Consider the following 72089-nt stretch of genomic DNA (forward strand, 5'->3'; position numbering starts at 1 on the left):
CTTTGTGTAAAATGTAATTAACAGGAAGATGCGAGAAGATGGCAAAACAGGAGAGTTGTTTAAACCTCTTTATCTCTGTTACATAACTAAAGAGGAAGATCCAATTTACAAATCAGCGGATAATGTTTTGTCTACTGTCGCGCCTGTGCCAACTTAGTGAAAAATGGGATTCCATGGAATAAACTACCTTTCTTCTTTGTTCATGGTATGGGAGTATAAGAAAATAAGACAATAGAACATCTGTATGTCGTACAGATATAAAACAAAAGGCAAACGTCTATGATAATGTTTGAACAGTTTATTGAGTCAGTCAACGTTTTTCATAGTTTTAAGTTGGAGTTTTATTCAACCACTTAAGAATGCAAATTAACTTGTAATGGCCGGTGCGCCAAAGAAATTCCTGTCAGTAATGAACACAACAGAGATCTCATTCAGTAAAGGACCTTAGTATAAAATTAATATCGAACAACAACAACACAAACTTATCATAATAGAAACGAACGATTGACCTGGCACATAAAACATTGCGGGGGTTTGCGCTTTGCGTCGTAAAATTGTCATTCCCTTACATTTAACTAAATATGGCGGCAAACGGTAGAGGGTAGAGGGTAGACAGAGTCAGAATGCTTTTCTTGTTTCTCTGTTTGTTTTAAATTCGCTTTCTTTTTGCCTGAGCAACGATTTAATGTACTACGTATATAATCCTTTTAAAATCATGTTACTGTGACAAACATTATGATCATGCTTCTTTTATTGAAGCAAGTTGTGGAGCCACGCAAGCTAAAATTAATTGTCGTCTTCCTTTAATTCATATTTATCCCAAAAAACTATTGAAAAACAACTTAAAGACAAAAGTCACTATATTTCATATTTTTAGTGGGAGTTTTACGCCGCCAGCTAATTGCAATAGGCCATGAATTGCTTAATTTTAACAAGCAAAACAAGTTTTTCAGGTTATCGCATGCTCTTAAGCGTCTCATAAGTTTGTCTCTATTACAGGTGTTTTCGCTTCGTCACCAACCTTGTTACCAGTCCTTTTTTTCTCTTCGCGATAGTGCAAAGGCCCTGGTAACCAGGCTACCTTGCGAATACATTGCATTCGGCTATTCATACTTTATTAATATTCATTAGCCCGCGTGCATAGTATATAAGCATGTGTTAATTATTCATAGTTGTCAGTTTTGCCTAACTGTGGTTGGAATCGGTTGAAGATGTCCGAGCGTCCGTCCCAAGTGAACGACCCTGCGAGGGCCCAGGAAATTTTATAGCCACTTCAAGGCGCTGTTGAACAGGCTGCTCCGCTGGTGCAACTTCAGGAGCAACTGCAAGCGGGGATATTGCGGCCCAAAGTTCTGCCCGAGAAGACTTTAATGAGACGAGTACGTCGAACAGCTCGACAGTCAACCTTGAAGTGTATATTCGCCTACAATGTTTTAGTTTTGTATTCTAGCCGGGGTTAGTTGCTTATTTTTTGTTTGCCCAACATTACATTTTCTCGTTATGTTTTTCCCGTTACTGGGGAGCCGGTTTTAAATTTCGCGCTTGGAGCACATGGTCGGCGCGTATTCTTCTGGGTTAGCCACGATACAGTTCTTTTAAATGTTTGGGCGATAGTCTGTTGTTTTCTATTATGTTTTGCTGTTGTACTCAGTTGTTTTCTTCTTTTTGTTTTTTCTTATGAATTAGGGTTGCGATATATTTGGGACCTGTTTGTGTTGGAGGACCGTGGAAATTATTTATGCTGTTTGCACCTTTCCTTACTTGTCCCTTGAGGGGCGCGGAATGTGCGGCCTCGGCCAAGGACCGTTTTAGTCTCACAGTGGTGTTCCGTTTTGCTTGTCTGGCCACATAGTGGTGTGGACTGTTTGAGCAGTGCGTCGTGGACTTCTGCTCCGTGCCACGGGGTGGCGTAAAAAAAAAAAAAATCGGTCGAGGACCAATCGAGCAGTGTGTCGAGGACCTCTGCTCTGCGCCACGAGGTGGCGTGGAAAAAAAAAGGGAAAGGAAAAATCGGTCGAGGACCGTTCGAGCAGTGTGTCGAGGACTTCTGCTCTGCGCCACGAGGTGGCGTAAAAAAAAAAAAAAAAATCGGTCGAGGACCGATCGAACAGCGTGTCGGAGACTTCTGCTCTGTGCCACGAGATGGCGTGGGAAAAAAAGGGAAAATGGGAAATCGGTCGAGGACCGATCGAGCTGTGGGTCGAGGACTTCTGCTCTGTGCCAAGGGGCGGCGTGGAAAACAAAAAAAACAAAACAAAAGGAAAACACGAAATATGCGGTCGAGGACCGATAGGGAGGTGTGTCGAGAAATTTTGCCCTGTGCCACGAGGTGGCGTGGAAAGGAAAACAAAAACTCGGTCGGGCACCACTTGTGCAATGAGTTTTCTTTTCGCTCTGTGCCGTGTGGTGGCGTAAGAATGGAAGGCGACAAGCAAACCATCTTTAAGGACATTGAGGAGTTACTTGGTGTTTTCTTTCTTTTGTGGGTCCCGCCCGCAACGGTCGGGGCACTAAAGAAGGACTTTGATGAGTGGAAGAAAAAAAAAATGGATGCATCGGCAGTCGAGTCTGCTTTGTCGTGTCTCCAGATGGTGATCGCGCGCCCTGCGGCTCTTTTTGACCCATATCCTGCGATCGCCGCTCTGGATGAAGTGGTCAATGTTACGAAGATAAAGAAGGATGAAAGAGCGTCGTGTTATGAAACAGTGCTAAGGCAGTACCGTCCGTTGTTGAGCAACCCGTGCCTTCGGCAGATGTTAATAAAGCTGGTGGCGTCGAAAGAGGAGGCCGAGGTGGCCAAGGTTATTGTTAACGTTTCGGTGAATCAAGCTTCGTTCACTGGACGGACGCGCAAGGCTCCATACCAGAGGCGCGGCACCAATCTCGGCTTTAGATCACTTTCGGAGAGGAAGTGCTGGGTGTGTGGAAAGGCGGGACACATCTCGCGCTCTTGCCCGGACAAGCGTTAAAGATTGTGAAATCTGTTAAAGTGATGTGTGTTGCAATGGAATTCGGGATTGTCCTTGTATTTGCAATTGAAAATAACAAAATGTAAAGGCACTGTGTAATATGAGTCGTCTTGAGTCTGTGGTCTCGAGGTTGGGAAAATGACCCCACAAGCGTTTTGCCCATAGGCATGCCCTTGAGCCCGATTACTCGGGCTACGGTGGTCATTTTCTCTGAACTCGGGTTTGCAGTCTCTGTTTGAGTACATCATTCTGATCGTTTTTGGTGCTTTTGTTCTAGCCCAAACCAAAACGTCTTAAGGGAGATACGGTGACCTTTATGCCTTTGGAAGCGGAGGGAAAAAGCAGGCTTAAGGAAATACGATGGGTATCCATGGAGGGTAAACCGAGTTCGGAGAAAATGACATCAGAAGACGCTTGTTTCACCCATGTTCAAGGCATTGTGGCGGGGGAAACTCCTAACCTGCGGGATCTGTCGTTTCGCGATCCGGACTCCTTTCAACCTTGGTTCAAATTCATTTTGTTTTGGCAATAAATTTTGGAGATGCGTTCAAAGCCTGAAATAGTTTGGCATGGTTTTCTCTATAGCATCTATGACGGTCATATTGAAATATTAGTGAGGGTTGGGAAATTAGTTGGGTTGAGGATGGGTAAGGTTGGGGACTTGGGGGACTTATTTTGGTATGATTGTTTGGATTAGCCAGCGAATTCCACGGCGATTGCGGGGCGCAGTCTGGGGTGACTTTCCCATAACTAAATGCTAATGAGTATGCAGAAGGGATAATGAACTATTCATACTTTATTAATATTCATTAGCCCGCGTGCATAGTATATAAGCATGTGTTAATTATTCATAGTTGTCAGTTTTGCCTAACTGTGGTTGGAATCGTCCCACCCACCCACCCCTTCTGCTTACTCTATTAGCACCTCTCATGTTTTCCCCAGCGAGCTTGCTCGTCTGGGGTGACTTTCCCATAACTAAATGCTAATGAGTATGCAGAAGGGATAATGAACTATATGTAGTTAAACATGACATCGCTCTAGCCTGCATTGGTCCGCTTTTCTTTTTTCCGTAAAAACTGACACTAAAGCACTTGTATTTATTGTATTCGTTTTTCCCCCGCTTTGTCTATATTTGTCGTATATTAGTGTCCAACCAAGATATTGAAAGCAAATCATAGAAAAACATCATCAAACAGAAATGACTGGCCACGCCCCCTGAATATCCACTGTCAACTGTGAGACATGCCCATTGCGGCAAAGGCAAATTAATCAACACATTCATATTTTTCTCTGGGAGTTTTGAAAAGCCAGTTAGTTAAAAAAATTGTGGTACCAACGTGACTAACAACACAATTATTCGGGTGAGCGTATGCTCTCAAGGAAGTGTTTCAACAGTCGTTAATGCATTCAATAAATAAATAAATAAACGCTTCGACGTCTTCGTATCATTCAAACCTGAAAATCTCTCTTTTCATCATAGAAATTAGTCTTATTTGATCCTAAGCTGACATTTGCTTCCTGTCGAATCTACCTGTACATTTATAGATATTTCAAAATTTGATTACATCTCTGGAAAGTTCTTCTTGGTTTATTTTTTCCAGTTTGAATTATTCGCATAAATTGGTGCATGAAGATAGACTGTAATTTTACCGCTGGTGATCGAGCACGTGAACAGTTGTGGCATACGAAAAATGATCACGTGTTGAAATAATTTGGTTGCTAAGTAACGCTTACGCATATCCCAAACAAGGCCTGATTATGGTGCTTTTTCTTTTCAATTTTCTTTTGGGAACTAGCTGATAGCCAATCTTGCTTGAATTTTTTCGGCTTGTGGTTGGCTTAGTTGAACACTTCTCAACCTTCGTCAAAGTAGCTCGTTTGTTTGGATGATACAGTTTATACCTGTAGATAGTTTTCCACTTCCACTCGCTGAGTCATAACAATTTTAAGCGAATACAATATTTTATCTTATGTCCGTTAAAAAGGCAGTATTCTACTATTATACACAACTCACAGAGTATTATTGAAAGAGCGCGATACTTCAGCTTTAAATTTTACCATGCTTCAGAGAAACGTTAAACAGTCAAACATTATTGTAAGAATTAACTCGATAAACAAAAAAGTTCCCTGAGTGTGTCCTTTACTGCCCGTCTCACTTCTCTGATCTTCCAACAGTAAAGAATCGGATTCAATGACGAGTTTATGGCAACCAAAGCTCCTGAGTAAAACCTAGCGACTAAAAGAAATGATGAGACTCCTCTCCCAAGGCGCAAAATCTCCACGATACCAACTGGCAGATAACAAACAATTAACGCTAACTGCACCCAAAGTGCACTGGACACTGTTCTTTTGTAACGCGCTATGTTCAATTGAACTGTTTGGTTTGGTTGTCCTTGATTAACGTTACCTTGTGCTTGAATCTGGTTATGACGGAGAGTAAAGAAAATTTTCGTGTAGGAGAAGATTGCCGTGACTACACAAAGTGCGACAGCAATGCAGTCATACCAAAAGGTTATACGTTCATTCCAAAGTAACATTATTGCTCCAGCAGTGGAGGAAACCCAAAAAACAACTACAGTACAATATATACGCTTCAAAGTTAAAACTTGTCTGTACCTGAGTCCTAATAACAGGGCGAGAAGCCTGTCCACGCTTATTGCGATCAGTGTAAACAAAGACACAGCACACAAAATATTGCCTGTGATAATGGAAGCAGCATATACGTAAGGGCAAATATTCCATCGTTCGTTCAGGATAGATATAAAATAAGTAAGAGAAAGAGGTCCTGCAATGAGACCAACACAAAGATCAGTTGTCGCTAAGTTGCGGAACAAAAGTTTGGACGGCGCATGAAGTGAAGTCTTCTTGTGAAGGGCAACTAGGATCAGAGTATTCCCCAGAAATGCGGTAATGGCAACAAAACCGCTCACCACTAAAAAGACTATCAGATGGTTGTGGATGTCTGTAGCAAATTCTGTTGAACACGACATCCCATCGAATGACGTTTGCTTTGGATGTCCAGTTAAGTTTGTTAACGCCATATTACTGTCGCGCAAAACGAGCCCAACTTGTATCGCGGCTCTTAGTATTGATAATAACTACCTGCATTAAACTTTAATTTATCTTATGAATTTTTATAAGCATCTGGTTTTATTAGAAAGGAAGTCAAGAAGAAATTCAAAAGATCAGGAGAAGTTCATTGAAAATGTATTAATTCTCAAAAATTCAATTCATTAGAAATATCTATTTATTGTAAGTCCGTATACCACAGAACCTTAATGCACCATCGCCATAATAATATGAATTCATTGTAAAAATGTTTCTGTAAACGATAATTAACAGAAAGATGCGAAAAGATGACACTGCAGGTTAGACGTTTTCAGCCACATTATCACTTTCACATAACTAAAGAGGAAGTTTAATTTTGCAGTTCAGCGAATGTTTTGTCTACTGTGGCTCCTGGCCAAGCTCATTTAAAATTGTGCCCCCAAGGGATACACCACCTTTAGTTTTTGATCATGGTATGATTTTCAGAGCTATAAAAACATTAAGTAAGCCGAAAACCAAAAATTTGTATGCGTTCGACATAGAAGACGAATGTCAAAGTTTTCCAATGATGTAAACGATCCCAGTATAAACTTGACAACAGAAAAGCACAACTGACTTTGCACGTAAAGAATCACACTTCTTTTTGTCTTTGTGTTTTAAAATTGTATTTCTCAAACACTTAATTAAATATGGCGGCAAAAGCTCTCCCAAGAGTATATGCAATCTGACTAATATACGTTTTTGACTGTTGCGAGCCATTTAGGGTCGAAATACGACAGTCTTCTGAGCGAGCTTCCTGTACCATTGTCATGATGATATTAAGCCCCACGAGGTCTTAACGGAAACGTACAAGGTGCAGTTATAACATTTTTTATTTACATATGTAGACTCTTGTTTCTTACAATTTATCTTATTATAAATCTGGAAATTTCTGTTAATAAAGGTTGAGTAGGGCCACTTTTTTAAATTTTAATTTTTGGTCTGTGTTTGTATTAAATTCGGTTTCATTTTCTGCATCTTTAAAGTAGAAATTTGAAAAGTAAGAAAAAGATCAAATTAAAATTAATATTACAATTTAGTAAAAAAATCTATTTCTTGTAAGTCCGTATACCACGGAACCATAAGGTACCTAAGGCCAGAAGAATATTTATTCTTAGTAGATATGTTTCTATAACAGTAATCAACAGGAAGATAGGGGAAGATAACACAACAGGAGAGTTGTTTAAACCACATTATTACTGTTAAATAACTAGAGAGAAAGTTCCAATTTGCAGTTCAGTGAATAACGTTTATCCACTGTCGCAGTTGTGTGAACTCATTTCAAATTGTGCTCCCAAGGAATAAACTACCTTCCTCTTTATGATCATGCTATGGTTATCAGAGCTACACAAACATAAAATAAGAGAACATAAAATTTGTGTGCATTCGACATGGAAGACGAATGTTAAACCTTTCTGATGATGTAAACGATCCCAGTATAAACTTGACAACAGAAAAGCACAATTGATCATGACTTGCCACATAAAACAATCACCCTGCTTTTGATCTTTCCGTCTTAAAATTGACATTCTCTAACACTTAATTAAGTGTGGCGGCAAATTTCGACGATTATACAAATATAATGTTAATGTTAAACGATTTTGAATATTGCGAGTATTAAGGGTCTAAATATGACAGTGTTCTAAGCGAGTTTCCTCTACTGTTATGCTATTTACCTTCACGAAAGCTTAACAAAAACCTTCAATGTGCAGTTATAACATTTGTTATTTACATATGTATACTCTTGTTTCTTGCAATTTTATTATTCCAAAACTGAAAGTTTCTGTTCATACAGGTTGAGCCAGGCTACTTTTTCTTCAAGTTTTTTTTTGGGGGGGGGTTAATTTTTTGCATTTTAGGTAATATCACTCTCTCACTTATCTTTTGTTCAATTTGTTTACATTTGACGTACATCAACAGACATATTAGGGACCTTACGAAAACACGACGGCGACGATAATGAGGACGTTAAAAAGCAAAATGTTTCATGAACGAAACAAAAGCTCCGCACGTACGTTAAAACGTTAAGACATTCCTTTGATGTCTTCTGCAAGAGTATGCTGTCGCCATGTTACGGCAGTGCTTGTGAAAAAAGCTTACACTATGGCGAAGTTGACGACACTTTGTCAAATTTTGTTGAATCCGTGTAATGAACTTTAGTCTGTTGAAGCACTGGGTTTTATCAGAAAACAACCGAATTAAAGAATTTTGAAACATTTGGATGAGTTCTTCGCAACTTTATCTATCTATCTTTATCTTTATCTTTAACTAAAAAGGAAGTTCAATTTGGAGTTTAGGGAACGACGTTTTCATGTTTTACTCATATAATCATAGCAAAATCATGTTACTGTGACAAACAATATGATCACACTTCTTTTGTTGAAGAAAGTTCTGGACTTACACAAGCTGAAATTAAATGTCGGTTTCGTTTAATTCATGTACATCCCAAGAAATTATTGAAAAACAATTCAAAGTAACAAGTCATCATCAATATCATATCTTTAAATGGAGTTTTATGCCGCCAGCTAATTACAAAAGGCTATAAATTTATATAATTTGACAACCAACACAAGTTTTTAGGTGAGCGCATGCTTTTAAGCCTGGTTTACACGTACGACGCAAGCATAAGAATGAGCATAAGCACAAGCACAAGGATGTTTACACGTGCGATAAGCATAAACATAACGTGACATAGGCAAGCGCAGAAGCAGCCAAGATTTGATTCCAACATGGCCGAAAATGGCAACGCATGAGTAACTAGTAAGATTGTACGCTGACAACTTGTCACTGTTTTTCATTTTCCATTCCTTGCGCTTATGCTTATGCTTGCGTCGTTGCGTCGTACGTGTAAACCGGGACGACGCAAGCATAAGCATAAGCGCAGGCACAAGGCGCTTATGCGTGCGTCGTCCCGGTTTACACGTAGGTTTCTTGTGCTTATGCTTATGCTTGCGTCGCCCGTGTAAACCAGGCTTTAAGCGCGTCACAAGTTTGTCCTTATTACATGTGTTTTGACTCTGTCACCAACCTTGCTACCAGTCCTTTTTTTCTCTTCGTGACAGTAGAAAGGCCCTTGTAGCCAGGCTACATTGCTCATACATCTCATTCGGCTATATGTAGTTAAACGAGACATGAATCTTGGACTGCATTAATCCGCGTTTCGTTTTACCGCGAACTTTAATTTATCTTATGTCTTCACCCCTTCTAACATAACTATTATTGCTGTGTGCTGCATGTCCCGGGCTCAGTTTGCTGGACAAAAGATAACAAACAAATCATGATTTGGTGAAAATGGCTATGAGCAAAAGTCTCATAGCCCCTTTTATTTTTTATATAAATTGAACTAATGTACGGCTACGAACAAAGGCCCATAGCCACCTTATTACAAGATCAGCGAAAGGACTACTACTGTCCTGAATTAACTATTAATGATTTTGCCCAGTAAAGGTGAGGGCAACCAAAACGCCAAAGCATCATGACAATTGACATGATGCCGCCCCACCCAAGGGAAATGCAGCACCCTATTGATGACAAAATTGCAACCTGATTAAATTGAATACCTTACAAAAGGTATGTTAAAAGTAGGAGATTGAATATGGTCCTAAAAACATGGCCATGGAAATATAATGAAAACAGCGACAAGGTGCCAATAAACTAAAATGAGATAAGCAAGACTGTTGCACTTGAGAGACAGCCGAATTCTCAATATCAGTTGAACAGATAAAGCGAGCATAAAATTGTCGAGAGGAAGGAGACTGCTGCCCTTGCAAGTCAGCCACATTCAACCCAGTAAAATTTGTAACAAAGCATAATTATACTTAATATAAAATAATATCAACAATACTGACCTAATGTAGAGATGCATGAGACTGCTGCCCTTACGAGACAGTCCCTACATCAAGTAATCAAACAAGATTTAAGCATTTGCGAGCCAACAATTAACGAGATAAGTGAGACTGCTGCCCTTGCGAGACAGCCTCACTCAAGCAAGTCAAATGCTTTAGGAATACAAAAATGGTGAAATGAAAAAGGAAGGGGGGGGGGGGGGGGAGGTGGGCTAATGCCCTTGGTAAATGGCCCTAAGCCTAAACCTACTATTAAACTATGGTTGTACTAAAATAGATAAAATGCGGCTGTAAGTTGAACGCAACTGCTGCCCTTGCAAGACAATTCCGTTCAAATTCCTGCATACATGGAACCAAATTACATGAATAAAAATTAATTAACCAAAACTATGAGTAATGCGGTGGTGGTGAATAACACTGCTGCCCTTGCAAGTCAGCCTCCACCAACATCTAAACAAATCAAGTAGATACAGTAGATACTCGGATATACTTAAGAAATGCATTGGATTTCCAACGCTTTTGAATACGGATCTGAGCATCGGAAAAACCACGATCTGCAGCATACGATGCAGCTCCTATGCGAAAACTATGTCCCTTGTAACAGGAGGGGTCAAGCCCACAATATTTAATAGTTTGACAGAGTAGGCCTGCGAACAAAACCCTGGGTACTGGGGTCCCTTGAATGGTGAGAAAAATACCACCTGCAGAATTGCAAGATAATCAAGTATTAACTGAACTGGGCAGTGGTTATCTTGACGATTGACTACTAAGGAAAATGGGCGTTGATTATAGTTATGTTTGAAATCATGAAATGTAAGCTTTATGCCCACCACTTCTCTAGCAGGGTGAAGAAGCTTAGTGAGTTGATGAATTTGCAAAGGGAAAGGGGGGGGGGGGGGGGGGGGCAGAAGCCCGTGTTGTGGTATTCTCACCAACTCTTAAAAATGCAAAAAATGCGAGAGAACACATTACTCGAAATAAGATTATTTGATACTGTGACCCAGTGATGTGAGAAGCAGAATCTAATAATCTATGCAGTATATTAAGAGTAATTGGTAATCTGCAGTCCAAGCGGTGGCCAATCTTTCGATATCCTTTCAATGTTTGCACAATGTAGAAAACTTTTCCTGGGTCAGAAAAACCCGCGAGCTTATGCGAGTACCCCAGAACAGAAACGAAGGTGTTCACGGAGGAAGGGGCATAATGCTTATCGAACAAATAGGCTATGAAAAGTGCTAATGTAGGTGGTGGGATTGGGAGTGAAAACATTGTGGACTGAAATACATCGTAGAGAAATTGGTTGAAAAGTGCCCATGCCCTCTTATAAGTAGGTATTGAGGCTGGCTGAAGGCTTGCATGCATAAGCTTAGAAACTATAGCTGCCAATGCTGGGGCTGCAGATGGTGAGGAAGCTCCGATGGACAGGGGTTCATGTAAGCAGGGGCCAGCTGCTTGAAGATGGGAATCTGCAATCAAGATAAAGAATCTGCTAATTTGTTGTGGAGCCCAGGGACATGCTTAGCCTTAAAAACAATGTTGTACTTCAAGCAGACTGAAACCAGCTTTCGGACAAAAGACATTAAAGATTTGTCGCGACAGGATTGTTTATTAATGATGTAAACTAGGGCTTCATTATCCGTAAAAAATAAAATGCAGCGATTACATATCAGATGACCCCATAAGTGGAGACTCAAAACAATTGGATAAAATGCAAGAAAAGCAATATTCTTATGTTGCCAATCCACAGGCCATTTCCCATAGCACCAGCGGTTTTGAAAAACGGCCCCAAAACCAAGCGAACCGGCTGCATCAGTGAATAAATTAAGCTTATCTGAGCTATGCCAAATATCATCAAGGAAGAAGGATCTGCCATTGAATGATGACAAGAAGGACAACCAAACCCTCAGATCTTCTTTTGCTTCGCCCGAAAGTCTGATGCGGTAATGACCTGCTTTAATGCCAATAGTAAGGTCGATAAGCCTTCGTAGGAAGGCCCGACCGGGTAGAACAACAGAGCACGCAAAATTCAAAAGGCCTTTTAATGACTGTAATTCTTGCAAAGATACCTTCTTGCGATGGAGGAAATTGGAGATGAGCTCAGTACATTTGTTAAGCTTATCTTGAGGCAAACGAGCTTCAGACTGAACGGTATCAAGTTCAATACGAGCAAATGAAAGGACGGTTGAGGGGCCACAAGTTTTTCCCGGTGCTATGGGAGTCCCTAAATACTGACATAAACTTAAGAAAATATCCAACTGTTTTTGGCAAAGTGAAACAGATGGGGCAACAATTCGGAAATCATCAAGTAAATGAAGAATATTTTGAATGCCAAACTTCTTTTGGGCAATCCATTCAACCGAGGTACTGAAAATTTCGAAAGTTTTGCATGAACTGTCACAACCCATTGGCATGCAGCGATCATAATAATAACTTCCATTCCATTTTATACCCAGAAGATGGTAGTCACGGGGGTGAATTGGAATTATTCTAAATTATTCTTAAAGTCTGTTTTGGCTAAAAAACAACCTGGGCCAGCGTGGTGCGTGTCTTGGTGCTGTTTGAACAGTTTATAGAGTCAGTCAACATTTTTCATAGTCTTTAGTGGGAGTTTTATTCAACCACTCAAGAATGCAAATTAACTTGTAGTGGCCGGTGCGCCAAAGAAATTCCTGTCAGTAATGAACACAACAGAGATCTCATTCAGTAAAGGACCTTAGTTTGAACTTAACATCGAACAACAACGCCACAAACTTATCTTTACAGAAACGCACCACTGACCTGGCATGCACATAAAACATCGCCAAAAAATTATTATAATAGAAAAACACGACTGACTTGGCGCATAAAACATAGCCCGGGGTTGTGCTTTGCGTCTTAAAATTGTCATTCTCTAACATTTAATTAAATATTGCGGCAAAACGGTAAAGGGTAGACAGGGTCAGGATGCTTTTTATGTTGCTTTCTTTGTTTGAAATTCACTTTCTTTTTGCCTGAACAACAATTTAATGAACTACGTATATAGTCCTTCTGGAATCATGCTATAGTGACAAAAATTATGATCACGCTTCTTTGATTGAAGCAAGTTGTGGAGCCACGCACCCTGAAATTATTTCTCGTCTTCCTTAATTCATATCCTTCCCAAAAGATATTGAAAAGCAATTTAAAGACACAAGTTATTATATATATTTCATATTTTTAATTGGAGCTTTTTGCCGCCAGCTAATTACAACAGGCCACGATGCTTTAATTTGACAAGCAACACAAGTTTCCAGGCGAGCGCATGCTCTTAAGTGCGTCACAAGTTTATCCCAATTACAGGTGTTTTCACTCTTTCACCAATCTTGTGCTCAGTCCTTTTTTCCTCTTCGAGAGAGTTCAAAGACTGGTAACCAGGCTACGTTTGATTCGGCTATATGAAGTTTAACGAGACATTGGTCTTAGCCTGCATTGCTCGACGTTTATTTATTCCTGAAAATTGAATCTGAAGTACTTGAGTGTATTTTATTTTATTTTATTTATTTTTTTTTTACTCTTTGTTTGCATTTGTCTTATGTCAGTGTCTAACCAAGAGACTAAAACAAATTATAGAAAAACATCATCACACGGAAATAACTAAGCACGCCCCATGAATGTCAACTGTCAACTGTGAGATATGCTTACTGCGGCAACGACAAATTAACTGAAAACATTCATATTTTTCACTGGAGTTTTGAAAAGCCAGTTAATAAAAGAAGGGCCGGGGTGGTATCAACATGGCTAGCAACGCAATTATTCGGGCGAGCGGTTGCTCTCAAGCAAGTGTTTTTACAGTCGTTAATGAATGCAATAAGCAAATAACTAAACGCTTTGATGTCTTCGTATCATTCAAGCCTCAAAATCTCCCTTGAGTTTTTATCATGGAAATTAGTCCTATTTGATCCTAAGCTGACATTCGCTTCCAGTGCCGGAATCTACCTTTACATTTATAGATCCTTCAAAGTTTGATCAAAATTCTGCAAAGTTCCTGTTGATTTATTTTTGCCACTTTGAATTATTCGCATAAATAAGTCCATAAAGATCGACTGTAATTTTACGCCGGTGATCGATCACGTGAACAGTTGTGGCATACGAAATATGATCACGTGTTGAAAAAATTTGGCTGCTAACTAACACTTACGCGCACATACCCCAAACAAGACCCGATTATGAGGCTTTTTCTTTTCTATTTATTTTCTTTTCCAGTTTTGGTTTTCTCCGGTTTTATTCATTTTTCGTTCGCTTCGTTTGCATTTCCGGGAGATCAAACGGGATGTGGACTGAACTGAACAAATTTAAAGAAAAGAAATCATCAAGCAATTTTATTCATAACTATAGTTTAATGTCACAAACAACTAGCCAATGACTGTAACCTGTTAAGCTTTTGTTTAACAATCGTAAAATTGAAATAAAAATGCCTTTTTCTTCTAATAATTAAGAGATGGCTTTATTTTGAATTACAAAAACGAAAACCTCAATTTTAATTCATTCATAGTTTAATTCTGTCTGCGTCCCTGGACTGTAGAATGGTGCACTAACTTTGCTGTCTCGAATTTTCGGAACTAGCTGATAGCCAATCTTGCTTGTTTTTTTGTTTTTTTTGTTGTGGTTGGCTCAGTTGAACACTTCTCAACCTTCTGTCGACTTCCTTCTCCAAAGCAGCTCGTTTGTTTGGATGACACATGCAATTGATACTTGTAGATAGTTTTCCCCTTCGACACGTTGAGTTATATCCATTCGATTTTAGACGAACACAATTGTTTATCTTACCGTCTATTTAAAAAAAAAACCAGCATTTTACTATTATACAAAAATTCACAGAGTAGAACTAAAAAAGCGCGGAACTTTAGTTTATATTTTACCATGCTTCAATAAAAGCATTAAACAGTGAGACATTATTGTAAGAATTGACTTGATCAACACAAAAGTCCCCTGATTGTGTCCTTTACTGCTCGTCTCACTTCTCTGATCTTCCAGCAGTAAAGAATCGGATTCAATGACGAGTTTATGGCAGCCAAAGTTAGTGAGTAAAACCTAGCGACTAAAAGGAATGACGAGACTCCTCTCTGAAGGCGCAAAAGCGCCACGATAGTAATTGGTAGATAACAAACAACTAACGCTACCTGCACCCAAATTGCGCTGGACACTGTTCTTTTGTAACGCACTATGTTCAATTGAGCTGTTTGGCTTGGTTGTCTTTGATTAACGTTACCTTGTGCTTGAATCTGGTTATGACGGAGAGTAAGGAAAATTTTCGTGTAAGAGAAGATTGTCGTGACTACACAAAGTGCTACAGCAATGCAGCCATACCACGCGGTTATACGTTCATTCCAAAATAACATTGTTGCTCCAGCAGTGGAGAGAACCCAAAAAACAACTACAACGCGATATATTCGCTTTAAAGTTACAACTTGTCTGTACCTGAGTCTTAATAACAGGGCGAGAAGCCTGTCCACGCTTATGGCGGTCAGTGTAAACAAAGACACACAACACAAAATATAACCTGTGATACTGGGAACAGCAAATACGTAGGGGCAAATTTGCCATGGTTCTTTCAGGATGGATGTAAAATAAGTAACAACAAGAGGTTCTTCAATGAGACCAACACAAAGATCAGTTGTCGCTAAGGTGCGGAACAAGAGTTTGGACGGCGGATGAAGTGAAGTCTCCTTGTGAAGGGCAACTAGGATCAGAGTATTCCCCAGAAATGCGGTAATGGCCACAAAACCATTTAGCGCTAAAAGGACTATCAAATGGTTATGGACTTCTCCGGTAAATTCTGTTGAACACGCCAGCCCATGGTATGACGTTTGCTTTGGATCTCCAGTTAAGTTCGTTAAGGCCATGTTACTCCCGGGCAAAACGAGCTAACCTGTATCGTTGCTTTACCTAAGTCTTTATAGAGACTGAGCTCATTAAACTTTAATCTGTCTTATGAATTTTTGTCAGTATGAAGCACCATGTTTTTTTTCGGAAAGGAAGCTAAGTATAAGTTTTAAAAAGAAGCAAAAGTTTTTTGAAAATGTATTAATTTAAAAAAAACACAGTTCAGTAGAAAAATCTTTTTCTTGTAAGTCCGTATACCACGGAACCATAAGGTACCTAACGCCAGAAGAGTATTCATTCATTGTAGATATGTTTCTATAAACGGTAATTAACATGAAGATGCGGGAAGATAACACAACAGGAGAGTTGTTTAAACCACGTTATCACTGTTAAATAATTAAAGAGGAAGTTATTAAGAGTTCAGCGAATAATGTTTTATCTACCGTCGCACCTGTGCAAGCTAATTTCAAATTGTGCTCCCAAGGAATAAACTACCTTTCTTTTTTTATCATAGTACTGGCACACTAACAAAATCACCCTGCTTTTGATCTTTGCGTCTTAAAATTGCCATTCTCTAACATTTAATTAAGTATGACGGCAAATGCCGACTCAATAACATATTATACAAATATCATCTGACTGAGAAACGTTTTTCAATATTGCGATTATTAAGGATCGAAATATGACAGCGTTCTGAGCGAGCTTCCTCTACTGTTATAATATTTATTTTCACGAAGGCTTGGCCGAAACGTCCAATATGCAGTTATAGCATTTTTTATTTACATATACACTCTTGTTTGTTGCAATTTATATTATTAAAAAACTGAAAGTTCCTGGTTCATACAGGTTGATCCATGCTGCTTTTTCTTTAAATTTCTTTTTGGTCTATGTGTTAAATTCGGTGTAATTTTTTGTATCTTAATTCATTTTCGGGAATATCACTCTGACTTCTCTTGTTGCTCACTTTGTTTACATTTGCCGTACATCAACAGACATATGAGGGACCTTACGAAAACACGACGGCGACGATAACGAGGATGTTAAAAATGAAAATGTTTCATGAGCGAAACAAAAGCTCCGCACGTGCGTCCAAAGGTTAGAACATTCCTTTGACGTCTTCTGCAAGAGTATGCTGTCGCCATGTTACGGCAGTGCTCGGCAAAAAGCTTAAACTATGGCGTAGTTTATTGACGACTTAAGTCAATTTATCTTGTCAAGTTTTGCTAAATCGGCGTCATGAGCTTTAGCTGAAGTTATGGATTTTATCAGAAAACAACAGACAAAAATTATGAAACATTGGGATGAGTTCTTTGCAACTTTATCTATTTCCGAAGATTATAATTCAACAGACAATCCATGTCCTAACTCCATAAGATGATAACTTAATATATAAAAATATTGATATACATTTAATATGTAGCACGGCGAGTCGATAAACGCTGGTCACAAAATATGACAAACCAGCATGGAGGGCTTAAACAAATTATCACTTCATAACTAAAACGGAAGTTTCATTTGTAGTTCAGGGAACAACGATTTCATGCACTACTCATAGCGATAAATAATAATAGGGAAATCATGTTACTGTGACAAACATTATGATCATATTACTCAGATTGAAGCAAGTTCTCAACTCATGCAGGGTGAAATTAATTGTCGTTTTCCTTTAATTCATGTTCATCCCAAAACATTATTGAAAAACAATTTAAAGAAAGAATTCATTATATATTTCATATTTTTAATTGGAGTTTTGTGCCGCCAGCTAACTACAAAACGCTATAAATTAATATAATTTGACAACCAACACAAGTTTTCAGTTTTTTTTTCAAAATGTATTAACTTATAAAAAACTTACAATCCACTAGAAAAATCTATTTCCTAAAAGTCCTTCCACCACTCACTCTTAATGCACCTAACGCTCAAGAATATTCATCCACTATAGACATCTTTCTGTAAAAGGCAATTAACAGGAAGATGCGAGAAGATGACAGAACAGGAGAGTTGTTTAACTAAAGAGGGAGATCCAATATAATTTTTTGTCTACTGTCGCACCTGTGCCAACCTAGTGAAAAATGGGCTCCCAAGAAATAAACGATCTTTTTTTTTTGTTCATGGTATGGGAGTTTAAGAAAATAAGACAATAAAACATCTGTATCGGTTGTACAGATACAAGACAAAAGTCGAACGTCCATGATCATGTTTGAACAGCTTATAGAGTCAGTCAACGTTTTTCATAATCTTTAGTTGGAGTGTTATTCAGCCACTTAAGAATGCAAATTAACTTGTAGTGGCCGGTGCGCCAAAGAAATTCCTGTCAATAATGAACACAACTGTGATCTCGTCAGTTCAATAAAGGACCTTAACATCGCAAACCAACACTACAAACTTATCATAATAGAAAAGCACGATTGACCTGGCACATAAAACGTCGCCCGGGTTTGCGCTTTGCGTCTTAAAATTGTCTTTCTCTAACATTTAATTAAATATGGTGGCAAACGGGAGAGGGTAGACAAAGTCAGGGATGTTGTTTTTGTTTGTCTGTTTCTCTGTTTGTTTCAATTCGCTTTCTTTTTGCGGGAAGAACGATTTCATATACTACGTATATAATAATTTTAAACTCATGTTACTGTGACAAAACATTATGATCATACTTCTTTGATTGAAGCAAGTTTTGGACCCACGCAACCTGAAACTAATTGTAGTCTTCCCTTAATTTTTTTTCATGCCAAAAAAACTATTGAAAACCAATTTCAAGACACAAGTCACTATATTTCATATTTTCAATGGAAGTTTTACGCCGCCAGCTAATTACAACAGGCCATGAATTGCTTTATTTTGACAAACAACACAAATTATCAGGTGTGCGCATGCTCTTAAGCGCCTCATAAGTTTGCCCCTATTACAGGTGTTTTCACTCTGTCGCCAACCTTGTTCCCAGTCCTTTTTTTTCTGTTCGCGACAGTACAAAGGCCCTTGTAGCCAGGCTACCTTGCCAATACATCTCATTCGGCTATATGTAGTTAAACGAGACGTAGATCTTGGACTATATTGATCCGCGCTTCTTTTTGCCTTGAACTTTAATTTATCTTACGAATCATTTGAGCACCTGGATCTATCAGAAAGGAAGTTCACAAGAAATTTGAAACATCAGGATAAGTTTACTGAAAATGTATTAATTTTCACAAATTACAATTCAGTCAACAAATATGTTTTGTAAGTCTTTATACCACGCAACCTTAATGCCCCTAACGCCCCAAGAATATTCATTCATGCACAATAAACATGTTTCTGTGAACGTAGATAACAGGAATATGCGAGAAGATGACAAAAAATGAGACTTGGTTCAGTCTCTTATGACAGTTGCAGTTACATCATTAAAAAGGAAGTTCCAATATCAGTTCAGCGAATAATCTTTTAAATACAGTCGCAGCTGTGCAGACTTACTGAATATTGTTCTTCCAAGGAATAAACTACCTTTCTTTTGTTATCATGGTATGGGAGTAAAAAGAGAATCAGAACTAAAAATTTGTTTGTCGTGAGAGAAAAGGTAAAACCTTTATGATGATGTTTGAACAATTTACTGAGTCAGTCAACGTTTTTCATAGTCTTTAGTGGGAGTTGTATTCAACTAATTAAGAATGCAAATTAACTTGTAGTGGCCGGTGCACCAAAGCAACAGATATTTCGCCCAGTAGAGGACCTTAGTACAAACTTAACATCGAACAACAACGCCATAAACTTATCATTGTCATTGTCATCTAACATCTGATTAAAATATGGCGGCAAACGGTAGAGGGTAGGCAGAGTCAGGCGGCTATTTTTGTTTTTCTTTTTTTGCTGTTTTAAATTCGCTCTGTTTTTGCCTGATCAGCAATTTAATGTACTACGTATATAATCCTTCTAGAATCATGCCGACTGTGACAAACATTATGATCACGCTTCTTTGATTGAAGCAAGTTGTGGAGCCACGCACCCTGAAATTATTTCTCGTCTTCCTTTAATTCATTTCCATCCCAAAAATTATTGAAAAACAATTTAAAGACACAAGTTATTATATATTTCATATTTTTAATTGGAGGTTTGTGCCACCAGCTAATTACAACAGGCCATGATGCTATAATTTGACAAGCAACACAAGTTTCCAATCGAGTGCATGCTCTTAAGTGCGTCACAAGTTAATCCCTATTACACGTGTTTTCTTTATATCACCAATCGTGTTCTCAGTCCTTTTTTCCTCTTCGAGACAGTGCAAAGACTGGTAACCAGGCTACGTTTCATTCGGCTATATGTATTTTAACGAGACATTGGTCTTAGCCTGTATTGGTCCACGTTTATTTCTTCCTGAAAATTGAATACTTGTGTGTATTTTATTTATTTGTTTTTTTTAAATCTCTTTGTTTGCATTTGTGGTATGTCAGTGTCCAAACAAGAGACTGAAAACAAATTAAAGAAAGACATCAACAAACAGAAATAACTAAGCACGCCCCCTGAATGTCAACTGTGAGATATGCTTATTGCGGCAAAGATAAATTAACTGAAAACATTCATATTTTTCACTGGAGTTTTGAAAAGCCAGTTAACGAGAAAAAAAAAAAAAGATTGTGGTACTCAACGTGACTAGCAACACAATTATTCGGGGGAGCGTGTGCTGTCTAGCAAGTGTTTTAACAGTCGTCAATGCAAGCAATAAGCAAATAACTAATCGCTTCGGCGTCTTCGTATCATTCAAGCCTCAAAATCTCCCTTTTTATCATGGAAATTAGTCCTATTTGACCCTAAGCTGACATTCGCTTCAAAATTCTCGAAAGTTCTTGTTGATTTATTTTTGCCACCTTGAATTATTCGCATAAATAAGTCCATGAAGATCGACTGTAATTTTGCGCCAGTGATCGATCACGTGATCAGTGGTGGCAAACGAAATATAATCGAGTGTTGAAGAAATTTGGCTGCTAACTAACACTTACGCGCGCATACCTCAAACAAGACCTGATTATGAGGCTTTTTCTTTTCTATTTCCTTTTCCAGTTTTGGTTTTCTCCGGTTTTATTCATTTTTCATTCGCTTCGTTTGCATTTCAAGGAGATCAAACGGAATGTGGACTGAACTGAACAAATTTAAAGAAAAGAAATCATCAAGCAATTTTATTCATAACAGTTTAATGTCACAAACAACAAGCCAATGTCTGCTAACTGTTAAGCTTTTGTTTAACAGTCGTAAAATTAAAATAAAAATGCCTTTTTTTCTTCTAATAATTAAGAGATGGATTTGCTTTGACAAAGCAAAAACGAAAACCTCACAATTTTAATTCATTCATAGTTAAGTTCTGTCTATATCCCTGGACTGTAGAATGGTGTACTAACTTTGCTGTCTCGAATTTTGGGAACTAGCTCATAGCCAATCTTGCTTGGATTTTTTCTTGTGGTTGGCTTAGTTGAACTCTTCTCAACCTTCTGTCGACTTCCTTCTCCAAAGCAGCTCGTTTGTTTGGATGACCAATGCAATTGATACTTGTAGATAGTTTTAATTTCTTCCACACGTTGAGTTATATCGATTTTAGACGAACACAATTGTTTATTTTACCGTCTATTTAAAACAGCGTTTTACTATTATACAAAAATTCACAGAGTAGAACTAAAAAAGCGCGGAACTTAAGCTTTATATTTTACCATGCTTCAATAAAAGCATTAAACAGTAAGACATTATTGTAAGAATTGACTCAATCAACACAAAAGTCCACTGAGTGTGTCCTTTACTGCTTGTCTCACTTCTCTGATCTTCCAACAGTAAAGAATCGGATTCAATGACGAGTTTATGGCAACCAAAGTTACTGAATAAAACTTAGTGACCATAATGGCTGGCGTAACTCCTCTCTGAAGGCGCAAAACCTCCTCGATAGCAAATGGCAGATAACAAACAATTAACGCTAACTGCACCCAAAGTGCGCTGGACACTGTTTTTTTGTAACGCGCTATGTTCAATTGAACTGTTTGGTTTGGTTGACCTTGATTAACGTTACCTTGTGCTTGAATCTGGTTGACGGAGAGTAAAGAAAATTTTCGTGTAAGAGAAGATTGACGTGATACACAAAGTGCTGCAGCAATGCAGCCATACCACGAGGCTATACGTTCATTCCAAAATAACCTTGTTGCTCCGGCAGTGGATACAACCCAAGAAACAACTACAATGCGATATATTCGCTTTAAAGTTACAACTTGTCTGTACCTGAGTCCTAATAACAGGGCGAGAAGCCTGTCCACGCTTATTGCGGTCAGTGTATACAAAGACACACCACACAAAATATAACCTGTGATATTGGACACAGCAATTACGTGGGGGCAAATATTCCAAGGTTCGTTCTGGGAAGATATAAGATAAGTAAAAAAAAGAGGTTCTGCAATGAGACCAACACAAAGATCAGTTGTGGCTAAGTTGCAGAACAAAAGTTTTGACGGCGGATGAAGCGAAGTCTCCTTGTGAAGGGCAACTAGGATCAGAGTATTCCCCAGAAATGCAGTAATGGCCACAAAACCGTTCAGGACAAAAAGAACTATCAAATAGTTCTGGATTTCTGTAGTAAATTCTGTAGTACACGTCAGCTTTTTGAATAACATTTGCTTTGTATTTCCAGTTAAGTTTATGAGCGCCATGGTGCTTCCATACAAAACGAACTAAATTTGAATCGTTGCTTTGTGTACGTCTTTATAACGACCACTTGCATTAAACTTTTATCTATCTTATGAATTTTTCAAGAATCATCTGGTTTCATCAGTAAGGAAGCTAAGTAGAAAATGAAAAGATAAGGATATTACAATTGAAAATGCATCAACTTTTAGAAAAACTACAATCCACTAGAAAAATCTTCTTGCTAAAAGTCCTTACACCACTCAAACTTAATGCACCTAACGCTCAAGAATATTCACCCGCTGTAGACATCTTTCTCTAAAAGGTAATTAATAGGAAGATGCGAGAAGATGACAGAACAGGAGAGTTGTTTAAGCCTCTTTATCTCTGTTACATAACTAAAAAGAAGATCCAATTTAGAAATCAGCGAGTAATGTTTTGCCAAACCTGTTTAGCGCCATGCGTTTGTGTACTTTCATTATAACAATAAAACACTTGAGAGCTATGTGTACATGTTTACCAAACCTGTTCATTAAGCTCTTTTAGCGGGATTTCCTCGATTCTTCTGCTTTCATTTTTGGGGTTGAGAAACTCAGTCAGCAAACTTACATCTCTTGGTGTCTTTGAAAGAGTGTTCTTTTTTTTTTGGTCTTCGATAAACTTGTCTATAGGTTTGTCTAAAGACACAAATCTTCTTGATTGTTCAGCCATCCTCAAAAATACCTCCTAGCTCTTGATAAGTTTGAATTACGAACAACTCGAGTACACCGTAAATATTATCTTGTCAAAGCTGCTCGACAAAGCCACCCGCGATGACCGCGAAAAAGCCCGCGAAAACACAATTCGCTTAAACCGTGGTTTGTGATTGGACGAAACGTTTTTTTCACGTGTGAGAAACTCGTTTCTCCTCTCTGATTGGTCGAAGTAAAATCCGAAACGCTTTTTCACACAGCAAAATTTGCTGCGAAAATCTCAGTATATATGAAATAAATTTCGTTTATTCATGTTTCCGTCGCCAACCAGATGACACAACCAGATTAAATAACGATAAAAGCATGTATTGATGTTACGTTTACATGGTCAGCAACCTACAAAACGACTGCAACTCTACGGTTGAAATGACATTGAAACACGCATCAGCATGTCAACCTTTAGCAACGTCAGGTTTTCCGTAAATCTGTTGACAGAAACGTAACGGAAACAGACAACAACGGAAATCTAACAACATAAATGCAACGGAAACGTGACACATACCAAATGAATTTGTTCTGTGCGTTTCCGCAAAACGGAAACGTGACATAAATGAGCATTTTTATGTATCCGTCAGGTTTAAGAAATACAGAAACTTGATTTTCGTCCTGTGTTTATATAGCTTTGTTAAGATCTTCTGCCGTCCTACCAATTGCTACAATGACATCGAAGAACTGCACAGTACAGTACAGTAGCTTTATTAATTCTGTACAAGTGTTATTATGAGTTTTTTTTTTTTATAATCTTATCGAAAACAAGAACAAAAAGAAACTAATTTACAATTTTGCCTCCTAAGCTAAAAAATATTACAGACATATATTTCATATTTTTGTTTGGAGTTATAAGCCGCCAGCTAATTACAAAACGCTACGAATTTATGTAATTTGAGAAGCAACACAAGTAGCTCTACCTGTAAATTGATTGATCTTTCAAAGTTTAATTAAAACTCTGGAAAGTTGTTTTGATTAATTTTTACCAGTTTGAATTTTTTGCATACATTGGTGCATGAAGATCGACTGAAATTTTACCGCTGCTGATCAAACACGCGAACAGTTGTGGTATACGAAATATGATCACGTGTTGAAGTAATTTAGTTGCTAAGTAACGCTTTTGTATGCCCCAAACAAGACCTGGTTATTGTGCTTTTTCTTTTCAATTCTTTTTGCAGTTTTGGTTTTCTCCTGTTTTACTTATTTTTCCTTTGCTCTCTTCCTTCGCTTTTTCCTTCGTTTGCACTTGCAGCAGATCAAACGAAATGTAGACTGAACTGAATAAATTTAAAGAAAAGATATCATCAAGCAATTTTATTCAAAACTAGTTTAATGTCACAAACAACTAGCTATAGCCAATGACTGTTAACTGTTAAGCTTTTGTTTAACAGTCGTAAAATTAAAAAAGAAATGCCTTTTTTCCTCTAATAATTAAGAGACGGCTTTGCTTTGACAAAGAAAAAAAGGAAACCTCACAGTTTTAATTCATTAAAAGTTAAATTCTGTCTTCATCCCTGGACTGTAGAATGGTGCACTAACTTTGCTGTCTCGAATTTTTGGAACTAGCTGATACCCATCCATCGTCAAAGTAGCTCGTCTGTTTGGATGATACAGTTGATACTTGTAGATAGTTTTCCCCTTCTACTCGCTGAGTTAAAACGATTTTTCACGAATAAAGTTTTTTATCTTACATCCGTTAAAAAAAAGACAAAACTCACAAAGTACATTTGAAAAAGCGCGGTACTCCAGCTTCATATGTTACCATGCTTCAATAAAAGAATTAAACAGTAATACATTATTGTAAGAATTAACTCGATCAACAAAAAAGTCCCCTGATTGTGTCCTTTACTGCTTGTCTCACTTCTCTGATCTTCCAACAGTAAAGAATCGGGTTCACTGACGAGTTTAGGAAAACTAAAGTTCCTGAATAAAAACTAGCGACGTAAATATTAATATCTAACATCACTCCTCTCTGAAAGAACAAGCCCTCCACGATAGCATATGGTAGATAACAAACAACTAACGCTAACTGCACCCAAAGTGCGCTGGACACTTTTTTTTTGTAACGCGCTATGTTAAATTGAACCGTTTGGCTTGGTCGTCCTTGACCAACGTTACCTTGTGCTTTAATCTGGTTATGACGGAGAGTAAGGAAAATTTTCGTGTAAGAGAAGCTGGACGTGACTACACAAAGTGCTACAACAATGCATTTACACAACGTGTTTATACGTTCATTCCAAAGTATCATTGTCGCTCCGGCAGTGGAGAGAACCCAAGAAACAACTAAAATGAGATAGAGTCGCTTTAAAGTTACAACTTGTCTGTATCTGAGCCCTAATAACAGGGCGAGAAGCCTGTCCACGCTTATTGCAGTCAGTGTAAACAAAGATACTGCAGACAAAATATGGCCTGTGATATTGAAAACAGCAAATACGTAGCGGCAAAAATTCCATCGTTCTTTCAGTGAAGATATAAGAGAAATAATAAAGAGAGGTTCTGCAATGAGACCAACACAAAGATCAGTTGTTGCTAAGTTGCGAAACAAAAGTTTGGACGGCGCATGAAGTGAAGTCTCCTTGTGAAGAGCAACTAGGATCAGAGTATTTCCCAGAAATGCGGTAATGGCCACCAAACCGTTAAGGGCTAAAAGGACTATCAAATGGTTATGGACTTCCCCAGTAAATTCTGTTGAACACGCCAGGTCTTCGAATGAGGTTTGCTTTGGATCTCCAGTTAAGTTTGTGATCGTCATGTTGCTGCCGTGCAAAACGAACTAAATTTGAATCGTTGCTTTGTGTAAGTCTTTATATGAAGTTTTTAAGAAGCATCTGGTTTTATCAGAAAGGAAGCTAAATGGAAAATAGAAAGATAAGGATATTATCATTGAAAATGCATTAACTTTTAAAAGACTTACAATCCACTAGAAAAATCTATTTGCTAAAAGTCCTTCCATCACTAAATCTTAACGCACCTAACGCTCAGGAATACTCATCCACTATAAACATCTTTCTGTAAAAGGTAATTAATTGGAAGATGCGAGAAGATGACAGAACAGGAGAGTTGTTTAAGCCTCTTTATCTCTGTTACATAATTAAAGAGGAAGATCCAATTTACAAATCAGCGAGTAATGTTTTGACTTCTGTCGCACCTGTGCAAACTTATTGAAAATTGTGCTCCCAAGAAATAGACTCTTCCTTTCTCTTCTGTTTATGGTATGGTTATCAGAACTTCAAAAACAGGGAATAGAAGAAAAAGAAAGTAAAAAGAAAATTTGCATGCATTCGAGATAGAAGACACAAGCCAAACCTCTTTGCTGATGAACAGTTTAAAGAGTCGTGTTTCGCTTATTTCCTATGTTTACGTCAACGTACGCGTTCTTTATACTCTTTAATGGGAGTTTTAATCCGGCAACCACCTAATAATGCAAAGTAACTCTGTGCACCAAAGCCCTTTTCGTCAGCTACTTGCAAAAGGACGTAACAGAGCTTATTCAGTAAACGATCCCAGTATAAACTTGACAACAGAAAAGCACAATTGTCCTGGCACATGAAACATCACCCGTTCATAGTCTTTCCGTTTTAAAATTGTCATTCTCTAAAATTCAATTAAATATGGCGGCAAACGCCGACTTAAGAAAATATCAGACGAATATTAATGGTATCTGCCGGACTAAACGCTAACCAAAATAAACTAGCCAAAGATATGTTGCACAACCGAAAAGAAAGTAAACAAGAACGGATTTACTTGATATATGTAAACGGGATATAATTCTTTTACAAATACAGTCCTTGTATTATTTGCTTTTTGCATGAGGTAGTGTTCAAATTATAGTGTAAGTGCGTAGCTTGAGTGCCTACGTTTTGTATTTAAAAATGAACAAAGTTGGAAATAATCAACGCAGATAAGCTTACGTAATCAACAACACAACTTTCAAGAATTTATATTTGCCTTTACTTTTACCTCGAGGATATACCTGACGCTAAAATTGCAAATATATTGCGTTCTGAAATTGAAAGAGATGCAGTTTAGAAAATATAAACGAAGTAGCAACATTCCGTAAAATCACGGGCATTCAAAACGACAAAAGTACTCACCTTGATTGCTCTCCCTTCCTCTGTCCGGAACTGAAAAAAGCAAAGCAGCGCGTTGCATTGTGGTGCCCACAAAATTAACCACAATGTCTTGTTCCTTTGATCTTTGCGCGACCGCAATCCTTTGCATTTTGTAAGAAAGCTCTCGAAAGGCCCCGTAAGTATATTTCTGTGCCAATTAGAGTTGCTGCTTTTCTCGGTCGCTTCAGGCTCCCCCGCTGCGGTAGCAATAATGTTTCGATATAACGAGCGCGCTGATTGGTTGAAACAGCGTGCTTCATTAGAGTACAGATACACGGAGCAACGTTGTCACGCCATCAACCCGTTTGTGCAATTCCTGGATTTCTCTCTCGGTTTTATTTATTTATTTAATTAATTAATTTATTATTATTTATTATTATTTTTCAATCTAAACGTCTATTAATACCTAGAAAACGAAAGCGAGCTCTTAGTTTCAATGGACCTAGACCATCCTGTGCGCATACAAGGTTTAAAAACAGTACAAGTAATACGGTGATTGAAAGTGAAGTTTTTCGAAAAAGTTAGCGACTAAAACACAGAGCTAAGTAGAAATATAAACAGAGATTTGCAAACATGTCAAGCGCCGAAATTGTCGAAATTACATCGAAGGCAGAGATGAAAAACACCAAAGATAACATAAAATGGACAGGTCAAGTTTTAGAACGAAAAATGAAAAAATGTCACAAGCTTAAAAACAGTTTTAAAAGATCCCGTAAACACTCGTTAGCTATATTCTCGTACAAAAAGATTAAACAAAAAATTGAGAAAACTGAAAATTTAATTAGCTAGCGAATACACAAATATAAAAGCTTACAAGATCCTTACATTTTCGGTGCAAGTTCTATCACGCCGCATCGATCATGGCCACCTCCGCTCACCGCAGTGAAAGCAAGCCTCAGAAATTACAACGCTCGCCCTTCGAGTGGACAGCTAACAGCTTGTTCAAATATTCTCTCTGGAGCATTGAGTGGGAGGCCACAGCAGTCACAGCAGCCCAGTTTTCCTAACGGTGTCAACGGTTCGAGCACTCCTCTTGCTCCCGTGAATTCCACTGTTGTTCATTCACAAAACACAGCGCAGCAGTTGATTTATTACCGGCAGCAAGCTTTAAGCAGTTTGCCTTCGAATTGCCATGTTCATGACATCCAGATTTCCATGAGCCACAAATCCACCGGATTTCAATGAACATTTTACTTTTCCATCCTGATTTTAAACGGGAAAACTGAAGAAGCGCTGACGCTGATGGCGTTACATTCGAACTGAGCAAAGATTGTAAACTTTGATGCCTTGTTTTGACATGTCTGACAGCTTTCCTGTTGTTCAACCAATCAAATCATTTGAAACATCCTAACAAGGATTGTGATTGGCTTATTTTAGCGTGCTTTATCAGAGTACAGATGCACGCTGACGCCAGATCTGTTCATTCGGAAAATGAAGTTTGTTTTGAAAATGAGGGTGAATGCGGGGGGAAGAAAACAAACAAAATAAATACTACTTAACAAATAAAAGCCTCGACTGTGCTCTGTTCTGTTGTAAAGCACGTAGGAAGCGGCTAGAGCACCCAAGAAGTAGGGAGAAACACTCGACTTCGTCTCGCGTTTCCCCCTACACTTCTTTCGTGCTCTTGCCGCTTCCTAAGTGCTTTACAACAGAACAGAGCACAGTCGAGGCTTTTATTTGTTAAGTAGTATTTATTTTATTTGTTTTTTTTTTCTCGCTTTGTTTGCATTTGTCGTATGTGAGTGTCCAACGAAGAGACTGAAAACAAATTATAGAAAAACATTATCACACGGAAATAACTGACCACGCCCCTGAATGTCAACTGTCAACTGTTAGATATGCTTATTGCGGCAAAGACAAATTAATTAACACATTCATATTTTTAACTGCCAGTTTTGAAAAGCCAGTTACTTAAAACTGTAGTATAAACATGACTAGGAACACAATCATATTTAAGTAAAACCGTCCTCTCAAGCAAGTATTCAAATATTTCTTAACGCGTGCAAGAAATTAATAACTAAACGCTTCGTTATCTTCGTATCATTTAAGCCTGAAAATCTCCTTTTTTCATGGAAATTGGTCTAAATTTGATCCTAAACTGTACATTTGCTTGCTGTGAATCTAATGGACATATAGATTTTTTAAAGTGTGTTTGAAACTCTGGACATTTCTTCTTTATTCCTTTTTGTTAATCTGAATTCTTCGCGTAAATTCGTGTATGACGACGATCGACTGTAATTTGACCGTTGATGATCGAGCACGTGAACAGTGGCGGCATATGAGATATGATCACGTGCTGACCTAGTTATGGGCCTTTTTCTCTTCAATTTCCTTTTCCAGGTTTGGTTTTCTCCAGTTTTACCCATTTTTTCGTTCGCTCCGTTTGCATTTTAAGCACGTCAAACGCGACGTCGACTGAAAATAAATCTTAAGAAAAAAGAAATCATCAAACTATGTCTTTAATTATTGCTTTAATGTCCGAAACAACTAGCCACAGGACTGTCAACAATTTTGCTTTTGTTTAACGCGGAAGTCGTAAATTTAAAATAAAAATGCCTCCTTTATTTTAATCTAATATTTAAGTCAAAGCGACAAAGAAAACCTCACGATCTTAAGTTAAATTCTGCAGGCATTACTCGATTGTAGAATGGTGTACTAACGTTCTTTGTCCCGAATTTTGTGAGGAAACTACTAGCCCATCTTATTTTTTTTATCTTCCAGTTGACTTAATTTAAGCCTTCTCAACGCTCTGTTGAATTCCTTAGTGAAAAAAGCTCCTTTGTCTAGATGACACAGTTAATACCTAAAAATAACTTTTTCTTTCCAATCGATAAGTTATAAGGATTTTAAACAAATACAGTTTTATCCTACTCCGTTACAAAGGCAGCATTCTACTATTATACAAAACTCACAAAGTACTATTGAAAAAGAATGGTTACTCAACATTATATTTTACCGTGCTTCCAAACGGTAAGAAATAACTCGATCAACAAAAAAATCCTCTGATTGTGTCCTTTACTGCTTGTCTGACTTCTCTGATCTTCCAACAGTAAAGAATTGGGTTTAATGACGAGTTAAGGCAAACCAGTGTTGTTGAATAAAACCTAGCGACCATAATGTCTGACGTGACTCCTCTCTGAATGCGCAAACCCTGCACGACAGCAGTTGGCAGATAACAAACAACTAACGCTAACTGCACCCAAAGTGCGCTGGACACTGTTCTTTTGTAACGCGCTAAGTTCAATTGAACTGTTTGGCTTGGTTGTCCTTGATTAACGTTACCTTGTGCGTGAATCTGATTATGACGGAGAGTAAGGAAAATTTTCGTGTAAGAGAAGATTGACGTGAATACACAAAGAGCTGCAACAACGCAGTCATACCAGGAGGTTATACGTTCATTCCAAAGTAACGTTGTCGCTCCGGCAGTGGATACAACCCAAGAAACAACCACAATTCGATATATTCGCTTTAAAGTTACAACTTGTCTGTACCTGAGTCCTAATAACAGGGCGAGAAGCCTGTCCACGCTTATTGCGTTCAGTGTATACAAAGACACACCACACAAAATATGGCCTGTGATACTGAGAACAGCAAATACGTAGGGGCAAAAATTCCATTGTTCTTTCAGGGTTAATGTAACATAAGTAACAAAAAGAGGTTCTACAATGAGACCTACACAAAGATCAGTTGTTGCTAAGTTGCAGAACAAAAGTTTGGACGGTGCATGAAGTAAAGTCTCCTTGTGAAGAGCAACTAGGATCAGAGTATTCCCAAGAAATGCAGTAATGGCCACAAAACCATTTAGCGCTAAAAGGACTATCAAATGGTTATGCACTTCTCCGGTAAAATCTGTTGAACACGCCAGGTCTTCGAATGAGGTTTGCTTTGGATCTCCAGTTAAGTTTGTGATCGTCATGTTGCTGCCGTGCAAAACGAGCTAAATTTGAATCGTTGCTTTGTGTAAGTCATTATATGAAGTTTTTAAGAAGCATCTGGTTTTATCAGAAAGGAAGCTAAGTGGAAAATAGAAAGATCAGGATATTATCATTGAAAATGCATTAACTTTTAAAAAACTTAAAGTCCACTAGAAAAATCTATTTGCTAAAAGTCCTTCCACCACTCAATCTTAATGCACATAACGCTCAAGAACATATTCATCCGCTATAAACATCTTTCTGTAAAAGGTAATTAACAGGAAGATGCGAGAAGATGAAAAGGAGAGAAAAGGAGAGTTATACAAACCTCTTTATCTCTGTTACATAACTAAAGAGGAAGATCCAATTTACAAATCAGCGAATAATGTTTTGTCTCCTGTCGCACCTTTGCCAACTTAGTGAAAAATGGGCTCCCAAGGAATAAACTCTCTTTCTTTTTTGTTCATGGTATGGGAGTATAAGAAAATAAGAAAATAGAACATTTGTATTTCGTACAGATATAAAACAAAAGCTAAAAGTCTATGTTGTTGTTTGAACAGTTTATTGAGTCAGTCAATGTTTTTCATAGTCTTTAGTGGGAGTTTTTTTCAACCACTTAAGAATACAAATTAACTTGTAGTGGCCGGTGCGCCAATGGAATTCCTGTCAGTAATGAACACAACAGAGATCTCATTCAGTAAAGGACCTTAGTATAAATTTAATATCGAACAACAACGTCTTAAAATTGTCATTCTCTAACGTTTAATTAAGTATGGCGGCAAACGGTAGAGGGTAGACAGAGACAGGGATAGTTTTTCTGTTTCTCTGTTTGTTTTAAATTCGCTTTCTTTTTGCGGGAAGAATGATTTCATATACTCAAGCAGTTTAAGGCCTGGGTTTGAAGGGTGTTCAGAAATTATGAATGATCCCCTATATCTTCGGTTTGTCTGCCTAGAACAGCATGAAATTTTCCCTGAATATTAAACTTGATGTTTTCTTTTGCCTTAACATATAATTTTGATCACGTGACACATCACATGACCAAAAAATGAGAATTTCGTAAATCGGCGATATGGCGGCGAATTTTCTTTATAAAGATAACTGAATTAGTGTTTCCGAAGCAGATTTTAAATATTTAACTTTCTACGTTTGGAATGACTGTCCTTAAGTTTTTAAATTGGAGAAATTAACGATCAAAGGTTAAATTGTGGACTAAAAAATGACCTTTGCCCTGATAATTTTTTTCTGGAGAACAATGGACAATCATTCCAAACGTGAAGGGATGGAGATATTTAATCTTTATTAGAAACGCGTTTTTGTTTGATGTTATCTCTTAAAACCGTCGCCTACCTGTTAAATCTTTGCTTTTTTCACAAAAATGATCACGTGACATGTCACGTGATCTATAGCACTACTTATTATGCTTAGAAATTTTCAGAATGATGAGATCTTTTTATCTTCCAAATTTCAGTTCAGTGCCATTGAATTTGTTAAAGTTATCTAGAATAAACCATTTTTCCTCTTAAAATCCCTTGACCCAGGCCTTAAACTGCTTGAGATACTACGTATATAATAATTTTAAACTCGTGTTTCTGAGACAAACATTAAGATCATACTTCTTTGACTGAAGGAAGTTATGGACCCACGCAAGCTGAAAAAAATCGTCGTCTTCCTTTCATATTTTTAATTGGAGTTTTGTGCTTCCAGCTAATTACAAAAGGCCATGATACTATAATTTGACAAGCAACACAAGTTTCCAGGTGAGCGCACTGTCTTCGGTGCGTCACAAGTTTATCCCTATCACAGCCGTTTTCTCTCTGTCACCAATCTTGTTCTCAGTCCTTTTTTCCTCTTGGAGACAGTGTAAAGACTGGTAATCAGGCTACGGTTCATTCGGCTATATGTAGTCATAGTTACTTGAGGGACTGGTTAGGAAACTTCACCATGAAAACAATGGTGCTGCAATTTATGTTGGAAGGGCCGCGACCTTGCACAATCCTTTGTTTTAACGTTCACACCACAGTTGAATATCTTAACAAAAACGTTTCGATTGGTCAGTTGCTCCAACACATTCCAAGTTCTATTGTTGTTTGTGCACGGTCAAGGCCAAAAAGGCAAACAAAAACATACAACAAAGACGTTTGTCAGGTTTCATAACCATTGCCTTTAATTAGCTATCATGTAGTTTAACGAGACATGGCTCTTAGCCTACATTGGCCCACGTTTCTTTTTTCCTGAAAACTGACACTTAAATTTTATTTTTTTTCCTGGCTTTGTTTGCATTTGTCGTATGTCAGTGTCCAACCAAGAGACAGAAAACAAATTATAGAAAAACATCAACACACGGAAATAACTGCATGACCACTCCCACTGAATGTCAAATGTCGACTGTGAGATATGCTTATTGCGGCAAAGACAAAGTAATTAAAACATTCATATTTTTCTCTGCGAGTTTTGAAAAGCAAGTTAATTACATAAAATGTGGTACCAACATGACTTCCAACACAATTATTTGGCTGAACGCGTGCTCTCAAGCAAGTGTTTCAACAGTCGTTAATGCATCCAATGAATAAATAACTAAACACTTCCACGTCTTCGTATCACTCCAGCCTAAAAATCTCCCTTTTTATCATGGAAATTGGTCCTATTTGATTGTAAGATGATATTGGCTTCATATGAATCTACCTGTACATTTATAGATCTCTCATTAAAACTCTGGAAAGTTCTTCTTGCTTTATTTTAGCCAGTTTGAATTATTCCCATAAATTGGTGCATGAAGATCGACTGTAATTTTACCACTGCTGATCGAGCACGTGAAAAGTTGTGGCATACGAAATTCGATCACGTGTTGAAGTAATTTGGTTTCTAAGTAACGCTTACGCAAGCCCCAATAAAGACCTTATTATGGTGCCTTTTCTTCTCCTCTTTTCCAATTTGGGCTTTTTCCGGTTTTACTCATTTTTCGTTCGCTCCGTTTACATTTGCAGCAGATCGAATGGAATGCAGACTGAACTGAATAAATTTAAAGAAAGGAAAATTTTCAATTATTTTATTCATAACTAGTTCAATGTCACAAACAGCTAGCCAATGGCTGTTAACTGTTAAGCATTTGTTTAACATTCGTAAAATTAAAATAGAAATGCCTTTTTTTCCTCTAATAATTAAGAGATGGATTTGCTTTGACCAAGGAAAAACGAAAACCTCACAATTTTAATTCATTCATAGTTAAGTTCTGTCTTGCATCCCTGCACTGTAAAATGGCGCATTAACTTTGCTATCTCGAATTTTTGGGAACTAGCTGATAACAAATCTTGCTTGGCTTTTTTCTTGTGGTTGGCTCAGTTGGACACTTCTCAACCTTCTGTCGACTTCCTTCGCCAAAGTAGCTCGTTTGTTTGGATGAAACAATTGATACTTGGAGATAGTTTTCGCCTTCCACTCGCTGAGTTAAAACGATTTTAGACGGATACAATTGTTTATCTTACAGTCTTTTTTTTAAAAAAAGCATTTTGCTATTATACAAAACTCCAAAAGTCCGATTGTAAAAGCGCGGTACTTTAGCTCTAAATTTTACCATGCCTTAATAGAAGCATTAAACCTTAAGACATATACACGATCAACAAAAAAGTCCCCTGAGTGTGTCCTTTACTGCTTGTCTCACTTCTCTGATCTTCCAGCAGTAAAGAATTGGGTTCAATGACGAGTTAAGGTAAACCAAAGTTCCTGAATAAAGCCAAGCGACCAAAATGTATGACGTGACTCCTCTTTGCAGACGTAAAACCTCCACGATAGCAAATGGCAGATAACAAACAACTAACGCTACCTGCACCCAAAGTGCGCTGGACACTGTTCTTTTGTAACGCGCTATGTTCAATTGAACTGTTTGGCTTGGTTGACCTTGATTAACGTTACCTTGTGTGTGAATCTGGTTATGACGGAGAGTACGGAAAATTTTCGTGTAAGTGAAGATTGCCGTGACTACACAAAGTGTTACAACAACGCAGTCATACCACGAGATTGCACGTTCCTTCCAAAGTATCATTGTCGCTCCAGCAGTGGAGAGAACCCAAAACACAACTACAATGCAATATATTCGCTTTAAAGTTACAACTTGTCTGTACCTGAGTCCTAATAACAGGGCGAGAAGTCTGTCCACGCTTATTGCGGTCAGTGTAAACAAAGACACAACACACAAAATATGGTTTGTGATACTGAAAACAGTAAATACGTAGGGGCAAATGTTCCATGGCTCGTTCAGTGACAATATAAGATAAATAACACAAAGAGGTTCTGCAATGATACCAACACAAAGATCAGTTGTCGCTAAGTTGCGGAACAAAAGTTTGGACGGCGGATGAAGTGAGGACTCCTTGTGAAGGGCAACTAGGATCAGAGTATTCCCCAGAAATGCGGTAATGGTCACAAAACCATTTAGCACTAAAAGGACTATGAAATGGTTATGGACTTCTCCAGTAAATTCTGTTGAACAAGCCAGGTTTTCGGATGACGTTTGCTTTGGATCTCCAGTTAAGTTTGTTAACGCCATGTTACTGTCGCGCAAAACGAGCTCAATTTGTATCGCTGCTCAAAGTATTTATAATGACTACTTACATTTAAATTTAATCTATCTTGTGAATTTTTTATAAGCATCTGGTTTTATCAGAAAGGGAGTTAAGATGAAATTTGAAAGATCAGGGGAATTTCATTGAAATGTATTAATTTTCAAAATTTCAATTTATTAGAAATATCTATTCATTATAAGTCCGTATACTATAGAACCTTAATGTGCTATCGCAAATCAATATTTATTCACAGTAGAAATGACGGGAAAGACGGGAAAGGATGACACAACAGGAGGGATTTTTTTTAGCCACATAAACACTTTTACATAAATAATGAGGGCGTTTTAATTTGCAGTTCAGCGAATGTTTTGTCTACTGTCGCTCCTCGCCATGAAAATTGTGCTCTCAGGGAATAATTAAGCCACCTTTAGTTTTTGATCATAATATATGTTTATCAGAACTACAAAAATATGAAATAAGAGAAATGAAAATTTGTATGAATTTGAGATAGAAGACTAATGTCAAACCTCTCTAATGATGTTCACTTTAGAGTCATGCTTGAGGCATGCCTTTGAATACGTCAGCGTGTTTCAAAGTCTTTAGTGGGAGTTTTATTCAACTACCTAATCAAATTAACTTAGAGTGGTCGGTGCGCCAAAGCCATTTCTGTCAGTTGGGTCTCTAACAACACAACAGACCTATTACCAGATTATAAAACTGAAAGTTCTTGTTAATAAAGGTTGAGTCAGGCTGCTTTTTCTTTAATTTTTTGGGGGGTTGTGTTTGTGTTAAATTCGGTCTCATTTTTTGTATCTTAATTCATTCGGGACATTCGGGAATGTCACTCTGACTTCTCTTTTGCTGACATTGTTATCAACAGACACATTAAGGAACTGACGAATACACGACGGCGACGATAACGAGGAGGTTATAAAGCAAAATGTTTCATGAGCGAAACATAAGCTCTGCACGTGCGTTCAAAAGTTAAAACATTCCTTTTTCGTCTTCTGCAAGAGTAAGCTGTCGCCATGTTACGGCAGTGCTCGGCAAAAAAGCTTTAACTATGGCGTAGTTTATCGACGACTAAAGTCAATTAACTTTGTCAAATTTTTCTGAATCCGTGTTATGAACTTAAGTTGAAGCAATGGGTTTTATCAGAAAACAACCGACAAAATTTATGAAACATTCGGATGAGTTCTTTGCAACTTTATTTCTTTCCAAAGACTACAATGCAGCAGACAATCCATGTCCTGAAGTCCATAATATGATAACTTTATGTATAAAAATATTGATATACAGTTAATATGCAGCACGGAGAGTCGATGAACGCTGGTCACAAAATATAACAAACCAGCATGGTGGGCTTAAAAAAATTATCACTTCATAACTAAAACGAAAGATCAATTAGCAGTTCAGAGAACAACAGTTTCATGTTCTAGTCTTATAAACCTTGCAAAATCGTGTTACTGTCATAAAAATTATGTTCATATTTCTTTGATCATAATGAAGCAAGTTGTTGACCTACGCAAGCTGAAATTAATTGTCATCTTCCTTTAATTCATACTCATCCCAAGAAATTATTGAAAACAACTTTTGAAGACTCAAGTCATTATATATTTCATATTTTTAATTGGAGTCTGGTGACGCCAACTAATTACAAAAGGCTACGAAATTATATAATTTGACAAGTAACACAAGTTTTTCAGGTCTGTGCATGCTCTTAAGCGCCTCATAAGTTTGTCCCTATTACAGATGTTTTCACTCTTGTTCTCAGTCCTTTTTTTTCTCTTCGTGACAGTCAAAAGGCTCTGGTAACCAGGCTACCTTGCCAATACATCTCATTCGGCTATAACAAAAACAACATTAACTTTGAAAGAAATGTGATGGTATATTTCCAGCCTGGTGAATGAATGAGAATGATGTATTATTCTAGAAAGTGACGCAGGCATACGGTAATCGGAAGGTCTTAGGTTCGACTCCTGATAGGAGCACTCGGATTTCTTTTTTTCCGAGTATGCCTGCGTCACTTTCTAGAATAATACATCATTCTCAACATTAACTTTATTTTTACAAAACTGAAAAAAAAAAACCTTTGTCGCCCGCAGTTAGCAGAGCTATTCTAGGCGGGCTACTTAAACTGACAATAGGAGACCTAGAAGAGGACTATATGTAGTTAAACGAGACCTGGATCTTAGATTGCATTGATCCGCGTTCCTTTTTTTTCCTGAAAACTGACTCTTAAGTAGTTGTATATTGTATTAGTTTTCCCCCCGCTTTGTTTGCATTTGTCGTATGCCAGTGTCCAACCAAGAGATTGAACACGAATTATAGAACAACATCATCAAACAGAAATAACTAACTATGCCCCCTGAATGTCAACTGTCAACTGTGAGATATGCTTATTGCGGCAAAGACAAATTAATTAACACCTTCATATTTTCCACTAGGAGTTTTGAAAACCAGTTAATTAAGAATATAGTACAAACACGCTAGCATTACTCCATTGTGGAATGGTGTACTAACGTTCTTTGTCCCGAATTTTGTGAGCTAACTGATAGCCAACCTTTAATTTTTTGTCTTCTAGTTGACTTTTTTAAACCTTTTCAATGTTCTGTTGAATTTCTTAGTAAAAAAAACCTCGTTTTCCTAGATGACATAGTTAATACCTACAAATAACGTTTCTTTTCCAATCAACAAGTTATAAGGATTTTACACGAATACATTTTTTTATCTTACTTCCGTTACAAAGAAAGCATTCTATTATTATCAAAACTCACAAAGTACAATTGAAAAAGAATAGTTCCTCAACATTTTATTTAACCATGCTTCCAGACAATATTATAAGAATTAACTGGATGAAAAAAAAAGTCCTCTGAGTGTGTCCTTTACTGCTTGTCTTACTTCTCTGATCTTCCAATAGTAAAGAATCGGGTTCAAAGACGAGTTTAAGAGAGTCAAATTTGCTGAATAAAGCAAAGCGACGAAAATGTCTGACGAGACTCCTCTCTGAATGCGCAAACCCTGCACGACAGCCGTTGGCAGATAACAAACAACTAACGCTAACTGCACCCAAAGTGCGCTGGACACTGTTCTTTTGTAACGCGCTAAGTTCAATTGAACTATTTGGCTTGGTTGTCCTTGATTAACGTTGCCTTGTGCGTGAATCTGGTTATGACGGAGAGTAAGGAAAATTTTCGTGTAACAGAAGGTTAACGTGACTACACAAAGTGCTACAACAACGCAGACATACCACAAGGTTATACGTTTATTCCAGAGTAACATTGTCCCTCCGGCAGTGGAGACAACCCAAGACACAACTACAATGCGATATATTCGCTTTAAAGTTACAACTTGTCTGTATCTGAGTCCTAATAACAGGGCAAGAAGCCTGTCCACGCTTATGGCGGTCAGTGAAAACAAAGACACACCACTCAAAATATGACTCGTGATACCGGTCATAGCAAAAGCGTAGCGGCAAAACCCACGTCGTTCGTTGAGGATGGATACAAAATAAGTAACAGAAAGAGGTTCTGCAATGATACCAACACAAAGATCAGTTGTCGCTAAGTTGCGGAACAAAAGTTTGGACGGTGCATGAAGTGAAATCTCCTTGTGAAGGGCAACTAGGATCAGAGTATTCCCCAGAAATGCGGTAATGGCCACAAAACCATTTAGGGTTAAAAGGACTATCAAATGGTTATGGATTCCTTTAGTAAATTCTGTTGAACAAAACAGCTCTTCGTATGTTTTCTTTGGATCCCCAGTTAAGTTTGTTAACGCCATGTTACTGTCGCGCAAAACGAGCTCAATTTGTATCGCTGCTCAAAGTATTTATAATGACCACTTGCATTAGAATTTAATTTATCTCATGAATTTTTTATTAGCATCTGGTTTTTATCAGAAAGGGGGTTAACAAGAAGTTTGAAAGATTTAGAGAAGTTCATTGAAAACGAATTAATTTCAAAAATTCAATTCATTAGAAAATCTATTTATTATAAGTCCGTAAAGACGGAACCTTAATGTACTATCGCCACAAGAATATTTATTCACAGTAGAAATGTTTCAGTATACGGTAATTAAGTAAACAGAAAGATGCGAAAAGATGACACAACAGGAGGGAGTTTTTTAGCCACATAAACTCTTTTACATAAATAATGTGGACATTTTAATTTGCAGTTGACCGCGTGTTTTGTCTACTGTCACTCCTCGGCATGAACATTGTGCTCTCAGGGAATAAGCCATCTTTAGTTTGTGATCATGGTATGGTAATCAGAACTACAAAAACGTGAAATAAGAGAAACGAAAATTTGTATGAATTCGAGATAGAAGACTAATGTCAAACCTCTCTAATGATGTTCACTTTAGAGTCATGCTTTAGCCACGTCTTTGGTTACATCAGCATGTTTCAAAGTCTCTAGTGGGAGTTTTATTCAACTAACTAATAATCAAATTAACTTAGAGTGGTAGGTGCGCCAAAGCCATTTCTGTCAGTTGGGTCTCTAACAACACAACAGACCTTATTCAGTAAACGATCCTAGTATAAACTTGACAACGGAAAAGCACAATTAATCTGGCACATAAACAATCACCCTGCTTTTGATCTTTGCGTCTTAAAATTGCCATTCTCTGACATTAAATTAAGTATGGCGACAAATGCCGACTCAATAACTCATTATACAAATGTCATCTGACCGATAAACGTTTTTGAATATTGCGAGTATTAAGGGTCGAAATAGGACAGTGTTCTGAGCGAGCTTCATCTATCGTTATGATATTTAACTCCACGAAGGCTTAACAGAAACGTCCAATGTGCAGTGATAATATTTTTTATTTACATATGTATACCCTTGTTTTTTTGTAATTTATTTTATTACAAAACTGAAAGTTCCTGTTCATACCGGTTGAGTCAAAATGCATTTTCTTTAATTTCTTTTGTCTGTGTTTGTGTTAAATTCGGTTCATTTTTTGTATCTTAATTTATTTTCGGTAATATCACTCTCTGACTTCTCTTTTGCTCATTTGTTTACATTTGCCGTACATCAACAGACATATTAGGGACCTTACGAAAACACGACGGCGACAATAACGAGGACGTTAAAAAGCAAAATGTTTCGTAAGTGAAACAAAAGCTCCGCACGTGCGTTAAAAAGTTAGAACATTCCTTCGACGTCTTCTGCAAGAGTATGATGTCGCCATGTTATGGCAGAGCTCGGCAAAAAAGCTTAAACTATGGCGTAGTTGACGACTAAAGTCGATTAACTTTGTCAAATTTTGTTGAATCCGTGTTATGAACCTTAGTTGAAGTAATGGGTTTTATCAGAAAACAACTGAAATAAAAAATTATGAAACATTCGGATGAGTTCTTTGCAACTTTATCTAATTGCAAAGATTATAATCCAACAGACAATCCATGTCCTTAAGTCCATAATATGATAACTTAATGCATGAAAATATTGATATACAGTTGATACCCAGCACGGAGAGTATATACAACAAATATAACAAACCAGCATGGTGGGCTCAAACAAATTATCACTTCATATCTAAAAGAGAAGTTTAATTTGCAGTTCAGGGAACAACGTTTTCATATACTACTCATATAATCATAGCAAAATCATGTTACTGTGACAAACAATATGATCATACTTCTTTGACTGAAGCAGGCTCTGCACCCACGGAAGCTGAAATTAATTGTCGCCTTCCTTTAATTCATGTTCATCCCAAGAAATTATTGAAAACAACTTTTCAAGACAGAAGTCATTATATATTTCATATTTTTAATTGGAGTTTTATGCCGCCAGCTAATTACAAAAGGCTACAAAATTATATAATTTGACAAGCAACACAAGTTTTCAGGTGTGCGCATGCTCTTAAGCGCCTCATAAGTTTGTTTCTTTTACAGGTGTTTTCATTCTGTCACCAACCTTGTTGCCAGTCCTTCTTTTCTCTTTGCAACAGTACAAAGGCCCTGGTAACCAGGCTACCTTGCCAATACATTGCATTCCGTTATATGTAGTTAAACGAGACATGGATCTTGGACTGTATTGTTTCGCTTTTCTTTTTCCGTGAAAACTTACACTTTTAGCTCTTTTATTTATTGTATTCGCGGTTTTCTTTCCCCGATTGTTCGTATTTGTTTTATGCCAGAGTCCAACCAAGAGGCTGAAAATAAATTTATGCAAGACATCATCAAACAGAAATAACTATCGACGCCCCCTGACTTTGACTGATACGGCTATCGTGGTAAAGACACAAGTTAACACATTCATATTTTTCACAAAAAAAAAATGTGGTATAAACATGACTAGGGACACAATTATTCAGGCGAGGTCGTGCTCTCTAGAAAGTATTCAATCAGTTCCTAACCCTTGCCAGAAATAAATAAGAAAGAGCTTGGACATCTTCGGACCATTTAAGCCTGAAAATCTCCTTCCTTTTCATCAAAGATGGTCCTATTTTATCTCAAGCTGTACAATCGTTTGCTGTAAATCTACATGTACATTCACAGATCTTTTAAAATTTGATTAAAACTCTGGAAAGTTGCTCCTTGATTCGTTTTTGTTAATTTGAATTATTCGCATAAATTAGTGAAAGAAGATCGAGTGTAATTTTACGCTCGTTATCAAGCTCGTCATTAGTGGTGGCATATGATATGCTCACGTGCTGAAGATGTTTGGTTGCCTAGTAACAATACCTGATTATTGCCCTTTTTCTCCTCAATTTTCTTTTCCCATTACGTTTTTTCTCCTGTTTTGCCTATTTTTCGTTCGCTCCGTTTGTGAAACGGGATGTCGACTGAAAATAAATTTTGACAAATGAAATCATCAAGCAGTTTTATAACTGAGTAGTTTAATGTCACAAACAACTAGCCAACGACTGTCAACTATTTAGCTTTTGCTTAAGGTGGCCGAATACAGTTTTTTAGTGTACAGGTGTTAGAAGACGTTATTTGGAAACTATGTACTTCTGGGCGCCCAAAATTGGTATGGTGTAAGACTAACTAAAAAAGAATGGATTTTTGTACGTCTTGTCGAGCTAAGTACCGTTTCCATGGCAACGCAGCGAACTATTAAACGTCCATATATTGTAGGTTTCCTTTATTTTTAGAAAATGTACTCATTAGATTTTTTCCATTTTTTGTATCCAGATAAACTCACAAAACATTGACACAGTTGCACTATTTTCATGTAATTTTAACAGACTGATTTCCCGTAAATATTGATTTTGCATTTTAATGTTTTGTGAAGAAACCCTCTGTTAGATTTAGCTTTCTCTTTGTAGGCGAGTTACGCTTTTAGGGAACTATTTTCATGCCAAATTTTACGAAATTCTAATGAGCGGTTCCTTAGAAAACAGTTCATTTCCACGAAAACAACCAGTCGCAATTTTTTGGTCAAATGCGCATGCGTGGCTTTAATTGGGTTTCATGGCAAAGTTGAAAAGCATGCAAAAGGTCTCGGTGAATGACTTTTTTGCTCGGAAAGAAAAGAAAAAGAGTCCAGAAACAAGAAACTTAGTTATTTAGGATCAAAACTTACCTTTATTATCCATTTCATGTGAAATTGAGGGATCACTTTATCGACCGCCGTATTTACGTACCACAACCCTAGCGCGCGCTTAATAGCATCACTAACAGAATCTGTAAAGCGCGCGCAAACTGTGTTCGGCCACCTTAACGCGACAGTCGTTAATTAAAATTGAAAATGCCTTCTTTAATTATTTTACTCTAATATTTAAGTGATGGATGTGCTTTAACAAAGCAAAAATCAAAAACTTCGCAATTGTAATTCATTAAGAGTTAAATCCTGCAATCGACTGTAGAATGGTGAGTGTACTCTTTACTGCTTGTCTCACTTCTCTGATCTTCCAACAGTAAAGAATTGGGTTTAACGACGAGTTAAGAAAAGCCAGGGTTGATGAATAAAACCTAGCGACGACAATGTCCGACGTCATTCCTTTCTGAAGGCGCAAAACCTCCTCTATAGCAAATGGCAGATAACAAAAAGCTAATGCTAACTGTACCCAAAGTGCGCTGGACACCGTTCTCTTGAAACGCGCTATGTTCAATTGAACTGTTTCGCTAGGTTGTCCTTGATTAACGTTACCTTGTGCGTGAATATGCTTATGACGGAGAGAAAGGAAAATTTTCGTGTAAGAGAAGATTGATGTGACTAGACATAGTCCTATACCAATGCAGCCATACCATAAGGTTATACGATGATCCCAAAAGGACATTGTGGTCCCGAAGGTGGATGCAATCCAAGAAACAGTTACAATAAGATATATTCGCTTCAAAGTTACAACTTGTCTGTATCCGAGTCCTAATAACAGAGCGAGAAGTCTGTCCACGCTTATGGCGGTCAGTGTAAACAAAGACACACCACCCAAAATAAGGCCTGTGATATTGAAAATAACAAATGCGTTGCGGCAAAAATTCCATCTTTCTTTCAGGGTAGATATAACATGGGTAATAAAAAGAGGTTCTACAACGAGACCGACACAAAGATCAGTTGTCGCTAAGCTGCGGAATAAAAGCTTGGACGGCGCATGAAGTGAAGTCTCCTTGTGAAGGGCAACAAAGATCAGAGTATTCCCCAGAAATGCGGTAACGGCAACAAAACCATTTAGCGCTAAAAGGACTATCAAATGGTTGTGAACTCCTCTGGTAAATTCTGTTGAACACACCAGCTCTTCGTATGACGTTTTCTTTGGATCCCCAGTTAAGTTTGTGAGCGCAATGTTACTGCTGTGCGAAACGAGCAGTGAATTTGTGTCGTTGCTTTCCTTTAGTCTTTATAAATGACTAAGTGCATTTGACTGAAAACTTTAATCCATCTTATGAATTTTTTATGAAGCATGTGGCTTTATCAGAAAGCAAGCTAAGTAGAAAATTGAAAGATAAGGATAATATCATTGAATACAAATTTCTTTTTCAGAACTTACAATTCACTGGCAAAATATATTTGCTAAAAGTCCTTATGCTACGAAAATAGTGTTTTAAGCCAATTTTCGCACACCAGCTCTTCGTCTGACGTTTTCTTTGGATCTCCAGTTAAGTTTGTGAGCGCCATGTTACTGCTGTGCAAAACGAGCCGTGAATTTGTTTCGTTGTTTTGCCTTACTCTTTATAAATGACTAAGTGCATTTGAAAACCTTAATCTAACTTATGAATTTTTCATTAAGCATCCGGTTTTATCAGAAAGCAAGCAAAGTAGAAAATTGAAAGATAAGGATAATATCATTGAAAACAAATTTCCTTTTAAAAACCTACAATTCACTAGAAAAATCTATTCGCTAAAAGTTCTTATACCACGGAATATAATATTTTTAAGGCAATTTATAAGTATTATAGATTTAAGTTCATGCGACGACCATGAAAAAAAAGATTAGAGAAGTTATGTGAACTTAAACGGATCTGTCACACAATCTGCTAGCAAGGCAAACGCTCTCCTTTTTACGTCCAAAGGTCAAATTCACTCCATGCGCCTGCCATGTCACGCTATTTTTGGGCCAATTACATTGCAGCTTTTCTGCTGTGTCAATCAAGACCATGCGTGTCCTCTGATCTTTCTAAGCGTTTTCGAGCTCTGTTATTTATTTATTCATTTACCCTATATTGTATGTAAGTTTTACAATTTCTGATAGTAGTTAAAGGACTAACAACATTCAGGAGTAAGGCTCAGAAGCCCTCATGAGCTTATCGAGGAGACCCCCTGTCAATTTATAACTATGGTAGAATTTGATGAGATGGAAGATAAAGGCTCTGAGAAATTAGGCTTTACTTAGACAATGCTATATAGGCACTAATACATCAAACCTGTCAATATACTACTACCAGCATACAATGTTTCAGAATTCATTCTCATTCTTCTCTCATAATGAATATTCTTAATTTACGCTATAAAGAAAAAAACTGATTGGCTATCTTATCTCATCTGTCAGATTATTATAGATGTCTACCCCTTTGTTGGCAAAAGTGAATTTTCGTACATTTGTTTTTCTCGATGGCTTATGCAGACGCTTACTTAAATGAGTATTGTGATCATGGATTTGATTATTTTTTCCTAAAAATATCTGTTAACGCCCCAGGAAGTTGATTTTGCAAAAACTGATATGTTATACATCCAATTACAAATTTATTTATTTGGTAAAAATTCAAAATGTCCAGTTGTTGAAACAATTGCTTAGACTCATGATCATACCAGTTAAACATGTTCCTTACAATTTTTTTTTGTATTCTGAAAATTTTGTGTAGAGAAGTCAAACCACATCACTGTAAAATAGATATGGATATATTAAAGCAAATAAATCGACCTGATAAAAGGCTTAGTGACAAAGTGTCTAGCTTTGCATATAATCCGAGTTAATTTAGACAATTTGTTTGCAACTAGGTTAATATGTTCTTTCCAACTTAAGCTTACATCGATAAATTTGGTGAATTTTACCTGCGTTACAGTTTGCTCATCAATTTTTCAAACATATCCTGTTTGCTGTTTTGTTTCTTTTTGATCCAAAAAAGGATGAAATGTATACATGTCTTGGAAAGATTTAAGGACAGTTTTATTACGCTGCAACCATTTTTTCCCAGTTCTCTATTCATTTGTGCAGTTTTGTGAGACATGAATAAGTTGGTAACATCAGCAAACAAATATTAAATCTGAACTGTTACAAATATCGTTTATATATATAGGACCTCTGGCCTGTTTTGTCAGCAACTTGGGTACTTCATCCCCTACCCCTTTTCTTCATGCACGTTATACTTTGTTGTCGTGTTTGATTTCAGTGGTTGGCAGCATTAATCTATTGTAGTACCTGTACAAACTTATTGAAAATTGTGCTCCCTAGGAATAAGCTACCTTTTTTACCATGGTGTAGTTATCAGAGCTACAAAAAATTGAAATAAGAGAAAGGAATTCAAAATTTGTATGAATTCGAGATAGAAGACTAATGTCAAACCTCTCTTATGATGTTTTTAAGGTTTTAAGGTTTTTATTATCATGCACTATTTCAATGGCTTACAACAAAAGGAAATAAAAATAAATAAGAAAAGTAACATAAAGACAGCATTAAATTGCATAAATGTGAAAAGTAAAATGTGCGCAGTGACCAAAGGAGCTTAGGCTTTCAAGTTGGTCACTGCCACGTGCAACTAACTGGCGTATAACGTGCAACTAACTAGAGCAAAAAAAAAGTAAAGAATAATAAAAGTGCAATGATAGAAACATACTACAATTTTTACATAAAAAAAACAATAGAAATGATAATTAATAGTGACGGCAGTACCTTCTAAATACCTAATATTCATTGGGTATTTAAAAGGTACAATTTGTACTGCTTGTAGAAGCTATTATATGAGAGCTTTTTTTAATTTAGAGGAAAATTTTTCCCAAAATTTAGACCCTGCAAATGCAAAAGTGGCAGCTCGGTAATTATTCTTTATACTTGGCCGATGAAAATTAAGGTTTGATACAAATCTGGTGTTGTAGCTATGAACTTCAGAGGCAAGAATTAGGGTTCCTTTGAAAAAAATTAGAATATTAGTAGTATTGCTAGTAATGTTATGTGTGAAAAGGGCCACCTTAAATTTGTAAATGTTTTCAAGTGTGCTTTAGCCATGTCTTTGATTACATCAGCATGTTTCAAAGTCTTTAGTGGGAGTTTTATTCAACTGCCTAATAATCAAATTAACTTATGGTGGTCGTTACGTCAAAGCCATTTATGTCAGTTGGGTCTCTAAGAACACAACAGACCTTATTCAGTAAACGATCATAGTAAATATTTGACAACGGAATAGCACAATTAACCTGGCACATAAACAATCACCCTGATTTTGATTTTTGCGTCTTTAAATTGCCATTGTCTAACATTTAATTAAATATGGTGGCAAATGTCGACTCAAGGAAATATTGTTTGCTGATGACATAGCATTCTCTTGTCATGAGAATTCGCCAACTGATTTACAATCAAAGGTAAATGCCAACTTAGCAGTGATTGTATCCTGGCTACATGACAACAAGCTGACACTGAATGTTTTAAAGTCGAAGTTCATGATCATCGTGGACCGTACCATACGTATACTTGGTCAATGGTCAATTCAATGACATAGCTCTTGTGGCTAATAATGATTCACTGGAGAATGTTACTGAATTCAAGTATCTTGGTGTGACCGTTAATCAGTACCTAACCTGGCACTATCATATTGATCAATTACATAGTAAAGTTGCGAAGAGGTAGGGGTTTTAAAGAGAATTAAGCGTCTGCTTCCTGTTCATACAAGGAAGATCTATGCCACTACAATGGTTATTTTCATACTTGAATATGCCAGTATCGGTCGGGGCAACAAAAACAACAAAGCTTTTATGGATTCCATTTAAGTTCTCCAGAGTAAAGCAGCCAAGATGGTCCTCGATAGAGCGCCACATTCTTCTTCAACTGAAGCACTTTCAGATCTGAACTGGGTGAATTTATCTTCCAGAAGACAAATGCAACGCTGCGTTTATATGTATAACATAATAAATAACAATAACAGAAACAGTATGATTCTCCGAGGCCTAGACTATCACAGTCATAACATTCGCTCAAAGGAAACTATTCGAGCCATTAAATTAAATACCAATTGGGGTTTGCTTAGATCCATAAATAGTGCCTTACCGGACTGGAATGCTCTCCCTATGGAGATAAGAAACCTACCTTTTGATGTTTTTAGAATATCGTAACATAATAGGTTTGATGTTAAAAAGAAGCTCGTATTATTTTGATTTAGTAGATTTAGATGTGAAACATTTTTTAATTCATTCGTAATACTTGATATTAGTATTTTAGTATTTTAGTAATTTTTATTTTCTTACAGTGCCCGACTGAAAACCACTGTGTGATATAAGCCATCTGTATAAAGAACTCTCTTATTATATAGCAATATAAATAACTGTATGCTAAAAACTGATTTTAAAATGCCGACTTTAATTTTTTAAAAACTTCATGACATTTGTTTTTTTTTTTTTTCGTTTTCTTTACAAAAACATTATTGCTTGAAAATATTATCTTTCTTTTTAATCGAAATAAATTGTGAATAGGTTTTTTAATAGCTCTTTTTAATATACTTTTAACTTGTAAATAGCAATTTATGTGGAATATTTTAATAAAGAATTATTATTATTATTATTATTATTATTATTATTATTATTATTATTATTATTATTATTATTATTATTATTATTGTTATTATTATGTGTCCGCAAATTTTAGAAAGTGAATGACCAGGCGTGCACTTGTGAATTAATTTTTTTAGGATCTTTTCAATAACTTTTTATTTCATCAAAATTTTAGCCTATGAATAGTTTAATGCAAATTGGTCATATGAATGACTTTTATTTTTTAAATTTATTACCATTATTATTGTTATTATTATTATTATTATTATTATTATTATTATTATTATTATTATTATTATTTTTATTATTATTATTATTATTATTATTATTGACGTTTCGGCGTCATCGTGACACCATTCTCAAGACAAAGTGGATAAATTAATGCGAAGATTTGATTTCTATACTCTACAGTCTCTATAAATTAGGATATCAACAATGGATCGCAAGTTCTTCAAGTGAATACCTTTGCGCGAATCGAGTCTGTTTGCACGTTTAGGGATGGTTTAAAACAATCAAATTTGTTCCAACATTTAGCCAGCACGTGAAATTGTTCTGAAAGGCAAGCAGGTACGTTCGAGTTATGTTCGCTCAAGTAGTGTTTACAAATAGACGACGATTTCTGTTTGTGTCCATCAATTAAGGAGATGCTTTTCATAAGAAAACTTTAATTTTCGCTTGCTTATGTTTCAAGAAATCATTACTGATCAAAAGTTATTATTATTATTATTATTATTATTATTATTATTATTATTATTATTATTATTATTATTATTATTATTATTATTATTATTAGCTGTGTGTTGCAATTGATTCAAGTGTAAAGGCTGTGTGTCAAGAATCTGTGAGCTGTGAAGACTTCTTGGTTTGGCAAATAAATCTACCTGTGCTGTTACCGACAATTCTCAGTTAAGCCTACAAACAACCCGCTCTCTACAACGAATCTCGTAACATAGCTTTTACTTTCCAATCGGTAAGTTACAAAGGTTTTACACGAATACAATTTTTTATCTTACGTCCTTTAAAAAGGCAGAATTCAACTATTATACAAAACTCACAAAGTTCAATTGAAAAGGAATTGTACTTCAGCTTTATATTGTCTTATACCATGCTTCAATAGAAACATTAAACAGTCAAACATTATTGTGCGAATTAACTCAAACAACACAAAAGCCCCCCGAGTGTGTCCTTTACTGCTTGTCTCACTTCTCTGATCTTCCAACAGTAAAGAATCGGGTTCAATGACGAGTTAAGGTAAACCAAAGTTCCTGAATAAAACCTAGCGACGATAATGTATGACGACACTCCTGTTTGAAGGCGCAAAACCTCCTCAATACCAAATGGCAGATAACAAACAACTAACGCTAACTGTACCCAAAGTGCGCTGGACACTGTTTTTTTGTAACGCGCTATGTTCAATTGAACTGTTTGGCTTGATTGTCCTTGATTAACGTTACCTTGTGCGTGAATCTGGTTATGACGGAGAGTAAGGAAAATTTTCGTGTAAGAGAAAATTGACGTGATTACACAAAGTACTACAACAACACAGCCACACAACGAGGTTATATGTTCATTCCAAAACAACATTGTCGCTCCGGCAGTGGAGAGAACCCAAGAAACAATTACAATTCGATACATTCGCTCTAAAGTTACAACTTGTCTGTATCTGAGTCTTAATAACAGGGCAAGAAGTCTGTCCACGCTTATTGCAGCCAATGTAAACAAAGACACAAAACACAAAATTCTGCCTGTGAAAGCGGAAATAGCAAGTACGTAGTGGCAACTATTCCGTCGTTCGCTCAGGGAAGATATAAGATAAGTAGCATAAAGAGGTTCTGCAATGAGACCAACACAAAAATCAGTTGTCGCTAAGGTGCGGAACAAAAGTTTGGACGGCGCATGAAGTGAGGACTCCTTGTGAAGGGCAACTAGGATCAGAATATTCCCCAGAAATGCAGTACTGGCCACCAAACCGCTCAGCACTAAAAGGAATATCAAATGGTTGTGGATTTCTGTAGTAAATTCTTTTGAACACGCCAGCTCTTGGAACGACTTTTTCTTTAGATCTTCAGTTACGTTTGTGAGCGCCATGTTGCTGCCATGCAAAACGAGCTACATTTGAATCGTTGTTTTGTGTACGTCTTTATATCAACTACTACTTGCATTTAACATTTAATCTATCTTTGAATTTTTTACGAATCATCTGGTTTTATCACAAAAGAAGCTAAGTAGAAAATTGAAAGATAGGGATATTATCGTTGAAAATGCATTAACTTTTAAAAAAACTTACAATCCACTAGAAAAATATTTTTGCTAAAAGTCCTTACACCACTCAATCTTAATGCACCTAACGCTCAAGAAAATTCATGCAGTGTAGGCATCTTTCTTTAAAAGGTAATTAACAGGAAGATGCGAGAAGATGACAAAACAGGAGAGTTGTTTAAGCTTTATCTCGGATACATAACTAAAGAAGAAGATCCAATTTACAATTCAGCGAAAAAGGTTTTGTCTACTGTCGCACCTGTGCAAACGTATTGAAAATTGTGCTCCCAAGAAATAAACTACCTTTCTGTTTTGTTCATGGTATGGTCATCAAAGCTACAAAAACAGAAAGGAAAAGAAAAACTGTATGCATTCGAGATAGAAGACGCAAGTCAAACCTCTTTGTTGATGAACATTTTAAGGAGTCATGTTCCCTTATTTCCTATGTCTAAGTCAGCGTTCTTCGTAGTCTTTAATGGGAGTTTTATTCAACCATCTAATGATGCAAAGTAATTCAATGCGCTAAAGCCCTTTCCGTCAGCTATTGGTAAAAGGACATAACAGAGCTTATTCAGTAAACGATGCCAGTGTAAAATAGACAACAAAAAGACACAATTGACGTCGCAAATAAAATATCGCCCGTTTACGGTCTTACCCTTTTAAAATTGTCATTCTCTAAACTTTAATTAAATATGACGGCAAACGTCGACTGAAGAAAATATTAGACGAATGGTATCTGCCAGACTGATATAAATTACCTCATTATATAAAGTCAAACAAGCTGTGACTTCTGGACCTTTTCCCGCTTTTCTTTCTGTCGTCACTAAACAAATTTATGAATGATAAAGTCAGTAAGTAAATAGCTAAATTAAAAAAAAAAAAAAAAAACTGAAGTGGCCATATGATTACCCGTGCTTTCAAAAACACCATCCTGCAAGTATTATACTATGATACAGAAGTGTTGCGTTTTCTTTGAAAAAAAAAATCACTTTGACAGTTAGGATAACTACAATCTTTTATTAACAGCTTTATATAGCTTTGTTAAGATCTTCTTCCGTCCTACCAATTGCTACAATAACATCTTAAAGCTGACTGGCTTTATGGTAATCCAAAAACTCATTAATAATTCATAAGCCCATTGACCTATCAAATGGTCGATAAAATATCACGTGCAGTGGTTTTATATCCGATAAAACCTCCTCCTTATAGGCGAATCTTTGTTAACACTTTTTGTCTTATTAATAAAACAAAAAAAACTCTGAATATTAAAAGGGGAAAACAGTTTCAGTTTTCTCTGAAAATTTGAGCCCAATACATCGAATGGTTTCGGAGAAATTCTCTTCTAAAAACTCGAAATTTTACAGAGAATGTATGGCTCATTAACATTTTTGCGGCCCAGCAACTTCGCAGTTTTTGATGGCTGATATTTCCTTCAATATTGCTTGCAAAGAGATGAAAATTACACAAATAGCTCAACGTAATCAGCTCTTTCAACTTTTGCATTTAGTTCATATATACGGCCACGGTTTCTTTGAGTTAAGTCTTATGCTAATGAGGAAAAATGTTAACAATGACGTCAGCAAAGATTCTCCTATTAGTATGCGGTGTTTAATGTTCTCCTCGAATGCTACTTTCCAATGTTCACAAAAGCATCAATGTTATGAACTCTCTTGAAACACGCTACTACACGCTATTAAAAGAATGTTTTTGAAGCCGTTCGAAGCCGTTCAAAGTGGAAGTAGAACATGGCACCAAAAACAAAACTTCTCTTTTCTAGAGTCTTCCTTTGAATCATCTTCTTCCTACTTTCGACTTCCTTCCAGTGATTGGGCCTTTTACTCATATAGGAGAGTATTTCCTAACATCATTGTTTACACTAAGCCTTATTAGCATATATCACACAATACTTTTTGAACAAACGGAGACCACTAAGCAAGCCAAATTTGGTAATGAGGATGAATATCAGTGCGAGGCGTTGACTATTCTGGGAGAAATTACCTTTCTAAAGCTGTGAAATTTACAAAGAATGTATTGCTGGGTGGCAAGAGTTGCGACCAGGCCATAGCCTCTGTGGAAAGTCTTCATACTTTGAAAGTTCATTCTCAAAAGCTATTTAAGTTTGCCTAGTTCTTTCAATGTATAGAGTGCATTTAACTTTAGCCAGTTTTTTTGTTTTCCGGCTATAACGCTAATGTATAAGTTGTAAACAAAGAAAAGCCTATAAACCTTACTATTATGCAAGCATAGTAAAACCAGAAGACCAAGAATCAAAGTAAATAGTTTTCTTTCCACCCATCAGGTTAAAAAGAAATTATATTAAATTCGCCGGCTACTTTACACTGCTTATTGAACGATTTGTTAGTATTTGTGCCATCATTCCAGCACACATATACATAAAGCTCCTTTTTGGAGTTATGGTGTAATTTATTTTATTTTTTGGCATCCATTGTTTAATTCAACGAGCATAAATTTGTGACGAAGATACTACGTTGAAGTTTGCATCTGTCAACCCTAATGCAAATAGGAAAAGGTTTTTGTTATAAATTATAAATTTTTGTTATTTACTTTAGGTTGGGCACAAGTGAAGTTCGACGCTTGAACAGGGCCTTTAACAATCAACAGAGAAAATAATTAAGTCGATGAACAAAACAAGTTTTTCACTAGGTCTTTCACTGCTTGCCTTACTTCTCTGATCTTCCAACAGTAAAGGATTGGGTTTAATGAAGAGTTTAGAAAAACGAGTGTCACTGAATATGTCCTAGCAACAATAAGTGATGGCGATAGCCCACTTCGAAGGATCAAAATCTCCACTATGCCATGTGGTGTATAACAAAAAACCAGCATTAACTGCACCCACAGTGCACTGGACACTGTCTTTCTGTATCGAGTGATGTTTCTTGCAGATATCTGGCTTGTTTGCCCTTGATTAATTTGGCCATGTGCTTGAACTTGGTTTTGACGAAGAGCAAGGAAAATCTTTGTGTAAGAGATCATTGAGGTGACAAGACACAGTGCTATAACAATGTACCCAAACCACAAGGTAATACGGTTATTCCAAATATACACTATTGAACCGATAGTAGACACAACTAAAGAAAGAGCGACGGTTAGATAGATTCGCTTCAAAGTCACAACTTGCCTGTATCTGAGCCTTAACAACAAGGCGAAAAGTCTGTCCACGCTTATTGCAGTCAGAGTAAATAACGACACACAGGCCAAAGCGTAGCCTATGATATGAAATGCATCAAATGCGTGGCGACAAATGGCCCAACGCTCGTTCAACACAGATGTAAAATAAGTAACAAAAACAGGTTCCACAATGAGACCAACACAAAGATCAGTTATCGCTAAGCAGCGAAACAAAAGCTTAGACGGTGGATGAAGCGAAGCCTCCCTGTGAAAGGCAAGTAGGATCAGGCTGTTCCCCATGATCGCAGTAATGGCGAGAAAAGTGTGTATCACTGAAAACATTAACAGGTGGTTGTATAATCCCCCAGTTGATTCTTTTGAACAATACAGCTCGGCGAATGACTTTTTCGTTGCATTGTCCGTTAGGTTTGTTACCGCCATGTTTAATATTGAGAATTGTAATTGAGTCAAGCTGAATTCAAAACGAACCTTCTGAGCTGGTGGCCAAATTCTTGTTATTTAAATCGCAAGCATGGTAAATGAAATGTGTCAAACTTATGAATTATATATGCAGTAGCTAAAAAGGAGTTTGCAATATCGTGCGAGGTTGTTTGAACTTAATCTTAGGATTTTTTAATTGAAAACTAACAATTCGACAGCAAAGCCATTTTTCTTAGTACATGACATGAGTTGAAACATCATTTGGCACACTTAACACAATGGAACCACTGGTCTACAGTTTGCTTGCATCTTAAACCTTAATGGAAAAAACGGATATAAAACAGCAAGGCTTTATAGCTCAAGGGGAACTTTCAATTAGCGTTTAAGCAAATAATGCTTATCTTCTGTCACACCTATACACACATTTGGAAGGAAAAATAAAATTATTTTGTAGCGTTTTACCGGTCAATAATTGAAATAAACTTTTTCTGTTCAACTTCAATTATCAAATAAAACTTCTTAACCGTAATTAAAAACATGAAGGTGGTATCAAAATTAACATTTAAAAATACGATTCGGATTCATCCACATGCGTCATCTGTTTGACATAGAGTGATGTTCTATATATTTCTCGTATTTATTTAACATGACAAGCTTATATCTTTATTAAAAACAATACACCAACCAAGGTGAGGGAAAGATTAATAAATTTTGCCATGAGAGAAAAGCAAAAATATTACATTTATATATATATATATATATATTTTTTTTTTTTTTTTTTTTTTTCTTTTCTGAAGCATCTCAGCTGGTGGGAATCCTAAATCCTTGAATTTGATTGGCTAATTGCACTCGCGTGTCCGGTGCAGCTTTTTCCTATCCTATTCGTATTTCCGGAAACCACGGTTAATTATGGTCATCAAATCATTATACTCCGATAAGAAACGTTGGAAATTTCCTCTTGAAATTAAAATTTTTGCTCACTTGACGTTGTAAAAACCATTACCGGCTGATAATTTCAGGAGAAATAGAACGAAAGTTAAACCGAATAGGTGCATTTAAACTAATATTTAGGCAATAAATGCAAGGAAACGGTGGTTTGTTTCAGTAATATTTCGATATAATTCTATATCATCGTCAGACTAGGTGAACACGCGCTCACGGATAAAGAAAGTGCTATATACAAACATCTTCGACAGTGTGATAATATCCAACACATTCAAGGCCTGTATAATTTACCAGACATTTTCTTCAATAAGACCGGCCCACCTTCTACGACCACCAAAGAATTTATTACCGAAACAGTGCGTAGCAACAGAAAGATAATTGACAGTGACGACAATTGAAACCTCCTTCTATACAAAGAAGCCTATCACATAAAACGTTCATCGCCATCCTTGAACAATGGCTTGAAGGCCAGCAGAGAACTCTGCTTATTCTCATGACAGTTTTTCTCTTTTTGTTTTGTACTTATTTCATTCTCACGTGCCTATTGATGCTAATTTCCACCCTTTTAGTATTTAAACTTTAGCTACCGCATTGTCACCTAGTCTGACGATGATATAGAATTATATCGAAATATTACTGAAACAAACCACCGTTTCCCTGCATTTATTGCCTAAATATTAGTCTAAATGCACTTATTCGGTTTAACTTTCGTTCTATTGACGTTGTAAACAAAAAAGAAAATCAGCAACAGAATAAAAGGGCTGGTTATTCCCCAAACGGCGAGTATTCGTGTGATTTTGTTGACAAAACATTGCTGGCTTGCTGTATTGCAATATATTCTTTTTCTTGAGGTGTTGACTTGCCGATTAACTTAATGCTTCTAACCTTGGGCAACCAATTATTGACAGGGTATTTTTTCAGGAATGGAAGATCTCTTATTAAAACGACGAAAAATTACTTTTCTTATGAAAACTTTCATGTTAATATTTTAAATTTTCCTCGATCACCAGTTCAAGGTTTACAATTTTTTTCGTAAAAAAATGTTCAAGTCGAGATAAAATATAGTTTGGAAGCAAGCAAAAGGGATGTAAAAACGATTGTGAAAGTGTCAACTCGAGAGAACATTGCCTTGTCTTGAACGAGAGTTTTGAAAATGTACCAATTTGCATAATTTCAATCGGGCCATCGTGCACGTTGAGGCCGATTTCGAACTTTCCTAATTTTTGCCGAAAAAAAAATTCGCTGGAACTTTTGAATATTATTTTTGAAAATAGTTCACCAAAAGGGTCTTTTGGGGCAAATAAAAAAAAATTCGAATTTTCGCTTCTGTCGCCGTATTCTCGAAAGTTACTGACAACGGCTCTTAATAAAGCAATTTCTCCGTGGAACTCTATGCATAATTATACCAGAGCGATACCTTAAAAAAAACCCACTAAAACTAAAAAAAAAAATAAAACAGCCGAAAATTGAAGTTCTTGTAAAATAGAAAACTTGGGTTTAAGTACCTTTTGGTAGAGATCCACTTGTAAATAGGCTGTTTAAAAAATGTGTTAAAACGTTGAATTACTTGCAAAATAGAGTGGTTGGTTTTAAGTAGGTATTTAGATCCTTAGTGAAGAGATGGTTTAAAAAGACAAAATTTTAAAAGGAAAGTATGAGACTTAGCACTCCACAATCTGGTACTCAACCGACTAGGCTAACCAGAAGGCAGAATATAAGATAGAAGAGGAACTGGATAGATACTTACTATTATTTAATACGGAAAAAGCCCAAACAAGTAATTCGTATATTCGTGCTGCACACAATCTCGTACCCAGAGTCTTCAGGCTTTTTGGTCAGCGGGGCAACGCCGGGAAGACTCTGGCGACATCGAAAAAATTCAATTTTTTTGATTGGCTGTTCCGTAACGGTTTCCATTGTTTTACCGCAGAAATCCTGCGGTAATAAAATTCGATGTCCCCAGAGTCTTCCCGGCGTTGCCCCGCTGACCAAAAAGCCTGAAGACTCTGGGTACGAGATTGTGCTGCACAAAAATATGACCTTTCGTCTTTCCTGTGAAAGGTTATGTATCGAAATATTCGAAATAATCAATATCATCAATATCGACGTTGGAACGCGAACCTTTTCAAACGAGGCATTGACACTGACGACAACTGCCGTTCAGGCTGTCCAAACGTGTGTCAAAGTTATCAACTTAAAGGCCTCCACGGGACGTCACTCATCCAGAATATCATAATTTATTTACCGTACCGACTTCATGAAAATAAAAGTTTTACGGCAGAGGTGAACAGTTTTCCTCCTCAAATTATCAGGTTATAAATAAATGTTAAGCTCAATACACTCACTACTTTATTAAAATGCAAAAAATGTTCAATTTTCTTTGTAACATAACGCGCCTGCTTCCCTGTCTAATTCCTATTGGCGTTATCCTGGTACATTTCTCAACCTACACACGGCCGTGTGTCCATAAGACGAATTCTGCAAATCAGACAAACACGGGTTTCTGTCGCTTATTTTATACAATGTTTCCCGAAAAATGGAGCAAAATAGTGAAGAATTATCGAACTTTTGTCTTGAAATCGAGCCTTCTCCAACTGTAAGTATACCGTGCACAACGTAGCATCGCGATGAATCGAGTACTTAAACATTATGTCTGCTTGGAAGCCCGTTTGTCAACATTTTCATTAGCTTTAAACTAATACAAAGAAGCAAATTTTCATTGACAATTTCAGATGAAACATTCTAGTTCCGACTATACCATTACATGTGACCATCGTGGCGTGTTTTTGACAAGCCAGTAAGAACCTTTGTTTTTTTTGTAAGGCACATTGAAAGAATGTTGTAATCAATTACAAATAAGACCTCATTTCCTCACATTTCGTTGTTGTCACTATGTTATAAATTAAAGAATGGGCTCATTCTTTTAGCTGCGCGTATATCGAGTTATGGATGCACTTGGGAAGTTTGGAGAGCACTCAACAAGCTAGAGTTGCCCTCGGCTACGCCTCGAGCAACTCTTACGCTTCTCTCGTGCTCTTCAAACTTCCCACGTGCACCCATAACACGAACCAATTCTTAAACACCACAAAACCCATTTCACTCACCACATTCTCAAAAAAACATGACTTGAGCGTACCCGTTGTCAAAAATTCAGGTAGATATATATCATAAGAATTGACTTCGTTAACAATAAAGTTCTCCGACTTACTGCTATTCTTACTTCTCTGATCTTCCAACAGGCAAAAATACATGGTGTTTCACTGTTATTATTTACTGTTTACGTGTGTTAAACACGCCAAAAGCCTAAGAATTTGACTGTGTCTTTAACTGCTTCCCTCACTTCTTTGATCTTCCAGCAGTAAAGAATTGGGTTTAATGACGAGTTTAGGAGAATTAATGTCCCTGTAAATAGCCTGGCAACTGTAATGGATGTTGACAGCCCTCCTCGAGGGGACAAAACCACCACTATAGCGTACGGTAGATAACAAACAACCAACGCTAACTGTACCCATAGTGCACTGAACACTGTCTTTCTGTATCGCGCTTGGTTCAAACGAGCTGTTTGGCTTGGCGGTCCTCGATCAACGCGATTTGCTTGAACTTTGTTTTTCCGAAGAGTAAGAAAAATTTTTGCGTACGAAAAGACTGAGGTGACTACACACAGTGATATAAATGTACAGCTGCCATACCATAAGATCGAAGGGTTGCTCCATAACGACATTGTTGAACCGAAAATTGACGAAACCCAAGAAAGAGTGACTGCCAGAAAAGTCCGCTTCAAAGTTACAACTTGTCTGTATCTGAGTCCTAACAACAGGGCGAGAAGTCTGTCCACGCTTATTTTAGTTAATGTAAACAAAGACGCTGAGCTCAAAATATGGCTTGAAATTTGAAAGGCAGTATATATATGGCGACAAATATTCTGCTTGATCAACATCGATATAAAATAAGCAACATAAAGAGGCTCTGCAGTGATACCAACACAAAGATCAGTTACTGCTAAACTTCGAAGCAAGAGTTTAGAAGGCGGATGAAGTGAGGACTCCTTGTGAAGGGCAACTAGGATCAGAGTATTCCCCAAAAATGCGGCAATGGACAGAAAGCTGTTTACCACTGACAGAAATATAAGCTGGTTGTGTATTCCTCCAGTTAATTCTGTTGAACAAAACATGTATTCCGATGATTTTCGTGTTACATCCCCAGTAAAGTTTCTTATCGCCATGCTTAGAAGTGCAATACAACAAGAGCTCAATTTCTGGTGAGGTTAATTCCTGACTGCGGAAGTTTTATTTCATAAATATGTATATCAATTAGCTGCATCAAATATTAATATGTTGTTGGATCCAACACCTGATTGTAATAGTGGCCTCAATTAGTATCCCCCTAGGCCTGTTTTGCGCGGGAATTTAGGTTAATAATTTGCATTTTGCAAGTGAAACTTTGCTGAAATGACATTTTCTGTTTATTGTACGTTGAACGTTCAAGGAGATGCGCTTCGCGTTGTTAGCCGATCTTTTCAGTTACTGCAGTCTGCTAGCAATTTCCACTAGGAGTTTCGTCTAAACGCGCCATAACAATGTAAGTGTGCTGTGCTGTATTTTCGATCGGTTTTATAGGTTTGTTTACCTTATAGTTGGTACATTTTGTAAGTTGACTTTGTTTGTATGTTTCAGTTTAAACCTTCTCCGCCTCGTCACTGACACTTTTAAACTGCAATGTTCAGCCCTCAAGGGCAGCACGACAAAGAGAAAGAAAGTTTAACATAAATTGCGTGAATTAGAAGTGTTCGCCTCCAGCGGTTACATCTGTTTTATAAATTTTAGTGAAGCAACTGGTTTTAGGAAGAAGAACCGGAGAGGAAGTTTAAAACATCGTGCCAAATAATTATGTGAATGTACTGTATTTATTTGTTTTCTGAAAACTATCATTCGATAGATGAAATATATTTTTTCTAAATCCATTACGTGCTGAAGAATTAACACACTCTTATTATTCTAATAGCCTGGTGGATATTCTGTAACAATATTTGAAATAAAGTTCATCTTTCTCACTTGTTTCTATCGACAAAGCTCAGAATATGGGGCAGCAATGATTTTCTCTTTTCTTTCTGGCAAGATATTGACACGTCTGTCTGCTGCGCAGAAAAGAATATTAAACAGTTTTCAGTTTACTTTTCCCATGTTGAGTAGAAAAGTTGGACAAGTAAAGGCTCTCTTGACATGGAACTACAGGCACAATATCAATTAGAGTATCACACTATTCCTTTTGTGGTCATCAAATGCCTCATAAAGACTTTTTTACCAAAACTAACCTTTGTGGAAAAAATGTCCAAAAAAGGTTATTCTCAGAAATAGTTAAATTCAACAAACATTCTATTAGCAAATTCCAAAATGTCGGTGGAAATCTCCAACTCGTTTAAACAAACAATATCTAATAAGGAATTTAATATTTTAGGGAGCGCATGTTATGAAGCAGGTGTTTTGTATTTTCCCACTCCCACGACACAAAGAAGCTCATTCACATTTCTGGGAAAAAGGAAAGTTTGACAAACCTTTTCTCATTGCTTGTTTCGCTTTTCAAATCTTCCAGCAACAAACAATTGCGTTTAATGGCAATACTCATGCATGTCCCTGAAAATAACCTAGCAACCGAAAGGAATAACGTGAGCAAAAACACCAATGGACAAAAAGCTTTCTATCATTGACAGAAGCATATGGTATTTGTGTATTTCTTCAGTCAATTCTGATGAACAATACAGTTCTTCGAGTGACTGGTACTCTACATGTTTAGTTAAGTTAGTTATTTCCATATTCCGCTTTGCATACTCTTTCATTCTACTTTATCACTGAACTGTTGAATTTTCTTTAAAAAAAATATATCAAGTGTAGAGCGGTAGGTTTTACCGAATTTTGAAAGCTAGGTCTAAATGTGAATTGAATTTGCTTTGTGAAAACAGAATTTATCAGCGAATTTAGATCGCAATAATTTCCCGACTTTTGGGAGTTAGATTCCGTTTCTTAAACGGAGAATGTCGAGCTATAAAACAACAAAGATACAAAAGTTCGTTATTTTTTCCTTCTAGCTGCGTGAATACAATTCCCTTCAACTTTCTGTTCACTTCCTTACGGAACAAGTTTTCAGTCTGATGCAACTCCTGTTTTACCGTACTTACACTACGGCGGAAACGTCACTTGAAAATATAACTTGGCGTTATTTGCACTTCTTTGCCACTACCCCAACTCGTTCAAAGTGTACTACGTGACCATACTGTCCGCAGTGACAGAACAGGTGGGAGCGGAGTTCAAGTGGAGACAGAGAACGAAAGATTTACCGTCATATGCTCACATTCTCTACAAAAGTTAAATTTGGTCAGTTCACGTTTTTGTTTGGCCGAATGCGGCGAAAAAATGTACCAATATTTATAACGCACGTGCAGGGCCTTTGTTTTTCACATTAAATCCTATTGTTTTGTGACGTTCTCGCTGCCGCCGCCATGGTAACTTTTTAAACTTCCTATTAGCTCGTTTTTGTACCACTGTACCTTACAGCACAGGAAACACAAAGTTCAGTTTTTAACGTATGGTATTTTGTTTTGAGTCTTGCTACTATATTTGTAAAATACCGGATGTGACTCCGAATACCATGCTTGATATCACCAAAAACACCCCGTTAATGCTTCTTTGAGTGCAGGAAATTAAACCGAACCACTAGTGATGTTTTCTTATCAGATGGTTTCGTGAAAGAAAGGCCATGTAAATACAAGTTCCTCCATTCGACTTTCGACTACCTTCCTGTATATGATATGCGTTTCCTTTTTGAAACCTCAATATTTTCATGACACAGTTGATAACTACAAAGGGCGAAAGTTTTCAACTTCCATCTGTGAGCTTATCGAGATCTCCCATTTTTTGACTGGTTAGTTTTCCTTTGATTCCAAATATTATCAGTACTTCTACTGCCATACAGTAAGTACCATGGCAGGCCATCGCAGTCATAACATCTTCATGATATCCTGAGATATCTCTTGTTATCATGGCATTATGATATCTTATCCACCAAGTTGGTTTCTCAGTTTATGTTTTCGCCACAATACAACGTATCAATAGTACATACATTAAACTGTGAAATATCGTAAGAATTAACTAGATGGAGAAAAAAGACCTCTGATTGTTTCTTTTACCGCTTGTCTGACTTCTCTGATCTTCCAGCAGTAAAGAATTGGGTTTAATGACGAGTTTAGGAGAATCAAAGTTGTTGAATAGAGCCTTGCAACGGAAACCGATGATGACCGCTCTCTTTGTTGGACAAAAACCTCCACAAAACCGTGCGGCAGATAACAAACAACTAGCGCCAACTGCACCCATAATGCAGTGAACACTGTTTTTCTGTATCTCGCAACGTTGATTGACACTGTCTGAGCATTTTCATGTGCATGAACTTCGTTATGACGAAGACTACGGAAAATTTTCGCATAAGCGAAGATTGAGGTGACTAGACAAAGTGATACCACAATGTAGCTAAACCATGAGTTTATTTGGTGATTCCAAAAGTACGCTGTCGAAGCGATAGTGGACACAATCCAAGACAGAGTTAGCGTTAGAGAGATTCTCCTCAGAGTTACAACTTGCCTGTATCTGAGCCCCAACAACAGGGCGAGAAGTCTGTCCATGCTTATTGCAGTCAGTGTAAACAAGGACACTGTGCATAAAGTATAGCTTGTGATATGAATAATAGCAGATGTGTACCTACAGATGTTCCATTGCTCGTTCACCGCAAATATTAAATAAGCAACCCAAAGAGGTTCTGCAATAATACCAACACAAAGATCAGTTGTCGCTAGGTTTCGAAACAAGAGTTTGGATGGCGGATGAAGTGAAGACTCCTTGTATAGGGCAACTAGGATCAGAGTATTCCCCAGAAATGTAGTAAGGGACAAAACACTGTGTACCACTGCGAAACATATCAGGTGGTCGTGTATTCCTCCAGATAATTCTTTTGAACAATACAGCTCTCCGTATAACTTTTGCTTTTCGTCTCCAGTGAAGTTTCTTATCGCCATTTCACGGAAGCCAACGCTGTAGAAGGAATATAATGCCCGGTATTTAGTAATATTCCGTCAACGACGCAGGTTTTGTCGCACCGTAATGCAAATGAATGTTGAATTCATTACGTGTCTGGTGGCCAAAGTCTTCAAATCACAATATTGAATGTCAACTTAACTGCGTCTAACTTATGAATTATACATTCAATAACTGAATTTAATTTGGAGTTAGAGGAAGTTTGGTCAATTGTGCTGGGTTGTTTGAACTTAAGTCGATAGCAAAGCTAGCTCTTTACGTCCATGACATGAGTCGACAGAATCCTTCATGTACCCAACACCATATAAGCATTGATGTATATGTATACTTTACATGCATCTTAAAACCATACTGAATTAACAGGAGAATGGAAGGCAGAGAAAAAGACAACTATGCTGGTCAGGCCAAATAATTTTGCGGCTCAGAATCCGACAAAAGTTTGTCAAACCTATGGAAACATAGCACCTGAAAAAAAAAAAAAAAACAGGCAATTATTTTCGCTTCATGTTTTTTATCCAAAAATGTTCTTCAAGGGAACCTCTGCTCCGAAAACAAATGGGCGGTAAACTGTTGGAAATAGTGTCAAAATTCTAAATTTTAGTTTAAGAAGTAATAATAACATTCAGGTGTGCTTACAGCGGTTACCAATAACACGCGACCTATCGCCTTCAAAAGACTCCGATAAAGTTGCGTTTTGGTGGACGTCAATCATAGAAAAGCCGTTGAAATTATTTTGAATTCGGAGACCATTTCAAGGTAACAGAACCAAGAAATTGAAAGTTTTATCCGCTGACAGATGGTAAACTTTATGAAAGTTGATTTCCAAGCAAGATTATCTAAAAAAATGGGCATTGTTTAGACGAAGCAGTTTTTTTATGAAACATTTGAAATCGCTACACCTGATAATAAATCAGCGATGCGTGCAAGTGAGTATATTATCACGTGCAGTGAAAATTGAACTTTTTAATTCAAAAATATCTTTTATTTGCGCTTGAGCTGGCTCGAGAATCAATTTAAATAAAGTTTACTTTCTCTTAGCGAGGTAAAATTGTTAGTTTCTTGCCGGGTTACCTTGCAATCTTGTCAGAATTCAAAATAATTTCAACGGCGTTTGTTTGATTGACGTCCACCAAAACGTAACTTTATCCGACTCTTTTGAATGCCGTAGGTCGCGTGTTATTGGTAACCGCTGTAAAATTAGATATGATTGTCGTCTATTTTCGATTTTAAATTTCCCGGGCGAGGCCATCTTGGATTTCATGATGTCATTGCGTTGCCGCTATTGTTAGTAAAGAGAAGGTCTTTTGTGCAAAACAATAGAGAAAATGAATTTAGCTCGCTTTGTGTTGCCCTCCAGTGGCATGGCGTCAACAAACTCTACTAGAAATCATGAGCAAAAATCCTTTGAAGACATGGTTTGTTCAGCAAAACTGACTGAAGGAATACATGACCAAATAATAGTTCTTTTGCTGCTTAACAGTTTTTTGGCCTTCACCGCTGTTTTGGGGAATACCCTGATCCTGGTTGCTCTTCACAAGGAGTCTTCGCTTCATGCGCCGTCCAAACTCTTGCTTCGTAGCTTAGCCACAGTTGATCTTTGTGTTGGCATCATTGTACAGCCACTTTATGTTACTTATCTATATTTTGTAAACGAGCGAGGGGAATTTTTTATTTGTCGCCACGCATTTGCTGTTGCTCATGTGACAGGCTATAGTTTTTGTTCAGTGTCGTTGCTTATATTGACCGCAATAAGCGTGGACAGGCTTCTCGCCCTGTTACTAGGGCTTAGATACAGACAAGTTGTAACATTCAAGAGAATGTGTATAACAGTTACCCTTTCTTGGGTTGTATCTACTATCGGCTCGACGTTGTACCTTAGGAATCACCGAATAACGTTATGGTATGGCTACAGTAATGTATCGCTGTGTCTGGCTACTTCATTATTCTGTTACAAAAAAATTTTCATTACTCTCCGCAATAACCAAGTTCAAGCACAAGGTAACGTTAATCAGGGACAACCAAGCCAAACAGTTTGACTGAACAGAGCGCGATACAGAAAGACAGTGACCAGTGCACTGTGGTTGCAGTTATCATTAGTAGCTTGTTATCTTTCACAAGGCATAGTGGAGCTTTCAATCCTTCAAAGAGGGCCATCGCTTTCCATTTTAGTCGTTAGGTTATCTACTGCTGGTTTTCCTAAACTCCTCATTGAACCCAATTCTATACTGTTGGAAGATCAGAGAAGTAAGACAAGCAGTAAAGGACACACTCAGAGGACTTTGCTGTTCATCGAGTTAAATTTTCAATATATCTCTCTTCTGTTGCTTTTGTCACAGTTTAATGCGTATATCATCATTATACAGTATATTCATTGGTAATATTAAACTAGATTAATTGCGAATTACGAAATGGATGAATTTGGTTTTGAAAAATTAGCCATACCAAAAGAGTAAAACGTTTCTTTCTTTTCTGTTTCTGATCTCGATATTCGGCAGTAAAGACTTGGCTAGAACGCAAGTTTCTGTAGCTCCAAACTCTGAAAGGAATAATTAAATCCCACCAGTGCAATTATCAGAACAAAGAACACTGATGAATTTGCAATTCGTCCGGTTTGTAAATATATGTTTGGTATAAAACTGACAATGGTGTTAATTTACTTTTTTAATTTACTACTGAACTTAATAAAGTGAAGGAGTCCGAGGTGAGAATATTCCCCAACTGTCGGTCGTTGCTTATAATTAAACCAATAATCCAAGAATATAATTTTCATTGCGGACAGCAAACGGAGCAGTAAAGTCCCATAATTTGGCTTCCTTTCGTAGTAACCTTCCATACTACTTCGTTCGTAATGATGTTAGAAGATAAAATTACTAGCAATGAAAAGTATTTACGTTACGTAAATGTTTTCCAAACTGGTTTTTTTGGTGTTGGGATTTAAGAGGTGTCCCGCAATTTCGTCACATGTATTGGAAATATTGAAAAATTAGTGGACCTTCCAGTTTCTGTTCAGACCTCCCCTACTGTGAGAAAACAACTCCATTTAAGTTCATAGTTTGCTTTTCATCAGTTCTACTTTACCTGTTGATAGCTATGATTAACGTATACCTTCTCCTGTCATGAATTCGGTTGGGAAACAGGTGTATTATTCAATAAAGTGTGTTCAAAAAATAACTATGATTTGTTGGCGAAAAACAGGTGTTTATCACCGCAAACATCACACTCTTTTATTAATTGAGTATGTTTGAAATGGTTTCGTGAACAACTTTGTTCCTCTACGGAATTTCCTGGAAATGCCCTTTCTCTCGTATTTCAAATCATTCTTGGTCTATTTCCGCGAGTTTTAAACCGAATTCATGATAGTAAGTAGTTTCTTTTAATTCGACATAGTGTTTTAATCATCATGGGTGTAACACCTTTGAACTAACGTGGCTTTTAGAGAAATTGAGTTTTGTTACGCAATCTCCGTATTGAATTTGTAATTACAACCACTGTTTACACAACAGCAATGTATGGAATAGGGCGGTACCTTAAGTCCGTTCCTTCTCTAAATATAACGTTTATTTTTGTTGTTATGTAATGATCTTTTAACTTTATTTTCTTGTGAAAGTTTGTCATTAACTATAGCTTTAAATCTGTGAAAGTGTTCCTTTCAATTACTATATTCCTCATCTCGTTTTAATTTGAACAGATCAGAACCGGAATTGTATTAGAATCTAAGCGAAAGTCATTTCGTTAGAGCTAACGTTATAAACAAAAATATGTTAATGACGGAACGGCGCCAACGTACTTCGCTTGACAGGTGTTAGCTGATGCATGACAAGTGTTTCCTTTTCTGGTCAGAATAAAAAGAGGTGTACAACAGTTTTCAGTCAGAGACAGAGAGTCAGAGGTTGTTGAAAGATGAACTGTACAGAATCAAGGACGATCATAGTAAAGAGTGTTGGTCAGGAGTGGTTCTATTCCCCAAGAAGCCCTCTAACCATGACAAACATTCGCTACCATTTCTTTGTTCTTCCTTTATTCCGTTTCCAGACTACTGTCAAATTAACACCGTGAAACATAATAATAAATATCAAATACCACTCTCCTTTCGGTAGGTGTATGATAATCTTGAGCTGGTTTGTGTACAGCCTTTCGCGATTCTGATTAGACAGTCGATCTCACGAACCTATGCAAATTAATTTGCGTCTTGGAGGTGGTACGCTATAAAAAAATCTTATTTCAAAAAACCTCGGTCGCTGCTTTTCATTACTTAGAAGAAAAAAGTAAGCTGTTTCTAACCTGGAAATAAAATTGAGGAAACACGAGGCCACAATGAGTTAGCTAGTGTTTGAAATTTTGGATCTACGTTTTGCATGATTCGATTCAATGATTCGGTTACTTTATTTCAGTAAACACGATGGGCAGCCAGAGTCCCTCCAGTTTTCCTAAACAATTAAATTTCTTTTGTTTGGACCATACTGAACCACTCAAGTTCTCTCCTTAGTTGATCCACGGGGAAGGGTTAATTAATGTGTGGCTGCCGTGAAAACGTAGCTGTCAATTGTGGTTATGTTTACATACGGGAGAAACTAATACTCAGCCTGCCAAACGTGTTTCATTGTTGAAACTACACTGAGTACAGACACAGAACAACACACAAAATAAGATATCCGATCATTTGTATTTTGTAAGCAATTGCAAATTTTAAATTTATCTCGAAAGAGAAGACCAAACATGTAAAAAAATAAAGTTTCGTGCTATAATTATTTGAAATATAGCTTTAGGTTATAAAAAATATATATATTCTTAGGAAGCTAATTAAAAATATTTGCCAGTAGGCCACGTTTTGTAATTAAGCGATTGTATCAGACAAAACACTAAAACAAAATAGCTTGATTGTAAAGGATCAATTTGAAATTCAGACAAAAAACCTTTTTTTACTTTTTCACCTGCGGATTCGTTCAAGCCAAACGTTAACTTAACTGCGTTAAATTTCATTGTCTTCGCCACTCTGTCTGCACGAGTCCCACTGCCTAACAGATACACATATTAAAATCAAATTGAAAAAGAAATTGTTGGACAATTTTCAATAAATAGTTATACGTCAGAAACAGTTAGCCACCAGGGCCCGGTTGTTCGAAGGCCGATTAACACTAATTCTCGATTGAAAATTAACCGACATTTTCATCTCGCTTTTTAAAAATGTTTTCAAGAGCTAATTTTAAACTAATAGTAAAGAAAAGTCTAAGTCAAAACTAAAGGATAAAAATCTTTTGAAAGAATCTTTACTGATTAGTCATTAAACTTGAATCAAAGTTTATGTTAACCCAGGATTAGCTTAACGGGGGTTTGAACAACTGGGTCCTGATAGTTAGGTACGTTCCAGTTTTTTTTTAAGAATACATTTTTAATTCACTAAAGCACACAAGTATTTAGACTTTCTCAATGCACATTTCCTTGGGAGTCTGCCGTTTATCGGTCACTCTTTTAGTCTTAGAGAAACCTTCTGTAAATCGCTAGTTTTAGTGAGGTTGACATCCTCAATAAGGATTATTATCATTCATTCAAGATGGCTTGTGGCAAGCCTAAGAATGAATTCGAATCCATTACAGAAACGGAAGTGTTTATTCACTAGAAGTTCTTTTGCCGCCTGTAGTATGACTGGTAGTATAAATCTTTTTTTTTTTTTTTCAGAACTTTGGGAGAAACCGACTTTTCTTCATCGGATAATACCGAGTTATAAAGCGACATACAAACAAAAGTAACTGTATTGTATTTAGACTCTGTTAATTCGGTTGACTTTCTTCCAGAAAATCACACGTTTCAACAATTGAGTTCTTTAAACTTTAATCGGATAATACAGAGGATTGCTAGACGATCAACAATCGAGGAAATATCTTTTTCCCTTGAACACCTGACGCACCGTTATGAACAAATGTTCAGTCTAATTCAATGACCCCTATTTTACTGTTTCCATTATTAGTTTTTCACTACCGCAGGACACACAAAATCCATCTTTATACTACAAAATTTTATTTAAACGTTGTTTACCATCAACCTTTTAATAAAAGCAAAAGCTTTGAACAGTGACAAAACCGATGAAAAAAATATCATTAGAAGTTAACTAGATGAACAAAACAGCTCCCTGAATATGTCTTTCACCGCCTGTCTCACTTCTCTGATCTTCCAAAAATAGAGAAATGGGTTTAATGACGAGTTTAGGAGAACTAGAATCGCAGAAAGTGACCTAGCATCTAAAACAGATGGCGTTGGCCCTCTTAGAAGGAGAAAAATCTCAACTACTTCATGTGGAAGATAACAAATAACTAATGCTAACTGCACCCAGAGTGCACTAAACACTGTCTTTTTGTATCGCGCCATGTTCAGAGGAACTGTTTGGCTTGGTTGTCCTTGGGAAACGTGGTTGTGGGCTTGAACTTGGTTATTGCGCAGAGTAAGGAAAATTCTTCCGTAACAGAAGACTGAGGTCACCAGACACAAACTCGTACCACAGTAGCCAAACCATATGGTTACATGGTGATCCCAAAAGAACATTGTAGAACCGATAGTTGCCAAAACCCATGAAAGAGTTATTGTCAGGTACATTCGCTTCAAAGTGACAACTTGTCTGTATCTGAGTCCTAATAACAGGGCAAGAAGTCTGTCCACGCTTATTGCGGCCACTGTAAACAAAGACACTAAACATAAAATATAACTTGTAAGATGAAACATATCAAATGCGAAGCGACAAACATGCCATTGTTCGTTCAAGACAGCTATTAAATAAGTAATAAGAACAGGTTCTACGACGAGACCAACACAAAGATCAGTTGTCGCTAGGTTGCGAAGCAAGAGTTTGGACGGCGCATGAAGTGAATTCTCCTTGTGAAGGGCAACGAGGATCAGAGTATTCCCCAGAAATGCGGAAATGGAGAGAAAACTGATTCCCAGTGAAAGGAATATAATACGAATACGTATTCCTTTAGTCAGTTCTGTTGAGCAATACAGGTCTTCGTAGGATATTTGCTCTGCATCTCCAGTAAAATTTGCTATTTCCATGTAACTGTTAGTGCAATATTAAAAGAGCTGGATTGTTGACGAGGTTTGCTCTCGACCAATGTCTTTTTATCACAAATATTTCAAATATTTCGTCCAACCTGGTTTTAGCAGGACAAACTAAGAAGTTTCAAACATCGAACTAAGTTTTCTGAATTTAAAACCTTTTCTATTTTTGGAAATTGCAATTCGATTGGTACTTGTGGCCAAGGAAGCGATTACGTACGGTTTTTCTGTATCATCGTGAACCGTAATTACACGAAAGATCCGAGATGAAGACAAAACAGCAAGGCCAGTTTAACCCAATTATATGTAAATGACGAAAAAGGAAGTACCAATTTGCGGCGGTTTCATGAGCGAACAGCATTTTTATTATCTTCCGCTACACCTGTTCATTCATCCCTTATGTAATGTTTAAAACACGAGCAGCAGTGTTTTATCGAGATCTGGTTTAAAACCACGAGGCGCAGCCGAGTGGTTTTAGACCCGATAAAACACGTGCTGTGAGGTTTTTGAACGGCTTGAAAAACATTCCTGGAAAAGCGTGTGTCAAGAGAGTTCATAACAATGATGCCTTTGTGAACGTTGGCAATTAGCATTCTAATAAGGAGGAGTCTTTTCATAGAAGCAAACATTAAGAAACCTTTTGTCTAATTTTATAATCATTCGTATACGTCATTAGGTTTAATTGACCAGGATGTTGTAAAAAGTTGTATATATAAATAGAAAAAGATTTGCATATGAGAGAAACACCTCCAATAGTTCTAAAAACCTCGAACGAATACAAGATCGAGCCCCTCAGGTCTGCATTCATGCATTCGTATACGTCATTAGGTTTAATTGCATACGTCATTAGGTTTAATTGACCAGGATGTTGTAACAAGTTGTATACATAAGTAGAAAAAGATTTCCATATGAGAGAAACCCCTCCAATAGTTTTAAAAACCTTGAACGAATACAAGAACAAGCCCTCAGGACAGTATTTAAATATAGAATTGAAACTGAAATTGCAGCCCGCTTACCTTCTCTTTCTCAAACGAGGTGACAAAGAATCTTTACTTTAATCTTCAAAGTTAAAAATGGCCTAACGCCCAATTGTGTATAGAAAATACTCGACGTCCCCCACCCCCACCTCCTTAAGGATATAACCTAAGTACTATTACGCTCAGGTCGTGACTGTGTCCCTTTATTAACAGTAAACACGTAATATCGTGTCTCGAGAGAAACAGTAACTTTTGTTTAACAAGAACCTCCTAATGTTGAGAAAACATTGAGATTCGAGGGAAACAAAATTTTAAATGTTATAACACAATGAAGACATTAAATAATGTTTATCTTCAATGATACGGACAATAAG

The 72089-nt window shown here is 37.0% G+C and overlaps 8 protein-coding genes and 1 pseudogene across 9 annotated transcripts in view; 1 reads left to right on the top strand and 8 right to left on the bottom strand.

Annotated features, from left to right (window-relative positions):
- The window catches only part of LOC146485390 (melanocortin receptor 4-like), a 62824-nt gene extending 56794 nt beyond the window's left edge, over positions 1–6030 (bottom strand). For both annotated transcript variants that reach the window (XM_085103497.1, XM_085103495.1), the window contains exon 1: positions 4829–6030. In XM_085103497.1, the coding sequence (XP_084959623.1) occupies positions 5072–6010 (939 nt within the window). In that variant the 5' untranslated portion in view covers positions 6011–6030 and the 3' untranslated portion in view covers positions 4829–5071. The remainder of the gene's footprint in view (positions 1–4828) is intronic.
- Positions 2418–3050, top strand: LOC146485398 (uncharacterized). The gene has a single exon (XM_085103227.1). The coding sequence runs from the start codon at positions 2418–2420 to the stop codon at positions 2967–2969; it is 552 nt and encodes a 183-aa protein (XP_084959353.1). The 3' UTR covers positions 2970–3050.
- Positions 6031–11274: 5244 nt separating the features above from the next.
- Positions 11275–12306, bottom strand: LOC146485399 (uncharacterized; annotated as a pseudogene).
- A 2526-nt stretch (positions 12307–14832) lies between these two features.
- Positions 14833–15866, bottom strand: LOC146485400 (adenosine receptor A2a-like). The gene has a single exon (XM_085103229.1). It carries the CDS (start codon positions 15760–15762, stop codon positions 14833–14835), a length of 930 nt encoding a protein of 309 aa, XP_084959355.1. The 5' UTR covers positions 15763–15866.
- A 14335-nt stretch (positions 15867–30201) lies between these two features.
- On the bottom strand, positions 30202–31155 carry LOC146485401 (adenosine receptor A3-like). The gene has a single exon (XM_085103230.1). The coding sequence runs from the start codon at positions 31129–31131 to the stop codon at positions 30202–30204; it is 930 nt and encodes a 309-aa protein (XP_084959356.1). The 5' UTR covers positions 31132–31155.
- Positions 31156–34745: 3590 nt separating this feature from the next.
- LOC146485402 (trace amine-associated receptor 8b-like) lies at positions 34746–35675 on the bottom strand. Its single transcript, XM_085103231.1, has one exon. It carries the CDS (start codon positions 35673–35675, stop codon positions 34746–34748), a length of 930 nt encoding a protein of 309 aa, XP_084959357.1.
- Positions 35676–38538: 2863 nt separating this feature from the next.
- On the bottom strand, positions 38539–39474 carry LOC146485403 (adenosine receptor A2a-like). Its single transcript, XM_085103232.1, has one exon. It carries the CDS (start codon positions 39472–39474, stop codon positions 38539–38541), a length of 936 nt encoding a protein of 311 aa, XP_084959358.1.
- Positions 39475–42507: 3033 nt separating this feature from the next.
- On the bottom strand, positions 42508–44762 carry LOC146485404 (adenosine receptor A3-like). The gene is made up of 3 exons (XM_085103233.1): positions 44707–44762; positions 43363–44482; positions 42508–42588 (listed from the first exon to the last, which is right to left on the bottom strand). Exons 1-2 carry the CDS (start codon positions 44760–44762, stop codon positions 43483–43485), a joined length of 1056 nt encoding a protein of 351 aa, XP_084959359.1. The 3' UTR covers positions 42508–42588; positions 43363–43482.
- Positions 44763–53732: 8970 nt separating this feature from the next.
- On the bottom strand, positions 53733–54671 carry LOC146485405 (melanocyte-stimulating hormone receptor-like). Its single transcript, XM_085103234.1, has one exon. The coding sequence runs from the start codon at positions 54669–54671 to the stop codon at positions 53733–53735; it is 939 nt and encodes a 312-aa protein (XP_084959360.1).
- Between the last annotated feature and the right edge of the window lie 17418 nt (positions 54672–72089).

This window comes from Pavona decussata, unplaced genomic scaffold (assembly GCF_977016875.1).
Source record: "Pavona decussata unplaced genomic scaffold, jaPavDecu1.1 SCAFFOLD_26, whole genome shotgun sequence".
Taxonomy (NCBI): domain Eukaryota; kingdom Metazoa; phylum Cnidaria; class Anthozoa; order Scleractinia; family Agariciidae; genus Pavona; species Pavona decussata.

What these genes read in the sequence shown, in the direction of transcription:
- LOC146485398 (XM_085103227.1), top strand. Translation starts at nt 2,418, where the DNA reads ATGGAAGGCGACAAGCAAACCATCTTTAAGGACATTGAGGAGTTACTT.
- LOC146485400 (XM_085103229.1), bottom strand. Translation starts at nt 15,762, where the DNA reads ATGGCCTTAACGAACTTAACTGGAGATCCAAAGCAAACGTCATACCAT.
- LOC146485401 (XM_085103230.1), bottom strand. Translation starts at nt 31,131, where the DNA reads ATGACGATCACAAACTTAACTGGAGATCCAAAGCAAACCTCATTCGAA.
- LOC146485402 (XM_085103231.1), bottom strand. Translation starts at nt 35,675, where the DNA reads ATGGCGTTAACAAACTTAACTGGAGATCCAAAGCAAACGTCATCCGAA.
- LOC146485403 (XM_085103232.1), bottom strand. Translation starts at nt 39,474, where the DNA reads ATGGCGTTAACAAACTTAACTGGGGATCCAAAGAAAACATACGAAGAG.
- LOC146485404 (XM_085103233.1), bottom strand. Translation starts at nt 44,762, where the DNA reads ATGGCGCTCACAAACTTAACTGGAGATCCAAAGAAAACGTCAGACGAA. An exon ending in ACGTCAGACGAAGAGCTGGT is followed by an intron (nt 44,483 to 44,706) that starts GTGCGAAAATTG and finishes TCATTTATAAAG; the next exon opens with ACTAAAGGAAAGCAACGACA.
- LOC146485405 (XM_085103234.1), bottom strand. Translation starts at nt 54,671, where the DNA reads ATGGCGGTAACAAACCTAACGGACAATGCAACGAAAAAGTCATTCGCC.